Below are 71,790 nucleotides of genomic sequence, written 5' to 3'. Positions count from 1 at the left end.
CCCCATTTGTTTAGAGCCTCTCGAGTAGTAAAGAACGTTGATCCAAGCGAGAGCCAGCGAGAGCACAAGAAGTCCGACGTATTCTCTCAGTCCACAACAGTACAAAACAATGCAGATCAGAAGAAGAATTGCTTGCAGGAAACTGCAAAAGCAAACAAAGCGCGAGCGTTAAGAAAGATAATATTAAAAAGGTATAAAATAAATTATTTCATTTTTTGTGATACACTTACAAAAGAATGTCACAGTATCCGTCGATGTACAGAGCCTTGAAGGTCGGCGGGTTCCTTTTGAAAATAGTTATCTGAGGATTTAGAAGTCAGACGTGTGGAAATGTGAAATTTGTCTGAAATTAATTTAGATCTTTTTGTGTGTGAATTAATGGACCGGACTCCACTTTCTCACCGCTTTATAGAAAAACCACACCGCTCCGAGGACACTGATGAGCTCACCGATGCAACGCAGGTAGTCGAGTGGGACATTTTCAATGGGAAACGGTGGCTGGAGGTCAATAGATCAACAGTATTTGTTTAAGCTGATTAAAGGGAAACTTCAGTATTTTTCAACCTGGACGCTATTTATCCATCTTATTGTCTCTAAGTGACTGATAGGGATAACAATTTTTGAAAGTGGTCCAGTATTGAGTGAGAGAGTTTCAGCTGGCAGCTGTGAAACGGGCTGTAACGTAACTCTCTGAGGTAATAGTGCCCATCAACGTACGTCCACTAAAAGTGTTTTTGCGACTGACAGGCTCAGATTGTTATTATAAATGTCTGACAACATGGAATTATTATCATGTAAACAATTTTCTTTCCATTTTGCTTGATCCGGTCTGTTTTATATTGCGTCTGATAAAGTCTCGCTCTGAAATCATTTACATTACATTTCATTTACTTTTTTCATTTAGCAGATGCTTTTATCCAAAGAGACTGATGCAACACAAGCAGGGATCTAGTCAGGAGACAACAACACCAGTAAGTGCCATAAAGCTTAAGTTTGGGCCCGATAGGATGTAAATGCCAACAGGCGTTGCAACAAGGCAATGATTAGAGTGCATAGAAGCATGTTTTGTTTTTTTTTGTTTTGTTTTTTTTGTTTGTTTTTTTTCTTTCCCTACAGTTCATCAAGTGCAGAGGTGTTCGCGAGAGAGCTTGGTCTTCAGTCTTTTCTTAAAGATTGAGAGGGACTCTGCAGATTGAACAGAGTTTGGTAACTCGTTCCACCACCGGGGAACTACAGAGGAGAAGAGTCTAGCTAGTGACTCAGGGCCCTGTTGTGGTGGTGGTAAATCTCGTGAGAGATGAGTTGTTGTCGAAATCAACTAAATATTCAGCCAAGACAGAGCTGGAGAGAGGAGTGCTGGGAGGAGTTTGTTGTGTTGGAGTACAGAAAGTGTAGCTTAGTGTTATCTAAAAGATTTCCAAAGTCATGGCTGAATATTTAGCTGATTTAAGAACAAGACTTCTCCTTGAGTTAGACTTGTTTAGACACAATAACAAACAGGCTGGATCAAGCGAAAGGTAAAGAAAAAGGTTTTATTTGTCTGTTTGGTTCTTTCCATAATGTGTCAGACACTGATAATAACGTACACTGATGAGCGCTATTGCCCCAGAGGGTTACATTACAGCCTGTTTACCAGCTGCCAGCAGTCCAGCTCAATACTAGACCAGTTTCAGAAATTGTCGTCCCCATCAGTCACTTAGAAAAAAAGATGGGAAAATAGGGTCCAGGTTGAAAAATACATCAGTTTCCCTTTTAAGTTGTTAAGACAGAGTTTGTACTGTTATAAATTGGGATTTGTTGTTTGTTCAGTGTCTTACCTTGCCTTCCTTTCTGTAGAAGGCCACGGTGGTGAAGATGATCAGGTACGTCAGGTAAACCAAGAAATTCATCAAGAACAATTTAGAGGCGAATTTGTCCCACTTATCCTTGAGAAGACTGCGAAGAGGCTCGATCTGGAGCATCTCAGGGCGATTCTGAAGCAAAGGGTCACATGTCAAATTCCACATTAAAAAAACACTTCACATTCCTCCGTTGTAACTGCGCTCGTGACAATGATGAAGGCTTGTTTGCTGAAACACACCTAAGAGTCTATGTAAACTGCTGCCAGTTTATTGAAAGGTTTTTATTTGCTTTTGTGATGCCACTATGCCAGTTTATACTGTATGTTCAGCGTCCCATTCACGCCACATTAACTCTGTGCTTCACATAACTCCTCCATTATCATTGACTGTGACATAATCTTGTGACATATCATCTGATATGAGGAAGTAGGATCTGGGGTTCAGTGAAATGCAATCACTGACTCTTTTTGTTATTATTGTGTCAAATACCATACATATAGTGCATAATTCCACCTTAATGTACTATGATTTTGCAGATTGCACTCAATTATGTTAACTATGACCCTTCCTGTCACTGTTTAAAGATTCCCTTCATGTACTAAACAGTTAAAAATAAGATAAAATAGATATCGCTAACCGGAATTTCACTCCCAAAGACGATTATCTCCAACACAGAGTTGTCTTCGTTGGTGTCGATGGAGCTCGTGTCATAAAGCGAGGAGTGAACGGGTCCGTAGAACCACTCTGTGAACTTTCTGGACAGCGGCCTCGTCTCCTCATCCGTGAATTCCCGATGCAAAATGTGCCTGAACAGCTGGCCGATGAGAGATCAGAAATGACATAATCATCTTTTATGATATTTTATGACATCATATGCCTTGCACACATATTTCCATGAGCAGGTAGAGTTAATCTACACGGGTGGACATTGTCATAAATTTTATGTTATATTAATGTTGCAGGGCAGTGCATTCATGCTTAATAGGGCTGTTACTGTCAATCTGTATCTGAACATAAACACAAAGACCTTAAAAAGAAAAATAAACCTACCCCAATCTTGCCTAGCTTGGCTGCTAACTTCAGAGGAGTAAACCCGTCATTATTTTCAATAGCTTCCAACTGGACTTTTCTTTTTTTCTCGAGTTTGTTGTGGTGGATTAGTATGTCATCATACGTCTTCACAATCATATCTGTGTTTTCTGTGGTGTTGTCTGCTATGACCACCAAGGTGTGCAAGACTGTGTTTCCTTGGGAGTCTTTGTCAGTTAAGTCGGCATTCCTGTAAGGGTTCTCCATGAGGAAAGACACAATATCTGGCTGGTTGGTGCAGGCAGCCAACGACAGAGGAAGCTCTCCTGTTGGAAACACATGACGGCAAGTTTTAATGATACTATTTGATCATAAACAACCAGGATAGAAAATGTAGCTCCTGGTTATTTTCAACCCACCAAAATAAAACCCCAGTCCTGCTTTACGCTGGAAGAACTTCCCGTTGGCTTTGGCCTGCACATCTGCTCCTTTCTGGACCAGCAGTTTCACGTGACCAAAGCTCCTTCTCTCAATGGCGACGTGCAAAGCTGTCTGACCTGTGATGTATTTTGTTGGTACAGGAAACAGGCTGTTAGGGTTAGATGTTTTGTTCTGTGTTTACTTTACCTCTACATTCGAATGGTTTGTATTGTCAAGTCTCACTTTCAGAATTCACGATGAGAGAGAATTTCTAATGCATATAATCTACGTCTTTTTCACCACAGAGGTAAAGTCCAGACATATTGATGGATATTTAGATCCTGAATCTTTAAATGATTGCTTCACTTGTCATTCTGTCTTGTCAAGTTAAGTTAATTCTATCTAAAACGCCCAAAAGAACAGATTTGGTCCAAAGGGCTTCATGATCTGTACAGTATTTGACATCCTCTTTCCTTAGACCAGTGTTTTTCCATCCATGTTTTAGATGTTTCCCTGCTCCAACACACCTGATTCAAATGAATTGGTCGTTATCAGGCTTCTGCAGAGCTTGATGATGAGCTGATCATTTAAATCAGGTGTGTTGGAAGAGGGAAACATCTAAAACATGGAGGGCCGGGGGGCCCCAGGACCAGGATTGAAAAACACCGCCTCAGACCCCCGGCTTCAGACGCACATATATACACATGACAAGTTAATTTTACCTACCGTGGTAGATCGGATCTTTGTAAGATGCGTTGATTAAATTTTCTAAATCTCCAGTTTTCTCTGCTATGTCGAGGAAAACTTCAATGGTGTCATTTTTGCCGTCTTTGAGGTTCAGCAAAGCTTTCAGGAGTGCCGTTTTCCCATTTATTTCATCTGAAAGTTATGATACATTACAAATTTTTCTTTCTAATCACATTTCTATCATCATTAAATGGTGTTTCAAATAATTCCTATTAACTTAATGAATATTTACTACAATAACCCAAACGTTTACTATGGAAAGCTTCAAATCTCACACCAATTATTATATAAATTGTATTTAAGAATGTTATGGACCAAATAACATGATTTACTTCTTCAGATTCACTATTTTTTACTTTGCTTTATCCATTGATTTAGACATTTTCTCTTCTACTTGCCCCCAGTTACACCTTTTCTTAGCAAACAGCAACCAGGAAACAGTCTTGTTTTGTTTGACCAAAATGCATTTCATTAAAAGAAACTATTTTCTGAGGACATGTGGCTCTACTGTTTCAAACTAACATGGTCCTATCAGCTTGATCTTGTCAGTCACAAGTAAGATAAGACAAATAAAACTGGTTCCTACTTGCCTGTGAATTCTGGGCTTGTAAGTTGCTTATCATTAACCCGCAGGTAGTCAAGCAGGCTATTGAGTTGAGTTGTGTTTCCATGAGATGCTGCTTCAAATATTCTTTCCCTGGTGAATGCTTTACTGTAAATGCTGCCAACGCTGGTGCTGTATTTTCTGAAAGGTAGAAAATTATACAAGTCATGAAATGGATTATGCAGTTATGTAATAATTCACTGCAACAGTATTTCAACACTTTGTGTCAGATGACCAGTAAACAGTATATAAATATAATATGCAAAGAAGACTTTGTTAACATAATATTTGTATATGAGTCTTTTGGGAAAACAGACTAACCTGTGAACAAACAGCTTTCAACAAGCTGACACTTGTTTACCTGAAATCCACCAACATGTTACCTGACACTTAGCAATCCCTGAAGGCTATAATGCAAATTCCTCTTAGAAGCAGAGGCACACCACTGATTTCTATGCTGACATCTCCAGCAATAAGTCTGTGTCATTTAATGATTAAAAGCCACATACATAACATGTGAGGACTAAATCAAACACCAGTTCTTCCCCCATATAACCAGTTACCTAGATAATGAATCATTGGTGTCCATAGGTGCAGGAGTTATCTCTGAGCTGTCTTTTTTAAGGAGCCAATCCAGACCATTTCCCTCTTCTTCATGGCCTGTGTTTGCATCCACTGTGTCTGATGGCTGTCCAGCTTCCATCTTCTTTGTTGTTAATAACAGAGTCTTGATCGTGTATGACAACAAACTGTTTACTTCCTCTAGAAGCTCATCAGCTATGATGAGCTACAGCTGCGCAGGTGTAGTATTGCAAAGGTTAAAGGCAGCACTGAAGTGGAAACGGTGTTTGTTACCTTGGTTATGCTCCTCCCTCTCCACAGAGAGCAAGAGCAAGCTTGTTGTTTGCCTGGCAGCAGGTTTCCAACTGAAGAACATGCAATCAGAACCCTAACCTTAACCCTAACCCAAAAATACACAAGATCAGGTTATTTTACTGTCTGATTATATAAATAACATGTATTTATTTGGCAGGGACAGTGAATATTAATAAACATTGCTGTAAATATGCCAGAATTAGCCAAAAGGCTGGTTTTCATCTGTTGTCCCTGGTCAAATGTTACAATAGGCTCCCTAAAAGTACAAGAACTAAACGAAAAAAGGTAAAGATAAAACACAATTGCTGAAATATGGTACCGGCAGCACCACATGATAAAACATTGATAAAATTGACATGTTACATTAGAAAATGTCGATGTAAATACAGCTAAAATGACGTGACAATATTGAAGCAAGCAGGCAGTAGCCAAAGAAGCAGATGAAGCAAACAACAGGATATCAAGCAGCATTAAACAAATATTGGTTGAAGCAAGAAGGCAGTAGACTACAAAAACAGTACACGAAGCATGCAACAGGACAAAATTAAGCAGCATTAAACAAATATAATTTGAATCAAGCACGCAGTACAGAAGCATATCAAACATGAAGCAGGCAACTCCCACAGTACATATGAAACAACAACTTAGAGCTACATAAGAAACACAAACCACAACGGACAACACATGCAAGTACAGTAGTTTGAGAAACATGAGAAAAGTTCATAGACTGACATTAACAAGGAGGCAGCAGCAGAAAGGAAGTGGTTTTTAGTGCTGACAGATTCGACGTCCAATGAGTAACTGTTTCAAATGAGAACTAAATGACTAGTATGTGTTGAGTTCACTCTTGTGAGGCTCTAACAGAAAAGGCAGACAGACTAAAGGCTCTTGTGGAATAATGCAGTTCCTTCTTGTAACTCCTCCCGTGATCCGATATGAGTTTGTTCTTATGCTATAACAAAACTTCCGAGTAGGGGGTTGTGGGGGTGCATAACGTATGATTTTGTAGATAAGACATCAATTTACATGCTTAATCAGGTTTTCCCAGCTTAGAAGGTCATATTTCCTTATTATTTATTATACAAAGACTGTAGTGGTTTCAATGTAGTGTGGTTCGTCTGTGACCAGCTCATCAAAACAGTGAGTCATGAGAGAGAAAATCATTTAGTGCATGTACATCTTGGCTGCTTCAGTGGACATGTAGTGTCTTATGAATCGGAAATTGGCTAGATTTAAGAGATTTAATTTGATCTGTTTAGTTGAGATTGGGAGTAAATCAGAATTTCAAAGTATTAAATTCTTTTTACCCCCTTAACGTTTCTCAAAAACATCTGGTTCCACAGAAAGTCATTTGTCTTGGTGAAGAACATGCCGACAGTTTTAGACATATTTGGTTGCAAACACAACACTGACTGAGCGATGTTGAGACATTGACCATGGAGTTTGCGAGTTTGGCAGCAAGTTGTGTCTTCATGCTACCATGTACATACAATATGGCATCATCAGCATACAACCTCAGGACACACGTTATTAATATATAAACTAAATAAGAGCGGGCCCAGTATGGATCCTTGTGGGACACCATTGATGGTTGCGTATTCAAACAGATTGAGATTGGTTGAAGAGATATGATTCTACACATTTAAGGGCATCAACAGAAAAATTAAAGATAGACAACTTAGATAGAAGAACTGTTGGATTCACAGTATCAAATGCTTTCCTGAGATCAAGAAACACAGCACCGACAGCACCACCTTTATCCAACAGTCATTTGATTTTTTCTAAGAAGAAACAATTGGCTGTCTCAGTTGAGTGATTGGCTCTAAAGACACATGGGGTGTAGGGGAAAAGAGCAGATATTCAGGCGGTGTATAATTTGCTCAGCCACCCATTTCTCTGCAACCTTAGACATCATAGATGGGATGCTGATGGGCCTGTAACTACAGGTAGAATGGAGATCCCCAGATTTAACTTCCAGGTACCTGGAAACTTTCCCTGGGATATTGAGAGGTTAGTGATTTTGGCGATGGGATTAGCTAGTAGTGAGCTGAGATGTTTAAGCATTGTTGTGTCCATTACAAATACATCATTTGCTCTTGATGGTTTGAGACATCTGATAAATTCTCATAACCTCTGATTCAGGGACATTCCCGATGCCAAAGGCTGGCTCCATTGTGTTAGTTAGACATACATTAATATGCTCAGCAGAGAAGCCACAGAATCAACAAAGCAGTGATTAAGTGCCACTGCTACTTCAGCTGTGTCCTTTGTGAGGTTTCCATCCAGGTTCAATTGGTTTTCCTGCTTCATGATGTTGTCCTGTAAGCTTTTGTAACTGATTCCAAATTATTTTGGTGTTACCCCTAGCCTCACCAATTATAGTCATGAAAAAATCTCCCTTAGCTCTCCTTAGTTCCCTTATTACCTTATTCCTTAACATAGTGAAATGGTATTTATCATGGAACGAATTTGTCCTAATTTGTCCTAATGGCCATTACATTTAATTTAATGGCCATAAAATTTAATGAAGTACTATATTACTTGTTTAATCACATGTTCTCACTTTTAAAAGTGATGATGACGTTAAACAACACTTATATGTAGGTTTTGATTCAAATAGTGTATCTCAGTATCATCTGAATGTATGAAATGCATCACTGAAAGGTTAATTTAGTAATTTTAATAACTGATTCTGATTACAGTCATATCAATTAAGTTAATGATTTGGGAACCAATAATAAAAAAATATCACTTGGCAACTAATTTACAACTTGATATTCTTTATCTACCACTACTGAGAAATAGCGAGACGACAACGAGATCGTTGGCTTTTATAAATAAGCTTCTCACATCTATTTAAGTTAGAGAGTCTAATGTGAAATACTTAAAGTCAAACAAAATATGTGACATCACAACTAGTCTGGAGCCAATTGTGGTTCAATATGCAGAGTGTGATGCGGAAACATCTTGGATTTTTCAATGAGAGGGAAGGTGTGGATGTAATTTGTAATTTTTAACTAGGTAATTGAACTTGTGGAAAAAACAAATCAGACACAATTTATTATTCAAAGCATTTATGTTAAATTTTTAGGTTGGATTTTGTTTAGGCTTGAGTATACAATGTGTTAATTATTGTGCTTTCTTCTACTGCTCAGAAAGAGCAGATGTTGATGTTTAAAGTTAATTTGAGTGCAGTTAAAGACACCTGGAGAAAAACATTTGGTTACTGATGAGACTCGATCAGGAAGGCTTCAACCATCTATCTGATACAACTAAGAGTAAATCGGATTTTCAAGAGTGCAGTTGTGTTGTGGACATGTGATTATAAAAACATTGTGGCATCTGTACACAACTTGTATGAGGGAAGGTGCTTACTGTATACATCTGTTAAAGGTGTGGCTACACTGTGCAGCATTCAATTCAATTCAGCAAAAGAGCTGCACGATCCATTACTTCATAATTTATTCATTACTGGAAGCTGTTAGGGAATAACTTAAATAAATTAAATTTTAGCTGCACTCAACATGATTTGTAGTCAAACGGATTAGTCAAATCTACAGAGTGTTTTTTGAGTGGTTTAAAAAAATATATGAAAAACACATTTCTTAATTAGTAAGTAATAATGTTATACTGACTTTAGGACAACTGCACAAGCTATATATTCAATGTTTGATTTCATTTGATGATTAAAAATACAACCGTTACGATCACTGAGGATGAAAAAACAGAAAAATCTAATTCATTGCTGCTCTACTGTCAAGTTATTACAATTTCAGCTCTATTAAATATTTCTGAATATCCTTTAAATACTTCTGTTGTGACCTAAAGTCATGCAAAATAAGTACCTGCTTGTCGATGATCTCACTGGACTGGCTGCTTTTGGGGCTTACGCATGAGGAACACTGAGCCCAGGTGTGTCCCATATTACTGATATATATGCTGCCTTCAGGTGCAGCCCCTGCAGACAGAAAACAGAGCATCAGCAAAGAGGGCAAACAAAACAGGGGAATGGAGGAGGGAGAGAGAGTGGAGGGGGGGGGGTCACGGTAAAAGTGCTTTCCAAACAGAAACCACAAAATAGCATTCTCACAAAAAAAAAAGACAAATTGTTTCTTCAGAAAAAACATGTAGTTGAACAAAATGTAATCAGTTAATTTATGATGGTACAACATGGACCAGACCAGGAGTTTATTATGCAAAACAAGCCAATTAAAATTGTAGCATCCTGAGACTCCTGATGCTACAGGCTTTTCCCCGGCTGAAATGCTGATGTCACGGAGGCCCAGGTCTGCTCTTGATCTGTTACTGCCAGACGTGAAGTCTAAGTTGGAGAAGAAACAGTGGAAACAAAAAGTTAATCATGACACACACACCACGCTCAGAGGTTTTTCACCTGGGAATCCAGTATTTACAAAAAAAATTATGGATATGGTCCCAAATGGATTCCTGTAACGATTGAGAGCTGCACAGGTCCCCTGTATTGTACAGTCCTCATTGGAAATGGACAGGTCGTGAGGAGACATATTGACCAAATCAGGAGGCGAGAGCTAAGTGGTGTTCCTGATATAGATCCCAGTACACCTCAGGCTGTGAGCATCCCATCTCCTGTGATGCCAGGACAAGTGAAGTCCCCTGTGGTCCGAGCCCCTGACTCTCCAACCCATGTGGAAGACTCTGAGAGTGACCCACCTATGCTGGGGAGTGAGTCCCCACATGTATTGCAGGAACAGTTAACACCACTCTTAAGGCGCTCTATTAGAGAGAGACGCCCTCCTGATTATTATGGACCTTAATTAAACAGTGAAAAGAAAAAGAATATTTATCAGCTCTGCAGAGAATACCACTGTTGATTAAATTTAGTTGCTAAAAATTATTCTAAGTAGTTAGATACAAATTTAGGTGTCTTGCATTTTAAGTTCTTAACGTTTAAAACAAACCCAAAATGTAAGTTACAATTCAAGAGTTAAATTGAAGTGAGTTCAACTTTAAGTAAAATGTATCTTATGTACAATGTTGATTAAGTTGTCTTATTTTCTCTTGCAGTGAGTGTTGTCTGCAGACCTGAGAAGGGAGGGATGTAGTATCCTGAGACTTCTGGTGTTATCTAGAGGGAGCTCTAGGCTCCAGGTATGGGTTACCTGACAGGCAGGAAGTCCTGACAGGAAGTCTCTATACAGGATGCGATGGCATGTGATTCTTGCTCTGTCTGTGATCCATACAATATGTTAGTAAAAAGCCAAACAATCTACTTTTTGGTGTCCTGCGTCGTCCTTGACTTTTCCGGGTCACAATGTGATAATATTCTACAGGAGTCTATTCTGACATTTTAACTGAGCTCTTATACGTAATTTCTGATACAATACCCACATTTCTGAAAGTTTAACGTCTCTGATTTTCAGGTTGGTTCCTATGGTTCTAATATGGGGAGAACCTTTATATGAATAACATTAACTTTCATCTGTCTCTCCTGTATTAAAATATCCCTCTTCGTCCAGCTGTTAAAGTCCAACATATGATGCAAAATGTGACACGAAACATTCTAAAATGTTACCTGGATGATGGCTCTTTTGTTTTGTTTACATCACTAACTTATAAAGAAGTCAGCTATCACTATGTAGAAATTATTAAGTAACAGTTGATATTTGTTTTCATGGTCTAACTTTTCTACAGTGTCTATAACCCTTATTTTTAGAGCAGGAGGTTGTATGTGAATATTAAATAAACAGTAGTAACAAGTAACTGCTGAGTGAGACAAGCAGATTGTAAAAGGAAAATGTGCTGCATTCACTGTCCTTCTCCACATCCACATCTATGTCAAACTGGCTCCAAAGCCTGGCGCTGGTCCTGTGGACTTGGTGAGGAGGCCCCTGATGGAGCTCAGAGCGAGGAACCACAGGTTTAACCTCTGCGGAGGTTTTTTATTGGACGGCAGCATCCCTTTGAACCAATGTGTTTACTGATTGGTCAGCTGATCAGATGACACAGTAAAGTCAGGTTATTGTTGTAATACAGCAGATCAGGAAAACTACCTGTGGAACAGGAATGACGTCACCAACAGCAGCTTCTCATATTTATTTATAAAATAAAAATGACTGAATGATGAATAACACTCTTATAACTTTATTATTTCTCTTCATGGCTTCTCTTTACATTTCAGCCCCTTCGGGAAAATATGACGTCACACAGCTGCATCTCTTATAAAATCATCCTGAGCTTGAAAGGACGTCAGACTATCACAAACTAAATAAGCATTCGCCCTGAACAGTGTTGAAATTAAAAAAAGATATTTTATTATCAATGCATGTCTATGTTTCGTTTGCAGTGGAACAAAAAAAAAGTTGTAAAAATAACTGAATTCATGTTTATTCTACAAAGACGTTCTAAAATAGCCTGGACAAAATTATTGGTGCCATTTAGAAGAAATCATTGATTTGTAGTGATACTTTAAGCAGGTTATTGTGTTTTAATTAGTATCACAAGTGTTTTCAATCTTATAAACACTCATGCAGCCAGTTTAAAAGGAGAAAATTACTCACTCTGCTGTTTTGTGCCACTGTGTGCATCACATTAAACGGGGAAAACAGAAAGACAACTAAAGAGTCTGAAGACATTAGAAAAAAGATAATAGCCAAGCATGGTCAATGTAAAGGTCATGAGACGAAATGGTCTTGTACCCTTTATGTTGACCATGCTTGGCACCCAGTGCCTGAGGCAGCAAAGCAAATCCAAAACATCACTGATCCTCCTCCTTGTTTCACAATAGCTTGGTGTTCTTTTCTTTGAAGGCTTCATTGTTTCCTCTGTAAACATAAGGTTGGTGTGATTTACCAAAAGGCTCTAGTTTAGTTTCATCTGTCCAAACCACATTCTCCCAGAAGGACTGTGGCTTGTCAACATGCATTTTGGCAAAGTCCAGTCCAGTCTGGCTTTTTTATGTCTCCCTCTTAGAAATGGGGTCCTCCTGGGTCTTCTACCATGGAGCCCATTTTCGTTCAGACAGCGACGGATAGTGCAACTTGAAACTATTGTACCTTGAACTTGAAGGTCAGCTTGGATCTGTATTGAAGTTTTACTTGGTTCTTCCTCGACCATTCAAACAATCCCTCTGTTCAATGGCCAGTTTTCCTCTTGCAACCACGTCCAGAGATGTTGGCTGCAGCTCCATGGGCCTTAAACTTGTTAATAATACTGGCAACAGTGGTCACAGGAACATCAAGCTCTTTGGTCATTGTTCTAAAACCATAATAATGAGATAACTTGTTTTAATTTTCATGGGTACACAACAACCTGAGGTATATATAGTAAATATGATCTGAAACAAATACACTTTTATTTTGCAGTAAAATCATCAAACGTAAAAAGTGGCTCAGGATGAGAGGAAAACATTGGACCATTCTGAAGTGTCCTGCTATGAGTCCTGATCTGAATCCCATTGAACATCTGTGGAAAGAGCTGAAACTTGCAGTTAGGAGACAGTGCCCATCAAACCTGAGAGAACTGGAGCAGTTTGAAGAGACCAAACTACCAGCCCAGAAGAGTAGAAACGTTATTCAGAGTTACAGAAAGAGCTTGACTGCAGTTATTACCTCTAAAGGCTGAGCTACAAGATATTAAGTTAATGGGACCAATATTTCTGGCCATTTTCATTTGTTTTATTGTATTAAATAATATATTAAGTTGTAAATCAAAAGCAAAGTTTCAGTTATATTCAATGTGAAATAAAGAATGATGAATACCATATACTTCTGTCAGTTTCAACTTAATAGAGAAAATTTAGTTTTTTAAAAAAACAACAAAAAAACTGACAGTTTGAGTCTCTGCTGGGTCACGTCCACAGTCCAGTCTAATAGGAACAACAGATCAATCATATTATTGCCAGAAAGACAGATGGAATTTATTTTATGCTTATATTTTAAATAAACACAATCTCACATGAATTATAAAAGGGAAAATAAACTGCAAGTCACATTATTATCATCTCTGAAGGAGAAAATACTGTTTTTAATGATATATTAACTAACGGAGCTCCAGCTCCCTCTAGTGGACAATACAGCGAACTGCACCCTACAGTTTACTATATTACAGCACGAAACACTTTAAATATATCCCCATTTAAACACAGGGATTTGCAAACTAAAGGACACAGAACATCAGACAGGCTTTTCTTTATGAAGTGTTCACTGTAGATACAGTCAGTTAACTATCCAGTTTACAGTAACTCAACACCTGTCAGGTACTTTAGTCCCTAAACCAGTAATACTAATAATACTCTAAGCATTAATACAGACTTATTATTAATAGTAAGCCTATAGTAGGATATCATATTACAGAATTACTATAGCTCTCCTTAACATTCCTCTAAAAATAGTCCTATTTTATTGATTGTATCTTTAATCAATAGGTTTCTGTCAATAAATCTCAAAGTGACGAGTTGCTGCACAAACTGCACTGAACTCCGAAGGGTTAACTTCCTCTGAATGAAATAAACTGTATGAACGACAGCTTGTGTGCTGTGAGTCAAGCCTTCTTCAAACAAACTAAAGGATTTAAGTCTCACAGCAGGATCATCTTCGGGTCAGCAGGCCGACATGAAAACTGTGTTTATCAAATCTTTTCCTTTGCAAACGTTTGCAGGATGAAAGGAGGAGAAGTTTTAAAGGTTTTGAATCATCCCCAGGAGGCAGCGGGACACCGACACCGAGCTGTCAATTAATAGATCACCACAAAGTTTGGTTTTCGTGACATTAGAGGTTTTTTCACAGTAAAACAGGATAAATTAACTCACTCAAAGCTGCTGTTGGTCCTTAAATGTCACCCAGTAACAAGGTGCATTAATTGCTCCTAATTGAAGATCTTCTGATTGGTCGCAGGTCTGTCATGTTCTGCAAATTGAGTCACAGAGTAACCTATCAGTGAGTCAGATACACTGCAACCATGGCTCCTATAACTCTGTCACTGTGGTCATTATTGGCTCCAACATTGGCCTTCATATCACCTATGAACATATCATATGACGGACCTTGGAAACAGTTTGTTTATAACTTCATGGGACAATAGTTATAGTCAGACAATAATTATTCCCAAAGTATTTTCAGCACATTATTAAACAGTCTAAGAAGAATTTGGAGCGTCAAAACAAAGATAATGTCAATAAACATGGGGTTTTGTATCAGAAGCTAATAGAGAAGTTATGTGAAACATAGTTCACGGAACACAGATGACTCGGACAACAGTTCAGTTCAAAGGGCTGGAACAGACTAAAACATTTCAATTGGCTTATCTTAATATCCTGGTTTGGTCCATTATGTATAATCACAAGTTGACGTGGAATAAGAACTGTCCAAGAATTACAAGTTTTACTGAAGAAACAATATATCACGCTCTGTGGGAATGTCATTTTGCTGTTTCTGTGTGTCGAAACACTGATTTATTTGTCTTTGTTGAGTTGATTATGAATCAGTGATACAGTTTAATATGAAACATGTGGACAAGAAAGACCTTCTGCCCTCCGTGACATTAATCTGTCTGGTTAAAGCCAAACAGTCATCAATGGTTCACTCGAATGGACAGACTGCGGGGTGACGAAATGGATTAAATATGCAAGTTTGACACACAGAAGTAGGGCTGAGACTCCATTAAAGACAGATGGAAGATATTGTATCTGACAGATCCGCAGCTATTACAAAGAACAGGACGGATGATGTGAACAGACGTGTCCAACAAACACAAACTGCAAACAAGGCGGGACAACTTTTATTGATGCATATTTGACTGTTGTATCATTCATATTATCATTGTGTCCTTGTTACAGGAATTGCATCCTTGTAGGACGTCCTTTATTGACACACTTTTATTGGACTGCTGTATCATTCACATTACGCCCTTTTAACAAGAACTGCATCCTTGTGTTGAACTTTGTTTTACACTTTTGTTAAATTAAGTTAATATTTTTCTAAAAGGGAAGAAAATCCTATAAAGAAACTCTGTTACATGAACTGGTTGTTAGTTATACATATGTTCAGTGATCAGTTAAGCAATTATTTCAGCACATTCTTCGGGTATTACTCTTCATACACTCTTTGTTTTCATGGTCTGACTGTTCTACAGTGTCTATAACCCTTATTTTTAGAGCAAGAGGCTGCAAAGTGGTGACATGTATGCTACTATTACATGAATAGAACAAGTAATGTGCTGTGAGAAAATTAAGAGAACACTGATTTATTCTCAATGGATCCCAAACATGTCTTTGTTTGAACCTGTTAGTTCAACTTCGCTGAACTACAGTTTTGAAATCAGATGTCAGAAAGAAGCTAGAAACACTCAATACATGTGTGTTTAATTTTCTGTTTTGCATATTTTTTCTCACTGATAGCAGTGGTGGAAGAAGTATTCAGATCCTTTACTGCAGTAAAAGTAGCAATACAACAATGTAAAAAATACTCCATTAAAAGTAAAAGTCCTGCATGAAGAATCCTACTATAAAGTACATAAGTATTATGAGCTTGATGTAGTTAAAGTATTGCAGTAAAAGTACATAAGTATTATAAGCTTGATGTAGTTAAAGTATTGTAGTAAAAGTACATAAGTATTATAAGCTTGATGTAGTTAAAGTATTGCAGTAAAAGAACATAAGTATTATGAGCTTGATGTAGTTAAAGTATTGCAGTAAAAGTACATAAGTATTATGAGCTTGATGTAGTTAAAGTATTGCAGTAAAAGTAGTGGTTTGGTCCCTCTGACTGATATATTATTATATATGACATCATTAGATTATTAATAGTGAAGCATCAGTGTTAGAGCAGCATGTTACTGTTGTAGCTGCTGGAGGTGGAGCTAGTTTACACTACTTTATATACAGTTAGCTAGTTTAGTCCAGTGGTTCCCAACCTAGGGGTCGGGCCCCTCCAAAGGGTCATCAGATAAATCTGAGGGGTGGTGAGATGATTAATGGGAGAGGAAAGAAGAAAAAACAAAGTTCTGATACACTAATCTGTTTTCAGTTTTTGGACTTTTTCTCTAATCTTTGATTTTTGCTGAAATATTGGATCATTTGAACATTTATTGAAATGAAAGCATGTGAGAAGTTTAGAGGGAAAAATCACTATTTGGTGGAGCTGTTAACAACTCATAGACATGTGAAATGTGACCCCGACTACACACTGCTTTTTGTAAGACGTCAAAAGCCAAAAAGGTTGGAAACCACTGGTTTCATCTTTAACAATGTGTTGTATTTTAAAAGCTTGTTATATTATCCATTGTGTCAAATCTTCATCTGAAAAGTAACTAAAGCTGTCAAATAAATGTAGTGGAGTAGAAAGTACAATATTTCCCTCTGAAATGTAGTGGAGTGGAAGAATAAAGTAGCATCACATGGAAATACTCAAGTAAAGTACAAATACCTCTATATTGTATTTAAGTACAGTACTTGAGTAAATGTACTTAGTTACTTTCCATCACTGAATGTATATATTTATTTTTAAGACTGCAAACAAGTCTTCAGTGTAATAATTAACAGCCATCTTCATATCTCCAACTGCAGTTTATATCAAAATGTCACTTGAACACAGAAATTTAATATAAACATAAGAAGCCAAAACGTCACATCAAGTTTCCTAAAATCACAACACAAGAAGCATCAGTTTCTTTCCAAGTCTTTACATTTATAAAGTGTCCCATTGCACAGAAATGGGACCCCGATAGTATCAAGGTATCATGGAAAAACATTGCAAAAAAAAAAAGCTCCCACAATGTACAGTTATGTAAGGATGAGATCATACTGCAGTAATTTCATGACAATATTTTTAAAAAAGCTGCACTTAAACATGCAGACAGTGGAAAATGTACAGAATACAGGATATTATTAAGTAAACACTGACTATGAAGTAGTGAGATGTTTTTATCCCTGAGATTCCCGAACAATCACGGCAAGTTTAGACATCCAAACATTGGAATAAATGTATGTAACCCCCCCAAAAACTGGACATTATTTAAAGTTATTATTACCTGTAATATGCAGTTTCCTTTAAAAAAATGACCTATACTTTGGAGAAATAATGCATTTGATGAGCACAGCATACGATTTTTGTTGAAAAAAAAAAAAAAAAAAAAAAAAATCAGAAACTGAAAAACCTGTGAAACGAGCCAGAAAATTAAACAACTAAACTTGTGCTGTGAAGTCTAAGAGCACAGGCTCATTTTAAGCTTCCTCGTCACTTGCAAAACCATAAAAACAGCAAAACAATGAAGAATTCTTTGTTGAGTTGTAATCCTCTTTTACAACCATGACACTGTCAACTACAGCTGCAACCACTTATTATTTACATCATCAATAAATCGGCTCCAGTTTACAAGTTTCGTCCGACTAAAAGTCCAAAACCTGAAGATTTTTAAATTTACTGTCACATATAACAAAGAAAAGCAGCAAATCCTCACATTTGAGAAGCTGAAACTGGAGAATATTTCAGCTTTTACGTGTGAAAAATGACAAACTAGATTAGATTATGAAAATAGTTGTAATTCTAACGTTTTAATAATCAATTTAGTGTTGCAGCTCTATTCAATCAACACTGAAATGTGATTAACAAGCTCATAGAAGAAAAAAACACACATTCTCTGACAATGTCAGTGCAAATAAATACATCACAACTTGTTCTTTTGATGAAAACCACGACTCTGTCTCTGCATTTTTTTTGACAATTTCATACTTGAACTTGAACGTAAAGTTGAAAAAGTCACATGTCAGTTTCAGGGTCGAACTAATGAGAGTGTTTTAACGTACCTTTTTCAGATGTGAAACTACAGCGACTGTTTTGTCAAAGAACCACCTGAAATATCCCACCGGTTCAGGTGACGAGCTCTTCTTCTTCTACTATTGCAGCGACAGAGTGTGACAAGAAACAAGTAGACACTCTCTGTCTATTATAATTAAATACATACACTCACCGAGCATTTTATTAGGAACACCTGTGCAATGTAATACAACAGCTCTGCCATGAATTCTAATTTTAAATATACACGTTTTAACATTTTGTTGACATTGTAAGAAATGTGATAATTCTACTTTATTTACTTTATGTTTATTATTGACGTCATAGTGGGTAGAAATATATATTATATATATATATATATATATATATATATATATAATATAATGCATTCCAGTACACCAGCACCTCAATTATAATCATAAAGTAGAATTATCATCTTTCTGACAATGTCAATAAAAACTGGAAATTGTAAAAGTAGAATTCATGGCAGAGCTGTTGTATCGCATTGCATCAGATTGTGCAGATGTTCCTAATAAAGTGCTCGGTGATTGTAGGTTATGAGTCAAAAAACAAACAAATTACTTATCACATCACTGGCAGCTGAATAAACATCTATATGTACAGTCAGTCTGACGTCATCACACCCCATAATTCACAGAGCAAAACATTCTGGTAAATGCAGCGTTTAAACCTTTTAAAATGTCTTTTGTTTTGATTCCAGCATGAGTTTTAATCTCCCAGTACTTCCAGTGTCTAGTCTTACATCACCTGACGCTCACTTCCTCCTCTTTCCAGTCAGCGATGTGTCAGAAAAAAAAACAAACAAAAGTCTCAACCGGCAGCAAAACATCTGAGCTCCTGCGATGTCTGTAAGATGAACTCCATCAGGACAGGAAAGGGTCGTGGCGTGTCTTTATGCGCCGTGAGATGAGACCTCCTTCGTCCAGGTCTGGTGAGGTGGAGTCCTCCGTCTCCATCGCAGTGCCGGCGGCCAATCACATCGCTCGCTGCCGGATAGTCCCGCACTCGCTGTTTTTGTTTCTGCCCGTCACATCGCTGTTTCCCGGCAGCAAGGGAGCCAGCTCTGAAAATAAATAAATCATTTTGCATGTTGTGGGAATTATTATTGTGTACGTGGTGATTAAGACAAGTTTTAAACAGATATACTCACACCTAAACTTGTCTTTTAACAGTACTGGTGTTATCATTCTTAACTTATTTTACTGTGATGTTTTCACTGTTTTGTCAAAGAGGAATTTCTGTCAGTATGTGACAGATAATAAAGTTTCTTGAATCTTGATGAGAAGATCGGAACCTCTCTCAAGTCTGAAGCTGGAGTCAGAGGCTGGTTAGCTTAGCATAGCATGCTTTTATTTCAAGTAGATTAGACTATTGCAATGTGCTTTTTACGGGTCTTCCCAAAAGGTCAATTGAAAGACTACAGCTTATTCAAAACTCCGCGGCCAGACTATTAACAAAAACAAAAAAGAGACCTAACAAAATCCACCTACCAGCACCTCTAAAGCTTACTAATTAATATGTTATATCTCGTCTGTTCAATCCGTATAAAAACTCTAAATGAAGTGGAGAATTGTTGTTTTTATCTCAATCTTCTTATCTAACTCTCACCAAGAAATCAAGTAAACATATTTCCCAAAACTGTTGCTTTAATAACAGATAAATAAGATGCTTCCTAATATTGTGACTCTTCCAAAAACCTACAAATACAAGACAATAACAAACAAATATTTGTAAGATATTAGATAATGAGATTCACTGGACCAGAAACATATTTCTATAGTTACCATATTTACTGTCCACCATTTTATTTGAGGGTCTGAATTCTGATGGTAAATGTATCTACGATACACAGCTTGTTGTCATGTACGCAACTGTCCGCTAACAATCCCACAATGCAATGAGCCGCATTTTGTAGATGTAAAGACGACTGTTGTGCGTCTCTACAGCCGACAGCAATGACACAAAATGAAATGATGATTAATGAGTGTCTGAAATCTCAGTTTCACTTTCACTAATGAGTGAACAAGAGAGTGATTTCAGACACAGCCACTGACGTAAAACTGAATTTTTAAATTATACGATGTGCTGCCAAACATTCCTGTTGGCAGTCTTCTGCACGCTCAGGAAACAGGTTTGATGGGTAGAGGTAATTGTCACCTCTGTAGTTTTGTTGGCCTACACCTGTTTCTCCTCCTCTGACTCTCTGTTTCCTGTAAGTTCTCATCCTTTGTCCCACAGTTCCTTGAAACGAGGTGAAAGAAAGTGAAATTTTATTTCTCTTTTTTCTCGTGCTCTTTTGCTGACAACAAGGCCTAACTTTACTTTTAAACTTAAAGGGAACATATTCTGCCCATTTCCAGCTCTATATTTATATTCTGGGGCTCTACTGGAATATCTTTGCATGATTTACAGTTAAAAACTCCTTATTTATCTTCTACTGGTCCTTTATGCAGCCCCTCAGTTCAGCCTCTGTCTGAAACAGGCCGTTTTAGCTCCTGTCTCTTTAAGGCCCCGCCTCCTGATGAGCCCACTCTGTTCTGATTGGTCAGCTTCAGGAAGCTTCCTCCGGCTCCGGAGGCTACGTAAACAAACTATAGTAGCAGGATTTCACTTCTATTTCTCCTTCTTTACTCCAAATGTCAACTTCTCAAATCCATCCGTACATGTTGGATGAATCTGATCTGAAATTCGAGAGTGGACGACACCTGGAAACACCTTAGCAACCACCTAGCAACAAAGACTACGGAGCAGACAGCCGTTTGTGGGCATGTGCAAACAATCTGACATCATCATGAGGAGTAGGCAAATGAAGTGTTCATAGCAGGTTGAAGCCATAGACTGTATATAAATATGGACGACGTGTCTCCACTTCCTACTGCTATGCAAAAGTGAAGCCAAAATATCTCCTTTCCAGGAGCAGCCATCTTGCTTTTGTGACCTCATTTGGAGCCACAGTCTGCGCAGTAGAGTCAGGCGGCGGGATAACGGCCCGCTGAACACGCCCCCTCAGCCTGATGGAGGTTTGAGAGCGGTTGTCACAGTTGTCAATCATGACGTCAGACCCCCTTTCTATATCGTCAAATAACTAATTAAAAACAAACTTATCAGAAAAATGAGCACTTGGACAAACATCAGCAGGATAAGAACTACCTGAAATGACAGAAACCATCTTTGGGAAAAATGTATTTGACGTGTGCTTTGATTTTTTAGTTTGGCTCATGTCCCATCCGCTAACATGGAGGGGGCGGGGCTTATGACCTATACTGCAGCCAACCACCAGGGGGCGATCGAGATGATTTGGCTTCACTTTTGGGGAGCTGTCATGATGTCCATCTTTAAATACAGTCTATGGTTGGAGCCCTGAGTTTTGACTTGCAGGCAGCATTTTTACATACGTTCCCCTCAAGTTTTGGAACATTTGGGAAAAAAACCCCCACAAAACAGATGATATGTCCCCCTTTAAATAGGACAGTAAAAACTCTGCACTATTTTTGATGAAAGGTGGTTTATAGCTGGGCTGTACTGATAAAATTAATATTATAATATAAGCAAAAATCATAGGAAATTTGTTTCATGCCAAAGCAAAAACATGTACGATGATAGTTTGAATTACATGATAATATTAAATAAACCAACATCTCACCTCATTCTATGAGAAACTTCTTAAATTCCTTTTTTATTGTATAATTCTACAGCTGTGCAGTTTTCATGTCAAACATAATATCAGACAGAACTTTGCTTAACATGAGGAATGTTTAACCCTTCTCCGTCCTCACCTTTCATCTCAGTTTCCATCCTGCTGCAGTTATCCGTGGCCGAGCTCGGACTGTTGCAACAGTTTGCAGCTGCTCCAGCGTTGGCTGCTGCTGGGCTGCTGGAAGAGTCGGCCGCATTAGTTTTAACTTGATCCCGTTTCCCTGCAACGCCTCCAGGTTTGACCCCATCCACACTGTCCATCTTCACCAGACACAGAGTCTGCAACAGACCCAAGGCGTCAAAGTTTTCTCCGGAGCATTCGCCTCTTCTCTTCAGCAACTCCAGCACCTGCAGTCAGAAAACATGAGACAAGATTGGACAAATAAAAAACAAACAAACATATATTCATGTTTACATTGTTATTGTGTTTTTACTGTTTCGGTTTGTCTGATCAGAGATATGTGCTGCTTAAAACACCTTGATGTATTTGTAGGACTTGAGTTCGCTGATGTTCTCCTCCAGGAAGAGCAGATACAGAGAGAGATCGTCCCAGTGGCCGTCGGGGGAGGGCAGGACACTCACGGTGGGCAGTGATTGGTAGGTTTCCAGGAAGCGGGCGTATCCATAGCAGAAGAGGGGACGGAGGCTGGCGTAGATCACCGCCGGGATCAGTGCAACGAACAGCACCAAGTTGACGAGGCTGGAAACAAACAAACCGACTACAGTTTGACAAGGAGAAAAGAAGCATTTCCTGTTACAGTATAACTGGTTTATTCAGTCTCTCCAGGAAACTGCAATTTTGCAATTGCAATAATTAACGCAAATTACCTCAAGAGACCTCTGTAATGTTTGCAAGAACTTGCAATTTTGGTAAATTACTGCAACTTTTCCACATGAAATGTCCAAATCAACAGACGCTTGTGATTTGGACCAATCATGGCGTTTGGTGTGGCGGTAACAGACGTCATTGCAAGCGGGAAAAAAGAGTCACACACTCTTGCTCCATATGCATTTCTCCTTTATTTTGATGACATTTTGGCCCTCTGGCCTTCTTCAAGATCAACAATCACTTCCTGCGTCCTACTATGATAATAATAATAATCTTTGCAGCTCTACTCAAATCAACACTTTCTGACAGTCTTAACACAAAATTAGCTTCACAGAGGCAAATTTGATTGCAGAGCTAATATTTTGGACTACAATACAGTAGAAAAGTGTTATTATTATTATTATTATTACTACATGTTATTGTGTCCACTCTGTAGTTGTTGGTGGACACACCCTGCCAACCCATATCTGATGCTTTTCATGTGACCCTCTCATAAAACAAAGCTCAGGCTATAAAGTCTATTGAGTAAACACATATGGTGGTGCAAAGACGCAGCGGCCCAGAGCTCTCCTACAAAAGGTAAACTCATCTCTCCCTGATGATCTGAACCCACTTCTTCACACGGTACGACAGAGACGACAACCAACCCATCACTCAGCTGACACTGCAGGAGGCTCCATCATGTGCTCAGCAGCCTGTTTAACGTCTCTCTGGAACAGACCACTGTCCCATCAAGTCTGCTACAATCATCCCTGAGCCAGAGCAGACAGTGATCAGGTCCCTGAATGACTATCACCCAGTGGCCCTGACCCCATAATTATGAAGTGTTTTGAGCAACTTCAATTTTTTTTAAGGATTAATTAAGGACACAACTCATGGAGGGTCCATAGCACAATAAAATACAAAGTGTAAAGTATAAAACAAAACCAAACAAACAAAAAGAATAAATTAATAAACAATCTAAAAAAAACACAACTACAAAAATAACAAGAGGCATTCTACAATAATCAGGCATTTGCATTTAGGCTAAAATGCAAATGGTTCCACAGTCTAGATAAGAACCTGACGGGACTCATCTTGAAGCTTTAAGCAGCAGCTTCATACTGTCATTATAAGCCACTGTGAGTCTCTGCATGCTGCCTTTTCTGTAGCAACACCACAAATGGGCCGTATATAGTGGGGTACAAAAAGCTTTTAAAAAGAGAGATCTTCACAGTCACTGAACACATACTAAAATTTAAAAGCCAACATGTTTGCTTGTGCGTACAACTTTCAACACTGCCTGTAAATGTCCCTGTCATCTGATAAATCATTGGTTATATAATGGCACAAATATTTAACGTCATTACGTTCATTAAGGGCAATGCCAGACAGGAAGAAATCAGGAAATACTAATTTTCTGTCTTCTCTACTTCTGACTATCATAATATTACTCTTAGTTGCATTATATTTGGTGTCAAAATCTATACCATACTGTGAACATACCCTCAACAACATGGACGGTAAATCACCAAATCATCTGCATACATGAGGAGGTTAATGATAGTGTTGCCAACTATACATCCTGTTCCACATCTTTTCAACTGCAGTGACAGATCATCCTTATAGATGTTAAAAAAGGAAAGGAGACAGAATATTGCCTTGTCGAACTCCCATTATTCACATGGAATATGGAGCAGATACAGAATTTACCCATCTAATCTGCATCATCTGATGAGCGTACCAAAAAACTAAGATTCTAACTAGAAACTTGTCTTAACACACATAAAAAAAACCAACATCCCCTCCTCCTTGGACCACCAGCTGTTTGCTTACAGGGCAAACAGGTCACCTGAGGACACAGTCTCACTGGCCTCACCTGGAGCAGCTGGACAGGTATGTCAGTCACAGTTTTGGCCTAAACACCCACCTGTGCAATTGGGTTCTGGACTTTCTTACCGGCAGACTACAAACAAACAGTGCACAAGCATTTCTAACCTCCCGTAACACTGAACACTGGAGCACCACAGGGCTGTGTACTGAGCCCCCTCCTATTCTCCCTCTTCATGTACGACTGTAAAACAGTAGTCCTTGCCTAAGGGTGAAGACCCTATTGTTTTTCATGTGTTTGTTTGTTTGTTTCTTTATTATTACGCCACTTCAGACCTAAATTTGATCCCTTAAACATGCTCAAAAACTCACCAAATTTGGCATGCACATCAAGTCTGGTGAAAAATTTGATAAAATGTAAAAATTAACCCTGAAGTCCTGAAAGTTGCAGTGCCACATCACCCTTACAATGTAAAACAATGGGGAGGCATGAACTTTGTGTCAAACTGAGGCTTCTGACGTCTAAACTATAAGTCTGACCACTTTCAAATCTGTATCAATGGATTTGCCACGAAATTTCCTACTAAAATATGATTTTATGTAAGATTTGGCCAAAGTAATGGGATTTATGAGGACATTTCATAAAAAGCGTACTCTAAAATCCTCCTCTCCAACTGCTCCTGGTGATGTCACTCCCTCAGTGCTGTGAAACATTCCACAATACACACTCATTATAAAATCACAGGAGGAGCAAGAAAAGACTTTAAAACTCACACTCTAATATCTCAAAAACAGTAAAAGATAGAAAACACATGTAAATTCAAGATTTGTAGGTCAAAGTCTCGTGACTCATTTAAAGTTCAAATGAAGTTTGTATCTAAAACTATGTGGAAGCAGTAAATGTTCAAGAAGATGTGGGTTCGCTCACACTCTCCATTCAAATATATGAGTATTTTTCTGTGTCCAGCTGCAGTTACTTATTGTCTCTACACACCTGACAGTACATATGTCAATCAAACTTTCAAAATAAAAACACACCATACTTGTAAGAAATATCCCTCATTTTTAAAAAGCAAAATTATCTGATCCTGACGGGCCAGAGTGCGAGGTCCCGACCAACGCTGCTTGCAGCTTTAATTCATCTTACTTCTCCTCAAACGCAATAATGGAATTATTTATCGACCACTGTGACTGTTCCTTTATTTATTTCAGCACCTCCCTTAAATATAATCTGTTCTGTGCAATACTTCTGCAAACTGATGCACTACTAGCTTATATTTTTTGTATCTCATAATGTATAATGTCTATATTTTTTATAGTTTTTATTCTTAATTAGGCATCTATAGGCTTGCTCTAAATGACATTTAATTGTACTTGTACAGTGACAATAACGTTATCTTATCTCTCTTAACCAAACAGACAAATACCTGAGCAGAGAGAAGACTCCCACGGCGATGAGCTTACACTGCACCTTGTCAGGGATGCTGGGGTCAGAGGCCAGCAGGCCGACACGCAGCGTGCAGCCGAACTCGTCGGTTACAGAGGCCAGGCGGAGGTAGTATCCCAGGTAGATGCAGGCGCAGAGCAAGGTGATGAGAGTCAGACCGCGACACAGCAGGTAGTAAAACAGCAGCACCCGCGAGCAACGCTTGGTCATCAGAAACTTCTCCACCAGCGGATAGTTGAAACATCCCTCGGTAGGGTCGCTGCCGGGAGAGCTGAGAGAACGAACGGCAAACATTATTCAGCAGAAGAAGAAGTAATGTGTTGGTTCTTCCTGTGTGTAACATATGGTCACTATGTCTAATAGCAAAATATTTTAATATAGAATATAATTTTACCTTTATTTAATAGTTGTAAGGTGTACATATTTGTGTTATTTTCATTATTTTATGCTGTTAGCTTATATTTAATATTTAATACTTGGCTACATAGTATCCAAGGTAACGATGCAGCTATAAAGCATCACCATGGAAACAAGTCAGACCGGGCTTGTATCCCCCAGGTGAGTGTGTGACTATTAAATGGAAACCTGTAAATAATAATGTATAGCTGACCTGAGATAGACTTTATTACTAATTATAATTATCTTGACATTCAGAGTGATTATCTATGTGAACTGATTCATCTGTATCAATAATCTGGTTCGACCGTCGGACCTGTAATTTGTTATTTAACGGTTATTAAGCTTCGTCACAGAAATTATTTATTAGTATTGTAAGTTTCCTTTGATTATGATTTTATTTATGTTAAATAGTTTTACTGAGACCATGTTTGTAAGCAATAAACAGACATCATTGAATCGACATCGAAGCTGTCTGGGTGTCTTCGTTGGAGTCCACCATCATCATCATCATCATCATCACAACACAATGCAGAGACTGTAGGCTGTCACTATTATCAGCCATATAAAGGAAACTTAACAGGGGGCATTATAAACTGTGAGGTTAATATAGTCCCCCGTTACATGTGCAGGTAGATAAAATAACTCTTGTGACACTCGTGAAGTCAAAAAAAGCAGAAAACTGACAGTAGATCTGCAATAATTTAGTCAATAGATCGTTTATAAGCAATTATTTTTGATAATTCTGATTGATTCTGTCATTTTTCAATTTAAAAAAAAGGCAAAATATTATCTATCTATGAGGATTTGCTGCTTTTCTTTGTCATATATGAGAGTAAATTTGAAATCTTTAGGTTTTGGACTGTTGAAGACTTCACCGCTCTGAAGATAATCAGCAGATTATTTGATGATGAAAATGATCGTTAGGGGCAGCTTTTAGCATTAATCTAATAAGTGTTTAGCAGGTTTACGTCTCTTTCAAAACATGCAAGTAAATATTTAATCCTCTTCAGAAGTTCCCATCTTAATAAATCATTAACAACTTTATCACCTTGTCTTCAACTGTAACCGTAGTTACCTTAACTGTAGTTTTAAATGCTAAAATGCAGCAGTGAGATTTACATGTGACACAGGTAATAAATCAAGTGTTGTGGTAAGCAGTGTTGCTATTAGGGGCAGAAAGTCAACATCACTTAAAATTAATGATTTTCACGACTGAAGATTCAGTGTTTGATTACGTCTTTGATCGCTGCCGTCTAGACTACTTTATGACTCAGGATGAAAGACATTTACAGTCCCCTCCGAAAGTATTGGAACAGCAAGGCAAATTCCCTTGTTTTTGTTGTTTTGTTCACTGAAGACATTTGGGTTTAAGATCAAAAGATGAGACAAGAGTTCAGAATGTCAGCTTTTTATTTCCTCAGGACATACCACCCTTTGTTTGAACCCACCCATTTTTTTCAAGTGAGCAAAACTATTGGAACATGTGACCGACAGGTGTTTCCTTTAAGGTTGATTGTTCAAACATTAAATAGCTCTGCATGACTAGCCTGGGTTTAAACCTATAAAGACTGCATTTCTTGTTAAAGAGGATAAAACCAACATGAAGACCAGAGAGCTGTCGATGGGAGAAAAGCAAGCCGTTTAGAAGCTGAGAAAAGAAGGAAAAATCAATCAGAGCCGTTGGACAAACATCGGGAATAGCAAGCACAACAATTTGGAATTTGGACGTCGAACAGGTCGGCCAAGGAAAACAACAGAAAAACCCCAAAACATCAGTAAGTCACATCACCGACGACCTCCACGGTGCAGAGGTGAAGGTATCACAACCCATAGAGGCCAATACCACGAGATGCAAACCTCTCATCAGCAGTAAGAATCAGAAGGCCACTATTGAAAGAAGCACAGAGACGAGCCGCAAAAAGTCTTGGGACATAATCTTATGGACTGATGAGACCAAGATTAATCTCTACCAAAGTGATGGAGAAAGAAAGGAACTGCTTATGATCCGAAAGCATACAAGCTCATCTGTGAAGCACGGTGGAGGTAATGTCATGGCTTCTGGAACAGACTCATTCATATTTATTGATGATGTAACTGATGATGGAAGCAGCAGAATGAATTCAGAAACATTTTGTCTGCCGTTTTACAGAGAAATGCATCCAAACTAATCAGGAGGAATTTTTATCATGCAGCAGGACAATGACCCAAAGCACACGAGTCAATCACCTGACCGTAACCCAATAGAGCATGCATTTCACCTCCTGAAGAGGAGACTGAAGGGAGAAACCCCCCACCGAAACAAACAAGAACTGAAAGAAGCTGCGGTAAAAGCCTGGAATAGCATCACAAATGAAGAATGCAACAGTTTGGTGATGTCTGCAAGAAAGGGTTATGCCACCAAATATTAAATGTTATTTACTTGATTCACCTAAAAATGCTGTGGTGTAATACAAACGGTGATATATCCTAGGTTGTTTAACACATCTAAATGTAAATACCAGGAAATAAAAAGCTGACATTCTGAACTCTTGTCTCATCTTTTGATCTTAAACCCAAATGTTTCCAGTGAACAACAAATTGTAAAGAGACAGGAAGTGAAAGTAAAAAGCCGTACCCGTCTGGAGGGAGCAGTCCCGCGGTGGCCATGCGTTTGGCCAGAGTGACGGCACGGTTGTAACACCTGTCCAGCTCCTCCATGATGAAACTGAGGTCAGACTGCAGCAGCGGCGCCGCGGAAAACCTCCAGAACAACGTCGGCGTGTACATCAGCACCGCCACCAGCAACAGGATGTAGGGGAAGAACTGTACAACAGATATGACGAGTTCTGTTAGTGGCAATAACATTTCTACTCATACGGTGGTTGATAAATACGTGATGCACATACAATGAAATGACCACAAAAGCACCAGATTTCCTGTTCTGGCTTTAGGTGACGACCTACAGTATGAACACAGTTTATATCTGCAGGGAGGTTGTTAGTTTCCCTCAAACATGCTTTGATCAACTAAAGAAGCCTGAATTAGCCTTTTTATGTTTATGAAATAAGCACAACTGAGTCAGCAGCTTCTTTTTATTCTAAGCTCATCACATAGTTTTAATACAAAACCTTCCCTGATTTTATTTGATGCTAGTTTTATTCTGTTTTATAGGTTTTTATTCATTTTCAGGCCTTTTTTAAGAGACTGTTGAGATCTCTGATTGTCTGGTTATCATGAGACTAAGTTTTTTATGTTTGTTTGTTTGTTTAGCACTTTTATTCCTGTGTATTTTTATGTGATTCTATGTGAAGCACTGTGTAAGGTCGCTATATGAATAAAGATATTATTATCGCTGTCGAGCTGACGCATGATGAATCTGAAAGCTGAGTGTCTGCAGTCAAACAACATCTGTTTCCTGTCTGAGGAATCTCTCCTCTGTTGTTCTTTCCCGACTCAACTGTCATATCGTGGGAAACGTCTGCTAACGGTGCAGGGCGGCGGCGGCGGCGTAACTGCACATAGATGAAGCAGTGTAGCTCTTGTGTGTCTGTGTCTGATAAACAAAAACAGAAAATGTATGTTTGCATTTTTGAATCAGTAATTTGCTTGTTTCAATACATATAAAGTAAAATCTATCTAAAAATGTCAAAGCTGTACTGTAACTTCAGCTTGATCTGGTTCCTCCTCATCTGTCTACATGTGTAGAAATCAAAACCATAATGAGCTGATCTCTCACTATATTCTACAGATGTTGGTTCCCTGAGTCAGGACGGAGGCGAGTAATAACGCTGTTAAACATGCTGCTGCTTCCTCCTGAGTTATAAGTCAACACTGAAGGATCTGGAAGATAAAACATACTGGTGTTGGAAAATCAAACCTGTTTATACATCTTAACTGGATGGAACTGTATTTAAGCATAATTATATCAGGCTGCGATTACAAGCCTGATGAACTGTGAGGAAGAACTGAGCAGAGAGGCTGGAAGACGGTCGGAGGCAGATCAGAAACTCGTTGAATGAGTAAAAGAAGAAAAAAAAAGTGATTTATTCTGACCTGTGTAAAAAAAACAAGTGTCTCAAAAAAGCAAATCAAACTTAACTGGCTTAATTATGGCTTATGATCTATCTGGTTCCTCAGATGTGGTGGAAACACAAACAGGGACTTTTAAGTTCCCAGTTTACTTCCTAAGATTAGTTCCCAGTATCTTCAACTTCTGGTTGAACTTGTTGAGCACGTTGTTGTAAATTTGTTGTCTTGGATCCTCACTTTCATTTATACCCGTATTATTATTAACACATGTCGTGACTCAGTAGATTACTGTCTGCGCCAGCAGCAGACTGATCCAAACATGCCTTACTGCTGCTCCGATACAAGGTGTGTTGCAACTTTTAATCACCAGGCTGATGACTGACAATTACACATTTAAATAGCTTCAACGTGTGTGTGTGTGTGTGTGTGTGTGTGTACCTTGTGCAGCCACATAGGTAGAGGTTGTGTGTGTACAGCTGCCCAGCAGTAGGAGTCAACATACGCTGCCTGCCTCCAGGAGAAATTAGTGGGAGCGAAACAGCTGATCTGAGTACCTGAGAGACACGTAGAGACAGAAAACAGGATGTTATAAAAGAGAGTGATAACAGAGAGGATTCACTGAAGAGAGAACGTTACTTTCTGATCACTAACATTAAATACTACAGTGATCAGAAAGTGGTGCAATAGATGACTAACAAGTTTTATCTCTGCGAAGATCATTAAAGGACGAGTTCACAATTTAAAACAGTCAGGAGCCCAAATGAACATTAAAGCTGTTTTTCTTGCTGTAATCATTCCTCCTGTTCATACTGACCATTAGAGGATCCCTTCATAATGCACTTACAATGGAAGTGATGGGGAACAAAATCCACAGTCCTCCTTCTGTGCAAAAATATATTCAAAAGTTTATCTGAAGCTAATATGAAGCTTCAGCGTCCAAATGAGTCAAATCAAGTAAACATAGCACAAAAGTAAGGAAATATGTGTTTGGTAGATTATTTCTTTGTTGTAACGATGCTTCTTGGCAATAAATCTTATACTGTTGGAAAGCCTGTTTATTTTCCTTTTAAATGGCGCGTTTGTAAGGAACGTGCATTCGTGGGATGAGCAGCAGAGCTGAGTATGCGGGTTATGCCCATGAAAAATTTGCCAAATCTTCTCTGATTTGGGAAATAAACAGGCTTTCCAACAGTTTAAGATTTATTGCCAAGAACCATTGTTACAACAAAGAAATAATGTACCAAACACATATTTCCTTACTTTTTGTGCTGAGTTTAGATATCTTTCAGTGTTACAGTCTTTTTAGTACCAAAGTCCCTCTTTTTGTTACTATCACAAAGAGGGAATTTGATGCTAAAAAGACTGTAAATGTGTCAGATATCCACTTGATATGACTAACTCAGACTGCTAAAGCTGAATATAAGCTTCACAGAGACTTTTAAATGCATCTTTTGGATCTTCAAATGGTCAGTATGAACGATAACAGCGAGAAAAACATGTTTCAATGTTCATTTGAGATCCTGACTGTTGTTTTCAGACGTTGTTATCCTTTAAATTGACAACAGGTTTAATTAGGAATGTGTGCAGCTATCCTGACTACAACTATGAGCTGAACTTAAACCTGAATCAAAAGTCAGGCTTTCAACAGAACATCCAGCTGTTCTTCTTCTGCCTTCTTTCTGGGATCGCTGCTCTCGTCCGGACCTTAACTACAGTGTTGAAACAATCTTTTCGACCTTGTCTCCAGCTGCGGCTCCTGTTATCTCCACTCACCGACTGAAACCTCCTGGGCGAAGGCCAGAGAGATGAGGAGGAGGGGGAGGCCCACCGCCACACAGGTCACCATCTTGTCCACAGCCAGCTCGGTCCGGACGCTGCGGTATCGAGCCTGGTTCGGCTCCTTCAGCAGGAAATCGCTGAACACGTACTCCGTGGCCACGTGGGCGATGGCCATCTCGCCGCTCTGCTGTTACCTGCAGCGCATAAATAACACCTGCTGACACAAACATCAGGACGCACTTTTGTCATCATGTTTCATCCTCTGGGTACAATAATCACATGTTCCTCCACACCGTCTCTTTGCGTCTGGTTGGTTACTAAAGACAAAGGTAAAGTTCAGCAGATGATCACAGACATAAAGTTATTTGTTCTGTTTGTCCTGTGTTTGTTCACCATTTACACCACTTCCTTATTCACCATTTCTATTATGAATTATCACAGAGCGTCACATGTATATTGTCACAACATGATCCTCGTGACCTTTGATGCTGCTATTTTATTCCTTCTTTATATTTCTTTTGCTTGATATTCAACTAAATCTGCTAAAGTACAGACTGTCCTTCCTGTTCAGGTGTTGCAGCTTCTCACTTTTTAATTTATTTATTTGTTTCTTTATAAAAAGGGACAGAGCACATTAATGAACTTTGACATTTTAACAACATCAATGTAAACGTGCCGAGGTAAGCTTAGTTAAAATTGACACATGGCAAAAACACAATCTAAATAAGAGGGAGAAATGTTTCTCAACTCTTTGTCCAAACGACGTTAAACAAACAATACAATCAGCCAATAAAACACTACAAACCAGTTAAAGTCATACAATAAAAAAGATTATTTATGAACATATATCTGAGTAGATTTTAAATGTATTTTAAGATTTTAAAAGAGTTTTCAAAAAGATTTGCTGCTCTCACAGAAAAAGCTGTTTATCCAAATTTGCTGCCTCCGTACACTCTGACAACTGGCCTTGATTTCCTGGAGTTGATTGTCCATTATTTACAATTCAAAGTACTGGTTTAGTCCAGTGGTTCCCAACCTAGGGGTCGGGCCCCTCCAAAGGGTCAGCAGATAAATCTGAGGGGTGGTGAGATGATTAATGGGAGAGGAAAGAAGAAAAAACAAAGTTCTGATACACAAATCTGTTTTCAGTTTTTTGGACTTTTTCTCTAATCTTTGATTTTTGCTGAAATATTGGATCATTTGAACATTTATTGAAATGAAAGCATGTGAGAAGTTTAGAGGGAAAAATCACTATTTGGTGGAGCTGTTAACAACTCATAATGTGAAATGTGACCCCGACTACACACTGCTTTTTGTAAGACGTCAAAAGACAAAAAGGTTGGAAACCACTGGTTTCATCTTTAACAATGTGTTGTATTTTAAAAGCTTGTTATATTATCCATTGTGTCAAATCTTCATCTGAAAAGTAACTAAAGCTGTCAAATAAATGTAGTGGAGTAGAAAGTACAATATTTCCCTCTGAAATGTAGAAAGTAGCATCACATGGAAATACTCAAGTAAAGTACAAGTACCTCTAAACTGTACTTAAGTGCAGTACTTGAGTAAATGTACTGAGTTACATTACACTTAAAAGCTTCTTTCCTCTCCCATTAATCATCTCATGACCCCTCAGATTTATCTGCTGACCCTTTGGAGGGGCCTCGACCCCTAGGTTGGGAACCACTGGACTAAACTAGCTAACTGTATATAAAGTAGTGTAAACTAGCACCACCTCCAGCAGCTACAACAGTAACATGCTGCTCTAACACTGATGCTTCACTATTAATAATCTAATGATGTCATATATAATAATATATCAGTCAGAGGGACCAAACCACTACTTTTACTGCAATACTTTAACTACATCAAGCTCATAATACTTATGTACTTTTACTGCAATACTTTAACTACATCAAGCTCATAATACTTATGTACTTTTACTGCAATACTTTAACTACATTAAGCTCATAATACTTATGTACTTTTACTGCAATACTTTAACTACATCAAGCTCATAATACTTATGTACTTTTACTGCAATACTTTAACTACAAGCTCATAATACTTATGTACTTTTACTGCAGTAGGATGTTTCATGCAGGACTTTTACTAGTAATGTAGTGTTTTTACATTGCTGTATTGGTACTTTTACTGTAATAAAGGATCTAAATAGTTCTTCCAGCTCCTCAGTGCTGCTCCTGCTGGCTCTCTGCAGGATTTTCTGCAGGTTTAAAAACATGCACGCTAATTTCATTAAAACCAAGACTGAAAACAACTCGTGACTGTCTTTCACACAGTTTCAAAAACTCCTTTGTTCAGCAGAGCTGCATGTTTGTCCAGTTTTATGAGGTCTTGTTAAGATTTCCATCCACCTTTTCCAAGTAACTTTTAAATTAGCTTTCATCCAGAATTCAGCATCTATGTGTGACAGAAGCTGCCGTTAGTTGTGATCTTCATTCATTGTGAACCGGGATAATGAGCCTGAACTCACCGTTAGTTATATTTTCTCTACTCAGCTGACATGACTGCGGTGAAACGACGTTGTTTGCATCAAAGGTGAGTTTCAGGTGTTTTCCCGGACTGGAGATCAATGCGGAGCCAGACGATCAACAGATGAAACAGTAAACTCAACTTTCGGATTGAAGCTTCTTCCTGTTCGACACAAAACTCCTTCCGTCCTCCTTAAAAAACAGATGCCTTCACGTGCATATCGTCAGCTGGGATTTTCCAGCTCTAACGCTGCTGCCTTCAAATACAGCTCGTGAGTTTGTAATTTTGTATAGAGGACGAAAAAAAGACATATGTATTAATTAATTAATTCAGAAATAAGTAGTTAAATACATGAATAAATGGAAAATAGATACATTTTCAATTTTATTTCTACATTTCCATACATGAACGTTTACTTTAGGGTATTTCTACATTTATTCATTTTTTTATTCACACATTTCTACATTTGTTTTTTATTTTTCAAATGCATTTATTTGTTTGTTTGTTTATACTATGTCATTTTTCTTTCTCTTTGGATGCAAATTTCTTTGAGTTTGAGTTTATTCATGTGCACAAGTTAAATACACACAAACAACAAGAACATCAAATGAATATTATATAATATAAAAACATATAAAAGAATGTCCCACAGTTAAAAAAAAACAGTATTACAAAACCAAAACTTAAGCCTTTTTAAAATCTGCTCCAACGGATTTTAAAGACGTTCTAACCTAACGAGAACAATAGTTCCATGAATTTGGACTCCTGTATCTGTGTCATGTGACGTAATGATGTTTGTGAAGATGAAGATAAGAGACAATCGTCTGGTTGAGTCAGTGTGAAACTGAGCGTTACTTTCAGAATGAGACCTGAAATGATCCCTCCTTGACTTGTATCTTATATATAATCTTATATATGTTATAATGCATAGAGAAAACATTAGGAGGTAGTGAGTGAAACTGCTGTATTGGCGTCTTTACAAACGGATCTGAGTATTTCTCCCACCAATAGCTACTTCATAAAACACACCCCAAAAATCCACAACTTCGTGCTCATGATATTCATGTAACTGTAACATAAAATAGTAATTCTATCTGTGTTAGAGCTTTTATCAGTGAAATCAAAATCACGATGTGACCCGTAGTTTGTATTTGTTTATGATGGATATACAGCTGGTCTGAAAAGTTAGTCTCGAGAGGGGGATTCTTCCTGTGATTGAGATATTTCCAACAATCCCTGAAGGCAGCATCCCGTCCTGAGCAGCGTGACAACATGCGCAGCGGGCAGCGGCAGCAGACTGATTTATACTTCAAATATTTAAAATACGAACTGTACAGATAACAGACAATTAATCTTTGCTAACAAATCATGAGAAATTAAGTTAAAGAAGCGTTTGTAGCGTCAGTTCCGTCGTTCACACATCTCTTATGTTTTTGAGAGAAAATGATGCGCAGTTGTGTTACGACGTTTCTCGGTGTATTCTGGGAACATTTGTGGAATGAAAACCAAAACCATTTTGAACTGTTGATGTTATTCTATCGCGATGAATTCTGGGCATTTCTCGCTCTGGTCCTCCCAACTTCTCTCAGCTGCGTCAAGCTGCTGTCAAACATCCGCTATGAGACCGGAAGTCGAGAGTTTCATCTCTCAATAAAATGTGTATAGACACACAAAAAAACATAAACATCTCTTTGATTATCAAGGCTGCAACCAACAGTGATGGAAGAAATATTCAGATCCTTTACTGGTTTTTCACTGCTTTTTATAAGATGTAAAAAGCCAAAAAGGTTGGAGACCACTGGCTGAATTCCATTTATTTTGTTGTTGTTTATATTTCTTATCGGTTAGCTTGTTTTCTGCACTGCTGTAACATGCAAATTGGTAATCTAGCCACAAGCTAATTGTATATAAAGTAGTGTAAACTAGCTCCACCTCCAGCAGCTACAACAGTAACATGCTGCTCTAACACTGATGCTTCAGTTTTAATAATCTAATGATGTCATATATAATAATATATCAGTCAGAGGGACCAAACCACTACTTTTACTGCAATACTTTAACTACATCAAGCTCATAATACTTATGTACTTTTACTGTTGCAGGATGTTTCATGCAGGACTTTTACTTGTAATGTAGTGTTTTAACATTGCTCTATTGGTACTTTTACTGTAATAAAGGATCTAAATAGTTCTTCCATCACCTCAGTGCTGCTCCTGCTGGCTCCCTGCAGGATTTTCTGAAGGATTAACAACATGAGTGCTGATTTAATAAAAACCAAGAGTGAAAACAACTCGTGACTGCCTTTCCCACAACATCAACAGACTCTTTTCATGCAGGATTTTTACTTGTGAGACTATAAAGTTTTATCTTAATTGACTAATTGATGCAGCTCTACAGCTTATCACACAAAACAATATTGTGAGATTTTGATTGATTGAATTATTATTTAAGTGTTCTGAACCTTTCTGGCTCCCAGCCCATATGGGCTTACAAGACACTGAACAATAATAACCAGGACGGCCACATGATAGATCATGATGTACATTTCAGAACATTCAGTTTACATGGCAGAACTGTCCTGTTATGATGGATGCAGTGTCGCCAAGACAAAAATCTCCATATTAAAAAGCCAAAACTCAACATATCAGCTTCAGACAACTCCACCCACACCCTCAGATCTGCCAGCAGCTCGCTCCTCCAGGCCACCCAGTACTAAGCTCCGCACCACAGGGGGATCGAGCCTTCTGCTCTGCTGCACCACGCTGGTGGAACAGCCTTCCTCACCGTCTACGGGCAGCACAGAGTTTAGACTCTTTCAAAAAAAACCTTTTCTATTCAGGATCTTTTTAATCTTCTTAGTCCTGAAATATAAAGTTATTCTTCTCAAAGTCAAACTCTTCAGGCATCTCTTCACCAATGTCTCTCTTTCTCTGAATGACATCTTTATCCTTCTCTCTCTCTCCTGTGTGAATAATGTCTTTTCTTGTCTCTTCTCCTCTGTTTGCATGTGCAGTCTGTCCTCCTGCCAGGTCTCCATGGTGATGGAGGTCGTGTGGCTCAGGTCTTATTCTGTTCTGGTGGCACCTTGAAGCTGCTCCTCGTCCTCTTCATCACAGTGCTCATATATATATATATATCATAAATCCATTATAATTTAGTTATCCTGTTCCATGCTGTAATTTGTGTTCTATTCTCTACACACACATATATTGCTTATCTGTCCAACCTGGGAGAGGGATCCCTCCTCTGATGCTCCTCCTGAGGCTTCTTCCATCTTTTCCCTGTTAAAGTTTTTTTTTTGTTTTAGGGAGTTTTTCCTTATTTGAATCGAGGGTCTGAGGACAGAGGATGTTGTATTTCAGTACAGACAGCACAGTAAAGCCCCTTGAAACACATTTGTGATTTGTGATGTTTGACTATACAGATAAAATTTGACTTGACTTGATGTTGTGTGTTCTATGTTATTAATACTGTAGCACTCTGAGTTTCACTATGAATGAAAAGTGCAGTACATGCATTATTATTATTATTATTATTATTATTACTATTATTATTATTATTATTATTATTATTATTATTATTATTATTAACCAAAACAAATCAGTTGGCTCTTCTCAAACAAATAATTCCTCAAGTCACTGTACAAAGAGCAATAAAATACTAAATGCAATTCATCCTGGACAGCACCAGGATCACACATGTGTATTTTTTGCTCATGTTTACTCCCCAGCGGATTTATTTTGAGATGTGTAAGCGGAAGGTTGTCGCTCTCCTTCGCTGTAACTTGACGCCGGCGGCCGCTTCACTGCCTCCATTCATTTCACCCGCACACAGTCGCATCCTCGCAGCGGCGGGCCCTCCCCTCCTGTTTCTCTCCGCCTGGAAAGATGGCTGCTCCGGCGGTGGTGAGGAGCTCCGGCCCGGCGCTGTGCCCGAGCTTCGCGGTGGTCTGCTCGTTCCTGGAGCGGTACGGAGCGGCGCTGGACCTACCCGAGATGACTTTCCCGCAGATGGAGAGGTATCTGCGGGACAAAACGGCAGGTGAGAGAAGCGGGGAGGGCGGTGGGCAGGGAGAGAGAGAGAGGGAGGAGGAGGAGGAGAAGGAGGGGGGGGGAGCGCTGCTTTTCAGGGGAGAAGAAGTGGTGGAAAGCTGCGACACTCGAAACCAGAGGAGAAGGGAAGGGGGGCACTGCTACCTCCACCACCATCTTCATCATCTTCTTCATCATCGTGATGAGGAGGAGGAGGAGGATGATGAAGAGTGTGTGTGTGTGGCCCGTCTGAGCAGCATCACATTAGGAGTTTACTCCGTCAGTTTATGTGTTGTTTTCCGGTTGTGGCAAAAAAAAAAAAAAAAAAATCTGAAAATTAGAGTCAGTCTCTCTTTGAAGAACAACCATTTTGTTTTGCCCAAGTTTTGTGTGAAAACAGTCAGTGAGAGAGAAACAGAGGCTGCTAACATGAAGCTAACTCCAAACAGCGCACACTTCACCCCCGTGTGGATGTGTGTGTGTGTGCTAAAGTTACGGGAAACGGGGGCTGCATAATTTGGCACGGCGCCTCGAGCTTGTGGTTTGTTTTTTCAGTTAATCAAGTGACAGGTCATCGATAATGTTGTCACGGCTGGTATTGATCAGTTAAACTTGGTGAGGGAGCCATGATGCAGCACTGCCGAGTGACCACACACACAGGCAACCAGTTAGCTCCGGACGGTTGTCAGGTGTAATTTTTCACCGGCCTTGCCTCACAGGCAGCCGGACTAGAGTGTCTCCAGCGTGCCCCTGTGTTTATGTATCCACCGTGGGCTCAAGATAATGACATTTTCTTTCCTTTCGCCTGTATTTTAGGCAGCTGTTACAGCTAAGCGAGAGATGTTCGCTGAAAACAGTGGATGTTAATTTTTGGCCGTTGGAGTGGCTGTCAAATCTGCACATGCGCAGTAGGGGTCTACTAGCTGCTGGCTAGCTAGTGAAGCTAGCATCTGGGATTCCATCAACTTTTAGTCAAAGTAAAACACGGAGTTCTACAGTTATATTATTGAACACTTATCGATTTATCAGGGAGACGTGTTTCAGACTCGTAGGTGTCGTGTTAGCAGCGTCCCTCTTTCTTCTTGCTTGTTAGCGATTGTTTTCAATTACCGTTAGTCCCACGACGCTGAAGTTAGCTTGGGATTCATGGTTAAGGGAGCAGGAAAGGGGAAAAATAATAACATTCAACGGCTGATTCTCCGTTTTTGCACCACGTACACTTGTGAAAACAGTGTCAAGCATCGTAGCAAAAGTCTTAACGCTGTTTTAACACAGTTTCGTGGATCCTTTATTTTTCTTATGAAAACAGAAAAAAGGGCGATTCACTGCTTCCCCCCCACATCCAGGTTAAAAAACACAACACTTAGACTAAATCTTAATAATAATCTAATGAGTCTCCTGGTGAATCTAGTACAGATTTGACAAGTCTTAAATATATAGGTTATTGATATATACCTGGTGTAATATGGTCTGGATGAAGAAAATATAGTGAAATTACCCTTTTTCAGAAGTGTAAGTGGTGGAAAAACAGAATCAGCCATTGAATATCATTATTTGTTTCCCTTTACTCTCCCCCTAACTTTTCCATTAACCCAGAATCTGAAGCTAACTTCAGGTCTGTTGCTTACGTCGGCTTCCAGCTACACCACATACAGTAGAATAAAGTTAGATATTAAACAGAATATTTAAGCCGTACATCAGCTATAATGTGTCTGTGATATTTCAGAGTCAGCCATAATTAACTGCTCTTTCCTACTCGAGATGATGATAATGTGAAAACATAGAAGAAAATCAGTTTACACATGCCAGCAGAGAAAACTGGAATTCCTTGTAAATTCAAGGACTTCATAAATGTCTCACATCAGCAGTGGTGGAAGAAGTACTCAGATCTTTTACTTCAATAAAATTAGAAATATCACAATGTAAAAATACTCCAATACAAGTAAAAGTCCTGCAATTAAAATCCCACTTAAATTAAAGTACAGAAGTATTAAAAGTAAAAGTATTTGTTTTGTGGAAAATCCACCACAGTGACTGATATATTAAATATGTTTAATAAAGTACATTATTAATAGTGAAGCATCAGTGTTAGAGCAGCATGTTACTGTTGTAGCTGCTGGAGGTGGAGCTAGTTTCAACTACTTTATATACAGTTAGCTAGTTTAGTCCAGTGGTTGCCAACCTAGGGGTGGGGCCCCTCCAAAGGGTCAGCAGATAAATCTGAGGGGTCGTGAGATGATTAATGGGAGAGGAAAGAAGAAAAAACAAAGTTCTCAAATCATTCTAATAAATGTTGTGGAAGTATGAGGTACTTGAGTAAATGTCCTTCTGTTACATTCCACCACTGCACATCAGACCACACACTGAAGCCCTGCTGTTGTGTTGAAAACAGTCTTTTTGCTATTATTATATGACTGTGTTTACATTTACACAAATATTTACACTGTAGATTTGAAAGAAGAAGGAACTTCTTATCTGTTGAGCAACATTTGACTGGAAAAATCAGGGAAACAATTTCCTGATAATGTAAGATCCTCTTAAACATATTTTAAGACATCTAAAAATACTTTGCTGTCATCCATTTGTTTACCACATTCTTTCTCTTCACAAGAAGTTCAGTTATCTAAGATCAAATTTCTTCAAATTATATCCACTCCATCCATATCAATCTATAAATATGCAAATATTTTCCTTTCAAAAGCTGAAATGCTGAACACAAGATGTCTCCTACTTCACTGAAATTCTCATTGTGTCTGCAGACAAATTGCATATTCGACCACAACTGGCTCCCAAACTAGTTGTGGTGTCACAGTTCTTCAAGTCTCTTAAACCAACAGTCAGGTGTCCATATGAACAGTGGAAGAGGTTTTTCCTCGCTGTAATCATTCCTCCTGTTCATACTGGATATTAAAAGATCCTTCAAATGTGCTTTCAGTGGAAATGATGGAGGCCAAAATCAACAGTGTGTCCACAAGAGGAACTTTGGCACTAAAAAGACTGTAACGTTGAAAGATATCTACTTGAGTCGACTGATTTGGACGCTGAAGCTTCATATTAGCTTCAGATAAACTTTTTAAATACATTTTGTCCCCCATCACTTCCATTGTAAGAGTTGCAAGTGTTGATTAATATCAAATGCCAATGCCTTGTTGAGTTTAGTTCTCATTAGAAATCCCCTAAAATACCACTGAAATGTGCACCAAGTGTGGATGCAGATGAACAGAGTCGTGTTTCTAACCATCCTGTGTGTGTTTTCTAGTTCCTAAACCTCTGGTGGAGCTCCATGTGAAGCTGCTCAGAAAACTGGGGAGGTCTGTTTCAACTGACCGCTGGGAAAAATACCTGGCCAAGGTGAGGGCTCTATGTATGTATGTATGTGTTCACGTTCAAAGATGACTTACTGAAGAGGTTCAGCCATCATTAAATCCAGCTGTCTATGGATGCAGAGCTCACACGGTGCTTCTACAGAGACCACACAGCTAAAATGAACTGTTCAGGTTGGGCAAAGTGTTAGTTACCGGGGATGGGATGCAGTTACGGCCCCCTGTTTGTCATTTAGGATGATAACAAAGGTGTGTTTGAGCTTTAAGAGGAGTGACGACTTAAGGATTTCCCACTAACTTTAGGGCCTTATGTGTTCAACAGATGAAGAAATGTTGAAAGAATGTGTGTGCAAATAGGCATGCAGTAACTTTAATCATTGTTTCCTGTAGGTTTGCCAGGAGTTGAACAACACCTGGGCATGGGAGCTGGAGCAGAAGGGCTACCAGGAGATGTCCATGGAGTGCAAGTCAAGCATCCTCAAAGTACGACACTTCCTGCTTTTTACTTCATGTTTTTAATGTATCCAGAAGGCTGAAACATCTGCAGTCAAAGCATTTCTTTGTTATCATTTTGTTTATCTTTCAGTATCTCTGCGAGTGTCAGTTCGACGACAACCTGAAGTTCAAGATGGCGATTAACGAGGAGGACCCAGAGAAGATGCGTCTGCAGCCTGTAGGTCGGGACCGGCAGGGTCTGATGTACTGGCTGCAGCTGGACCAGGAGCAGAACATCAGGCTGTACACCGAGGAGCAGGACGATCTGGACGGATCCACCTGGAACTGCATCGTCAGGTAGGTCTCCTGGTCACCTGTAGGGTTATTCTTTTAGCCTGGATCGGTCCGCTTTAGCCGTGCCGCGCCAACCCGTGATGAAACGCCTGTTTGTCCTGGAGACCAGAGCTGTTTTTAAAAGTCTCTGTGTTCAGCTCTCTGTACTTTTGTAGCTTCTAACTGAAGTTTTGTGGTTTGAAGTTTAGTTTCTCCCCTGCGTTCCTGTCTCGCGGATATCTGCTTTATTTTACTGTTTGCTGATCGCTTTCAGCTGCGTCCGAGCCGCGTTAAGTTACTGCTGATGAAAACCCAACATTCCCTGCTTTTGGTGCTTCATATTAAAAGCCCCATGAAATGAAAAGTCCTTGTAGTTAATTATTCATTTATCTCTTGTTATATGCCAAATATTTGTCAAATAAAATCAGTATCAGAGTATTTTCTCTTCCTGTAAAAAACGGTTTCAAATGTCTGATGACTCATCCTGCACTCAGGGGCGTTAACGAAGTTAACGAGTAGCAGCCACACCGGTCGTATAAAACCACATTTCACCGTTTTGTGGGTCGTGTTATCTAACAGAGCAACAATGGAGAGAAAGACAGGAAGAGATGTGTGTTTTCATTTCCAAAACAATGTGGCTGAGATTTAACTCATTAATTTCTCCCTTGTCCTCCGGATCTAACAACAGGTGACTCAACTCTGTAAGTCCTGCCCACTTTTTAACAGCCCGATCCAATGCAAAGGATTTTTGTAAGTTCTATCAGATCCTCCAGAATATCCTCTATAGATTGGACCAGACAGTCAGCTTTCTCTGTGAAAGCCACGACTCAGTGGAACGTCCTACCTGATGATACGAACAGCTGCAGTTCAACCAATACGTTTAAAACCACATTAAAACATCTGCTGAAAGCTGCTCAGCTCTGTAACCTCTGAATCTACATTTCATCTCATGAACGCAGATAATCTTGGTTTTAATTTCACAAGCTTAGATTATTCATTTCTAGTTGACATTGTGGGTGTGTGTGATGTGCTATTATGTGTAGCTTTGTATTTTGTATTATGTGTCCTGTGTCAATTCAATTCAATTCAAATTTTATTAAGGACACAACTCATGGAGGGTCTATAGCACAATAAAATACAAAGTGTAAAGTATAAAACACACACACACAAAAAAAAATTTGTGCTGTTATATGTTTTAATTGTGACCTGCTGAAGGGACTGCAGATGAAAATGAGCTATAAGCTAAACTCCGGTACATCAAACGGTAACATTTAACACTCTACATGGTCCCAATAAATACATAAATCATTTAAACCCCTCTTGTAAAATCAAATATTCTGTTTCACTGGGAAATACATCACAGGACAGAAGCTAAAGACGCTTTAACTTCCATTTCACTGGAACTTTAAACGCTTTTAAATGACAAAATAACTGAATTAGCAGAGCTTTTCTACAATATTGTAAAAACAGGTCGATACAACAAGATCTGGAGATATTTGGATCTATTTTTTCCAGTGAAAAACGTTTGATGAAGAGCTGTAGACGACAGGCAAACAGCTCACCTCTAACAGGTAAACAGCTTCCTTTACCTTGCTGTACTGTGCAGTGGAAAAACACTGGCAGCGTGCCAGTTCAACTCCACTGCTCCCAGCATGGCTCAGCGTGACTACCCTCCAAAAAACAATGGAAAAACGCTACTGGTGTATCAGAGAGCGGCACCAGTGTCTCAGGCTGCAATCATGTCTCTTGTTACTGTTTTCTCTGCTAGTAAAAAATATGAGCTTTTTATAATCTGGCTTGGAGGAAGCTGAAAGTCTCCTCACTTCTCCTGAATAGTTTTTCCTCTCTGGATAAAAAGGCTTCAGTGTTTTATCAATTCACTGAGTCTGTTCACAAACCTGCCCCCCCCACCTCTGCCTCCTCCTCCTGTTGTTGTTGTTGTTGTTGAGCTGGTTTCATCTTGATCCCGACTGTCTCCTCAGGACTCGTAACGACCTGGCTGAGGCTCTGGAGCTGCTGAAGGCCCAGGTTGAGCCAAACCAGAACCGGGACCAGAACCAGGCTGGATCCAGGAGTGCCAGCCCCACAGGGAGAGATGCAGGTATGTCGGGTGAATGAGTAGATATTACTTTGAAGCGTAGGGTTTATATTATGGATGGACATGTTGGTGATGATTTAAAATTAAATTTTAAAAGAGAAAACATATTTAAACCCAAAAAGATTTTTATGTCTGTAGATGCAACTAAAAGCTGTTAACAGAAGTGACAGAATAAGTTCCAAAAGGGCAAAAAGTGACCAAACTATCAGTACATTTACATTTAAGTGACAAGTTTCTCCAGAAAGCTGATTCCTTAACTGTCATGTAAACCAGAAACCTGGCTTCCATAATCAGGGTAGAGGATCAGAGAAACCTGGTTCTCCCAGGTAGATTTCTCCTGGAGAACACAGATTAATCTGCCACGTTTACAGGTAACCAGGTTTCTGATCAGCTTTTTACATCTACATGTGCAGAACAACAGACTGCAGACAGGAAGCGCTCAATAGCAGGATGTGTCCTCGTATTTTACACCAATGCATCCAAAGTCTGACTAAAGCTGAAACTGAAAGCAGCCTGTAGAAGTCTAAATAAATCAGTTTCCACCACTGAAGGTTTGATTAGTTCAATTCAGACACATTTGCACTTTACAACATTCTGGTCACCTAAAAAAAGTCTTGTTTAGGTTGAACTAAAAGACCCTCATAAGGAGTCAGATGTTTATTTCTTTTTCCAGTAAGTATATTTTGTTTTAATGGTTTTAAGCCTGCTTTTCACTAGTGAAAATTAGCATTACCATTAGCACCATAGGCTGTAAATGCACCGCCCTAACCAAGCTAGCAGCTCTCGTCCATATATGGTCACTGCTGCCTCCAAAAAATCCAAGATGGTGACGGTCAAAATGCCAAACTTGAGGCTTCAAAGCAGGAATCCATAAACAAACGGTTGACGTCACCATGGCTACGTCCATTATTTTTATACAGTCTACGTTCCAAAATAATGTTGGTGGTCGGAGAGAAATCTGGTTACTGATGTGCTGCATGTCGACGCAGATTTACAGTAACCAGGTTACTACAGTGCATGTAATCTGGTTTCTCTGAATAACCTGATTACTTAGATGCATGTAAAAGCAACATATTAATGTATAACATAAATAATCTAAAGTTAATCAAACCACAGAACTGAACTGTGCTCAGAGAAAGAAAGGAGCTGATCAAAAAGAGGTGCAATACTGTTTTTTTTTTTTAAAGCATTAAAACATTAATTGAAAATAATCTAATAAACTGAAGTTGAAAAATTCAAAAGTCCAATATCACACCACAGTTTCTGACTTGTCGTGTCAATAATGGGTGAAAAAACAGCCCAAGATTGTTAATGAGGACTGGATTTAATTTGTGGGATGAACCTTTATTCCAGAAACATTTTCACCACAACAGTGTGTGTGTGTGTGTGTGTGTGTGTGTGTGTGTTATGGTGATTTAGGGGACGAGGTCACTGGAAACACCAACCCTGAACCCTCCAAGACCTCCGAGGAACACACTGATGGCAAGAAGGTCGACCCTGTGAAGGAAGAGAAACCCCTCAGACAAGGTGAGATTTATGACACTTTTAGGTTTAGTTTCATCAGAAAGGCAACTTTAATCTGAGACTAACAACATTTTTAAATTAAGTCTGTAAATTTAATGGTATAATATGTAATTATTCCACATTAAAATGTCTAAAAACAACTAGACCTATGTTATATATGTTGTTGAGTTGTGTACTTACATTATCCCAAATGTTTCCAACAGTTTTCAAACTCAGAGAAATCTGTAATTTAATCAAAGTAATGGACCGTTTCATTTGGTCGCCTGTCAATGGCGTCATACCTCCTCTACCAAAGAGTAAACACGCACAAGATGCATACGGCGGCGCTGTGTTTGTCCGCTACAATGGCGTCTACCAAAGAGTAACTTACACACATACAAGATAATACATCGGCGTTGTGGTTGTTCCACACAAACTGTTATAAATGGACTTTTATTCAGTTTTAAGCCACATTTTCATGATAAATTTAGGTGGTTTTTAACTATATCTTTTAGCCGGAAGAAGGATTTTAGTCATTGGACGTCTGGATCTTAAGTTATCAGAGAAATAAACTGGACAAACGTTAGCAGCAGCTCGGCTAAAAGCCCCTCCAGGAAGTCCGTTGGTCACCAAACATCGTCAGAGAAACACTGATTTTTTAGGTGAAACAGCTTTAATTAGTATTTTAATGATTTTAATCTGGGTGTACGTTTGTTCTGGAGAGGAGGAGACCTCTGCGGGTAAAAACATCCCGACTGATGAACACTGGAGTAATCCTATCCCGGTGAAGCTGGTTATTTAACAACAAAGACAACAATTCCCATGATCCCTTGCTACTTCACACCGTCATCACACTCCGTCTTTTGTTATTGTTTTGACTGAGACCCCTAGCGGCTGAAATTACATATTGTGTGTTTAAAGTCTGTAAATTTAAAAACATGAATAGATGATTGAATCTGATGTACAGATCTTATCATCTCTGATGCATGTAAAGTGTTGAGTTAAGTGTACAATAGAGAGCGAACAAGAAACGAGTGATGACGTACAACCATGTTCCTCAGCCAGACTGAAGCTACAGATGTAGCAGCATCTTAAACCACCAGGATGCCAGACTGACCTTTGGTGTTTGTACCGTTTCAGGGTTTGTCTCTTAACGTCCGGTCGCTGTTTCTGACTAAAGTAAATACAAACCCCAAAGTCTCGGCCCTGATTGGTTCACACAGCCTGCCGTACTTTTCTCAAAGTTCAGAACACATGTCCACATATTTGAGGAGGTCATGTAGGGCTGGGCGATATGGACAAAATCAAATCATGATATTTTTAACCAAATACAACAGAATTGTAGGGATGACCCTTACTGACCATTAAACAATAGAGACCGGAGCCGAAGTATCAAAATTCAACAGAATTAATTATTTTGTACAAGAAGGAGTGTTTCACAATGCAACACACAAAGAAAAAGGCTCCCAGTGGAGCACTTATAACAGGGTTTCACAGTTCTTTTCTTAATCTATCAAAATACAGACTCATAGATAACGTCGTGTCTGTTTTCAGTTCTCCTGCTCAACTGACCCCCAGATGACATGTCTCACTCTGTCTCCAACCCATTTTAATTTCTACATCTTCCTCTTTACAAATATCATACTGAACTTCCTTTAACCTCAGCTGATGAGTCTGCTGATGTTGTAGAGGTGCAGTAAAAAACAGGAACAAGTCATCATGATCTAGATAAAACAGTAACACTCATACACAGTGTAATCATAATTTTTGTAACAATGACTAATGGTGGTTTCACCAAATATTTACACAATGAGATTTTTGATGAATAATCATCAGTAATGTGGATATAATGACTAAGTGGGTAAATTAAAGAAGAGCAGTCTGGTAAGTTCAGAAAATGACATCATTTTACTGTAATGCAGCCATTAAAACCAGTAAAAGACGACACTTATGATATATTACATATCCAAGATCTAACACGGTATCTAGTTTCATATCATGATATAATATCCATATATTGGCCAGCCCTAAGATCATGTGACCTGACACAACCGCATCCAGCACACATATGAGATTTAGGCTGCGTTCACACCAAATCAGGCGGTTCAGTGTTCAACTGCAGGGTCGAGCGGAGGTGTGGAGGGGGGGGGGGGGTGTGGGCGTGTTTATTTGTGCTCTAGAACGTAACCGCTGTGAAACAATCAGAAAATAATGTTTTATTGATCTGATTCACCGGCTTTCTCGCTACCAGCCCTCCCTCCCTTCATTCACTCTCCAGCTCGCTCAACCACAGCTGCTCTCTCGCTCTCTTTTTCTCTCGTCTTTTTTAAAATGAGTCTACAACTCTTGTCAGTCTGATCTCCCGCTGGCTGTGATTGGCCACCGCAGCCTTCAGCCACAGTGACGTCAGGTTGCGTTTCTCCAAAAGTTGACTCTGGCTCAACTCTCCGGCCGCAGTCTAGGATGACTGGCGTTTTCTTCACACCGCCTGATTTGGTGTGAATGCAGCCTAAAAAGACTTTGGAGTCAAATTACATTCAACATTAACTAGCTTACAACTCTGTTGCTGTTTCTATGGTGAAAACTTTCAGGAGCTCTGATGCTAACGTAGCACTACGATGATGCAGGTTAATAAGTTATTAACATAACTTTAATTCTTAAGAAATGATCCCTAAACCAGAAGTCTGTTTTTAACTTAAAACACATCTTTTCACCTAACTATGTAATGTGACATTTTATATATAAGTTGGAATAATTAGCTTGTTACACAATAAGAAGCTCATGCAACGAGAAACTGGACTGTGCAGTGTAATAGTGTAACTAACCTGACATGTTTTGACAGCTTCTGTTCTACCATATAGTCATAAACACACTGTGAGCAGTCACATGACTGTTGTAACAGTAACACAAGCAGCTGATCTCCATGTTGTTTTTGTGGGAGAAATTATTTAATAATCAGCTGACGTTTGTCCTTCACGCTGTACGTCGTCTCATAAATCAGATATTTGCTCAAATGTCGACACAAGCTGATCACAAACAGCAGATGTTAACAAACATGATGTGACGTAACCCCACTTCCTGTATAGATGGGAAGTTAGCTTTCTTGTCTCTGAAACACAGATCAATCATTTTATTTCTGTGACTGAAAAAGAGGGATGGGGAAACTGGTGGGAGTATCCAGTCTACCACTAGATACAAGAAGAATATAAAATGACCTTTAAACCCAACATTCTCATTTTGACACTGTTCCCAGAGCTCTGTCTGTTTCATCTTTGCTGTTTCCAGCAGTGTGATCTTTGTCTTTTTTTTGTTTCACAGCGGTAAAACAGGAGCAGCCACAGACTATCAAGCAGGAAAACACTGATGCTGAGGTGAAAGAAGAGAAGACGGACCACAGACCGCCGCCTGTCTTCGATAACCGCGTGAGCACCATCACCACCGTCATCAAATCAGAATCCAGGGACGCCGACGCCCCCAAAAACGCCGTGTCTGTCGTCATGGCGCCGGGCGCTGCTGTGCCAAAACAGGAGACTAACAAGGAAGAGGAGGCAGAGCGGGCGGTCGTCAGGAGCAACCAGCAGGCCAAGATACCGCTGAAGAAGAGGGAGCTGAAGCTGGCTGAGAGCTACCACAGCAACCACCTTAACAACAGTAACAGCAGCAGTATTATTGTGTGTAACCCTTCAGTGATCCAGACTAAAGACAGTCAGGGGAGAGAGGGGATGCTGCCTCACTCGTTAGCGCCGCCCGGTGGCCCGACATCCTCACAACAGCAGCAGCAACTAGCAGTCACTACATTGAGGCAGGAGCTGACCAACGGGAGGTCGTCTCTCCTCCTGCCGCACAAAGAGGGACAGAACGGAGTCATAGGGGTCATAGGTCAAGTCGGCGTCGTAGGTCACGTAGGGGTCATCCGCAGCCCGTCCGAGCGTCACAGAATGCCCAACGCTGAGCAACAGGAGCAAAACGGGCCAAGTTTAGAGCACCACGGCTCCAGAGCTGTGGAGGAAGAGCGGGAGGTGAGCCGGCAGTCGGTGCTGGTGAGGAAGGGACCCGTTGAAGGAGAGACAGCAGCGGCGTCTGTTACCGTGTCCTCACTGACTCAGTCCGCAGAGGAACCCAAGAGACAGACGACAGAGGACCAGGTTAAAAAAATGACCACGGAGCAGTCAGACAAGGGGACAAAAACTGGGCTCAGCAGTCCTCAACGAATGGATGAAGACCAGGACAGGAAGGAGGAGGGGAGAGGAGGCGTGTCTGGGTGCCCTGCGGCAGAAGAAGGAAGTAAGGACGAGCATGAAAAGAATAAAAGCACTTTAGGAAAGGTGGAGGCAGAGCCAGCGAGCACTGTCCCACCTCTAAAAGAAGTCCAGCAGGATCAAGAGGACCACCATAGAGAGGGGATCAACGGTGGGCTGGTAGCCCAGGTTAGGCTGAAGGACTCTGGGCTTGAGTCAGAGGAGAGGCAGGGTCCCCTGGAGGAAGCCTCCTCTGAGCTCCAGAAAGAAGGAATCAGGTTAAAGATCAAGATCCCTCCCCATCGAAGGAACAAGCTGAGGGGAAAAGGAGGGAAAGAGGAGGAGAAAGCGAGGGAGCAGGTGCAGGAGGAAGGGAGGTCGCTGAGGAGATCTGCGAGGATTTGCAGGTATGTGGGTAATAAAATTCATGAAACCGGGGGGATTAGAGATCAGACTATGCGCGTTTGTCTTTGTGATATCTCAGGTACAGCCGCTTCCAGTGGACAGATAATAAATTCAGTGCCATCTATACCTTTTTTCTTGAAGATCATCTGCTTTGCCAACCTGCAGGCCGAGCTCGAAGGTGGCCGAGAGCCAGAGAAAGAAACCGCAAAGAAAGCAGGCGCTGCCCACCAGGACGAGGGGAGGAGAAGAAGAAGGAGAGGGGGAGGAGGACGAAGAGGAAGAGGACGAAGAGGAGCAGAGCTTAGCTACAAAAAAAGACAGAAAAGCAGAACCTGTCGGGCAACTCAGGAAACGAAGGGTAACATGTTTCCACATATGTACTGTGAGAATGAACACATTATATTTTTGTTATTTTCTCTGTTTGCTTATTTCTCTGTCGTGTTTTCAGGGTAAACGGAGGCATCGACGCCCCCGATGGTCCAACATTCGTTCGAAGAGACGCAAACTGAACGAGGGAGGGGAGGTGGAGCACAGAGGGAGGGAACGAGGAGAGGAGGAGAGCGAAGGAGGGAGCGACTCCGAAGAATCATGTAAATCAGAGGAGATTCCCAATGAGGATGCCTGCAGTCACTGCGGCTTGCCCAACCACCCCGAACTGGTGAGACACTGTTTGACTGCTTTATTATAAACATACAAATTTGGATACTTGTGTCCACATAATTTTGTATATTTTTTTGGGAGGGCTGTTGGTTATGATTTGGGTGCTTGGTGCTACTTGGACACATCATCAGTGATGAACCCGAGGTCACAGGGTGTTTCGGGTCTTAGATCATCAGACACCCTCGCCCGGGTGACCCAGTCAGGGGTGATCAGCCCCCGACTTGTGTCCAAGTGGCCCACTTCTCCAAGGATCCCTCCTCCGGATCCACAGCCATCTTGAGGCCTCTATGATGTTCTTGATGGCTCTTTTGCACAGCTGGCCCTTTTACTCCAAGGAGTTTAAGGGTTCGGTGTAATGACTGGCCAGCGAAACCCCGGCACCCCACCTCAACTGGTTCGCCGCGGGCTTTCCAGCCTTTGCTCCTGCACTCCGACACCAGCTCAGAGTATTTGGCCCTCTTGCGCTCATTAGCGTCCTCAATCCGGTCTTCCCAGGGGACAGTAAGCTCTACCAGAACCACTTGCTTCATTGACTCTGATGTTAACACCATGTCCGGGTGGAGTGGAGAGGCTGAGATGTGTTCTGGGAACTTGAGCTGCCTTCCCAGGTCGACTTGGAGCTTTCAGTCCCGTGCAGTGGTGAGAAGCCTGCCTGCAAGTCAAAAGTCAGGGCTTCATCCTGCTCTGGACGCTACATTTGCAAAGTTACCTCTACTTCCTCCTTGTGATCACATCAGACTGTTCATGCATGACTGTGGTTCGGATTTGGGCTCCAACATGTTCGGATGTATTTAAGAAGTTTCCATTTCAAGTAAAGAATTAGAAAAAAAAGTGAAATCCTGCCACTGCTGTTTGCTGACGTCTCCTGAGGGGAAGCTTCCTGAAGCTGACCAATCAGAACCGAGTGGGCTCATCAGGAGGCGGGGCCTTAAAGAGAGAGACAAAGTTTCAGACAGAGGCTGAACTGAGGGGCTGCAGAAAAAGTCAGAAGATAAAAAAGGTTTTTAACTGTAAATCATGCAAAGAATATAACTGTTGAGCACATTAATGTCAATAGTTTGGGGAGGATCCTTCACTGGTTTCAACACAGCAACACCAGCATGCACGGCTCCAGAAAGAAATGGTTTTCTCAGTTTGGTGTGGAAGAACTTGTCTGGCCCTGACCTCAACCCCCGAGTCCAACACCAGCTGTGAGTCAGGTCTTATCACCAAACATCAGTGTTTGGACCTCACTAAAGGGAGCAAATCCCCCCGCAGCCAGCGGCCAACATCTGCTGGAAAAACCTGAAACCAGAAGAGAAGTTACAGCAGCAGATGAATCAGCCGTTTAGGAATTAAATGTTCAACAATCACATATGGGTGTAATTTTCAGGTGTCCACATGCTTTTGTTTATGGACTTGATAAGATCATTTTCAAAAGGTTTTGCATGACTTTTCTTCGCATGTATCACTTTGGCAAACAGATTCTGCACTAAAATGAGTTGATAAGATAATAATAAGCTGCTTTATGTGTCCTGATGTCACACAAATTAGGACAATAAGTAATAATTGTTTCATCATTACATCTTAGTTTTTCCTATCACATACTGGCAATCACAAACCTTTAGGGAAGCACGATAATATCAGCACGTCATCGGTATCGGCCCATAATAGCTTTAAAATGAACGTTTCTGCTGATTCGTTGCCTCTTCCTCCACCGCCTGCAGACTGATTCTCCCTGATGGTCCCACTGCGTCTTCCCACTTTAACCTGAATAACAAACCAGTGCTCTGATTGGATCCACACGGAGAGCCGGGGGCTAGCTGGGAGGCTAGCTGACTGTGCTTCCCTCTCCGGTTAACGCTCCACTAGCTCTCATCTCTGTCAATTAGTTAATTGATTAACCACGTGTGTGCACAGGTCCACATTTATACCAAAGATAACAGTGAAATGAAAGATTGAAGCCATTTGAGTGCTTGGTTGTCGGTGAAATGATGGTTGTTTACTGTGTTTGTGTGTCTTCAGATCCTGCTGTGTGACTCTTGCGACAGTGGATATCACACCGCCTGTCTGCGGCCGCCGCTCATGTTGATCCCAGATGGAGAGTGGTTCTGTCCTCCCTGCCAACATGTAAGCTGTATGTGTGTGTGTGACGGAGAGGAAAAGACTGACACATAAAGCACAGTTGATTCTTTTTTTTTTTTTTTTATCAAACTATAAACCTTTTTATGTTTTGGTGGTAAAACTTTTTTGAAAGTTTGAAATGTTTGACTTGTGGTGCTTTTGTTTTTTTTCCTCCCTTCAGAAGCTGCTGTGTGAGAAACTGGAGGAGCAGCTGCAGAATCTGGACAGCGCTCTGAAGAAGAAAGAGCGAGCAGAGAGGAGGTACACACACACACACACACACACACACACACACACACACACACACACACACACACACACTCTTTAACTCAGAATGATGTGAATTTTGACCCTCGTCTCTCCCCGTCTGCTCAGGAGGGAGCGGCTGGTGTACGTGGGAATCAGTGTGGAGAACATCATTCCTGTGAGTAAATAACAAAGTGCTTAAAGGATCATTCCGGCTAAACTTCTCTTATTGTCAACAAATCTCATGTTTGGATCCGAACCAACAATGAACTGGAGTCCGTTTCACAAAGCAGGTTCAACAAACTCTGAGCTGATCTACTCTGAGATAGGAAACCGGTTCCAGAACAGCTGATTTGAGTCAGTTTAATCAACTCGGAGTAGTTAAGCACGTGCACCACAACTATAAAAAGCCAGCATCAAATGGAGCCCCCCGATTCAAAGAGTCACCATGGCAACGGGGAAGAGGATGGCTGCGTTTTTCACCCCGCTAGAACTAGAAATCTTAACGCGCTCATACGGCGAGTTTGAACATGTTTTCAGAAAGAAGTGCAACACCGCTGCAGCTGTAAAAGAGAGGGAGACGACGTGGGAGAACATTGCTGCTCGGGTCAATGCGTAAGCTTAAATGTAGTCCTTTGCAATCACAATAATATTACAGGGGTCGCTTATTAATTTATTTCATTTAGGTGCAATCCCGCAGGGGAGAGAAGTGCACTTGACAGCAGTTTAGGATGAAACATAAAAACAGATCATGTTTTACATTGTAAAGTAAATGTGAAGTGGCTGTTTGACCCAACATAACGCTGGTTTCACACACATAAATGTCTTCTCATCTACATCATGTTCTGTTTAAATAATTAAGCCTATTTAAACTAACACAGACTTCTACTCAGCCAGCAGCACCATCACCTCTAACGGAGCAGAGCAGCTGGTCCTAAGCTCAGAAAGATAATTGTCTGGAAATGCTAGAACATCTACGCGCGGTCTGATAACCGTCTCCCGACGAATATTTAATTCTCTGCGCAGTAATGCTGCATCTTCATCCACGGGATCGTTATCAAAAGGACATGCCATTTTTTTAAAATGATTTTTCTGAATGACAGACGGCAGAACGAGGCTGCTGACTGAGTGAATGAGGAGTGTTTGGCTCTGAAAGAAGGCGGAGACAGAGAGAAACTCGAGGTTCATTGAGAAAAAACCTGGTTAGGTTCATAGAGTCTGTTACTACGGTAACTGACCGAGAGCTAAAGTTACCTCTCTCTCTCTGAATCAGGCTAGAGTTATCCCTCTTTCTCTGGTTTGAGTTACCTTCCTTTTTTGAAACGGAAAACTCAGAGTTTCCCTCATTTCAGGGTCTAAACCTGCTTTGTGAAACGGACCCTGATCTACTAACAAGTATTGTTTTAGTATCTGAAGCCTGATTATATCTTATTCCTCTGTTCTGCACATGCTCAGTGACGCCAGAGACTGAAAACATGTCACTCTTCATGATGAAGGAACATGTCACTGACGTGTTTTTAATAGTTTTTTGGAACAACGGAGGAATAAGATTTATCAGTGTGTGACCTGTTCAGATGATGAATGTGTCTCTTTCCCTCAGTGTTAACTTCACCTTTTATTAAAGAGGTTTGTACTCAGAACTCAGGAGTTGTCGCTCACATTTGTAATTATCAAACTGCAACGGCTGAAATTTATATTTCAGATGGAACGCAACGTAAAGTTCATCATCTAGTGAAAGACTTAAATCAAATTGACTGTTTGATGTAAAGAAAATATCAGTTTGTATTTATGTTGTTAAACATTTAAAGATAATTGTCTGGACTGTTTTTAGGAGGGAGATGAGGAGGAAGAGGAGAAGTCGGCGAAGAAGAAAGATTCCAAAAAGAGTAAAAATCTTGGGAGGAGATCGACCAGAACCAGGAAGCACATCAGCTACAGGTGGGTGAGATCTGTTAGAAACAGCTTTAATGGGATATTAATAATATTTAGATGAATTAAACTACTCATGGAAACAGCAGCTATGTGTTTATTTATAAAATAACAATATTATGTCTGTAGAATCTGAATCATAAAAACACTCTAACTTTGTTTATTTTTTTTCTTCATTAGCCAAAAAGCTTCTTTTCTTCTTCTTCTTCTCTCCTTCTTCTCTGGTTCAAGTTCGTCTCGGCTCATTCAGGAACAACATGAAGCTGCAGAGTTTCCTGTGATATAGACTTTCACAAACTAAATATTGTATTTAAACATTTACAGCAGTTCTTCTTGTTCCTTCAGGTTTTTTCAGGATTTAACAGATTTAAATTGTCTGTTTGTGTTATTTTTCTCAGTCTGTTGTGTGACGGCCAGACGCAGCTATAGATCTATAATCACATCCTCACTGGGAGGGAAGCCAGGAGTCACGTTAGTTTAATGAAACGCAACTGAACATTTGTAAAGATAATTCTTTTTTTTGGAACATATCAGAACTTGTATCATGTAAATTAATGTGTATGTATCAGCCACCAGTCTGCTTTTTCTTCCCTGTATCTTTGCTTTACTTTTCTATATTTTGTGTTGCTGTCACTGACTGGATTAGTTGAATAGCATGAATGGGAGAACTGGTCCATATCTTACAGTGGAGGTCTTCACGGGTCCAAAATGTTGGACCTGATCTGAAACAGCCTTGTGGAAAACCTGCCCGAACCTGATGTGCATGAGTTAATTTTATAGCTGAGTAGAATAGAGCGTAATAGACCCGATCAGGACATGAACAGACCCTCAGACAGCCCTGATGCTCTATCGGTTAGTTCACAGCAAGTTTAGGAACCAGGTATTTGAATTGATGTGGTTCTCCTCCCAAACAGCAGGGGGAACATGGTCGACGCCGGCTGAGCACTGATTTATTTAAAGGTCATAAGAATCATTACAGGTGTGCTGATGGTGAGACGCACCAGGATAGCGGCTATTTTGGTTTCTCATTTGATTTTATATAAAGGAAGTTAATAGAAAGAAAGTTTGACACTGTCTCAAGGCAATAAAGTAAGCATTTATCAATTAAACTGAATAGTCTGCGCGATAGTTGGAACAATCATACCAGTAGCAGCCAGTAGTGACTTTAAGTTTAGGTTTAGTCACTATAATGAGATCATCAAGCTTCAAATATTCATTATTGAAATCATATTTGGATAATTGGACAGTTTAAGTCCTTTTGGAAAGATGTTTACTGACAATAAAACCTCCTGCAGCTGACTGGATGATGATGGTGATGATGGTTCGGCTTCAGTTCCCTCGTCAATCAGCTGATGTGTCGGTTGGTTTTACCGGCTCGTTCTCTTTTTCCTTTAACTCGTCCTTCACGTGTTTCTCTTCAGTTTACGTTCTTCTCTCACCTCAAACACGCCGTTTTCTCCCGCGGCGATTGTGACGTACCACATGATCAGAGCTGATACTGCGTAGCCGTGGTTACCGGACCTACTGACGGAGACCTCCAGACCCCACCTGACCCAATTAGACCGGTTTCTCAGAACAGAGCGGACCCGTTAATACCTCTATATCTCACAGCGCCGACAACATCAGAATTTCAAGTGTGATTTTTCGAGCGTCTGCAGGCAAATTTCTTCCAATGAAAATATGACAAACTCCCAGAAAGAGACTGTTAACTGGTGTTTTACGTGTGTGTGTGTGTGTGTGTTTTGCAGGTTTGATGACTTTGATGATGCCATTGATGAGGCTATAGAGGAAGACATCGGGGACCTCTGTGCTGGTGAGTGGAGGATGTGAAGCTGTTTGTCTGCTGTTGTGATGAACTTTCTAACGATCTGCAGCATCAGAAATTATTATTTTTGATCTGTTTTGTATTTTTAAATAGTATTTATGTCTGTCTTTAGACACCAGATAATCAGAGCAGGTTTGTAGTTCAGTATTTGTGTTGATAAATGTCTCTGAGTTGAGCCTCAAACTCAACATTAAAAGTAACGTGAGCAGAAGAAGAGTTGACTCTCTGACGGTGTGTTATTGTGATGTAGGAGCAGGGCGGGGCAAAGACATCACCTCCATCCTGTCAGAGGACGGGAAGGAGAGCCAGCGGCCGGTCAGAGGTCAGGCTCGTTCCGCCAGAAACAGGAAGAAGCGGAGACTGAACGACCTGGAGAGCGACAGCACGGCGGCGGAGAGCGAAGACGAGTTCATGATCAGCAACAGGTGACAAACACAGAGACTTTCTGAATCCTCTGTCGTCTCTTTCACACCTGCAGTTCACTACATTCAAGGAAAAAAATGTTTTTTTACAAATGAACCAAGAGCTCTAATCTAGCAGAGGCTCCGCTAGCCTCTCAGCTAACGTTAGCCCCGGCTCTCCACGTGGATCCAACCGGAGCACCGAGCCCCAGTTTGTTATTCAGATTAAAGTGGGAAGAAGCAGCGGGTCTGACAGGCGGCTGAGTGGAGTGGAACCTGCGGAGGAAACACCGGGACCGTCAGGGTGACACAGTCTGACGAGGAGCTGCTGAGTTCGGCTGCACAGATAGGAAACCCCTCGGCTGACAGGATGTACCATTCTGTTTGGGGAAAAAAAAATCTTTTTGGTTTATAACAGCAGTTGGCAACCAGCGTATTAGGTGCATTACCGCCAACTTCTGCTCCGGAGTGTGGACCTACACATTAATCCTGTCTGTCTAATGAACTCAATGAAAACTCTACTGCTGCTCCTCCAACTTGGCAGGTTCATTAAAGTTTTAATGCTGAGCTCCTGAACTCCAGTCTTCCTAAATTCTTCCTTCATATATTGTCTTTCTTGATCATACTTAGTACAATCTATGATTGCATGCATAATAGTCTCCTCAGCTAGCTGGAAAAAATATGTGCATATATCGGCATCAGCAATCGGCCACAATCAGTTGGAAATATCAACGTATCTGATATCAGCCAAAAATCCAATATCGTGCATCCCTAATTATGACAATAAATAGTGTGAAGAGACAGCAGCTGATCGTTAATGTTGAGAAACAGGACAGAAAAGAGGCGTTTTGTACTATTATGTCATTCGTAACTGTGATCGCTGGGCTTCACTCGTTCAACTCACCTTTATTAACTCGTGTCTCTGTTTTCACTTTGATATAGCAGATACACTCACATCAGATCTCTTCATGACGGTCATTGATCAGCAGATTTAATTAAGTAGTTAAGTGCTTAATTGAGCAGTTAAAGTCTCACAATCCTCTGATTGGTCCGTTTGTCATCGCACCAGAGTCTGAACCCAGTCAAACCAGTTGAATGTTAAAGCTCTATAAGATATATCTGCTTCCATCCGGCTCATTTATTCTCCTCGTCTTCCTCTTCCAGCTCAGAGGACGAGGATTTCGGTGCGTCAGGGCCAGATGATGAAGAGGAGGAAGAAGAAGACGTGGGCAGCGACGTGGGCAGTTTGGACAGCGGGGCCCGCCCCCGACGGGCGTCGAGAGGGGTACCGAAACGCCCCCCAGGCAGGACCCAACGCCGGGGCAGAAAACGGCTGAGAAGACGGCGGAGACGCTCCTCTGAGGAAGAGGAGGACGACAGTGATGAAGAGATGGGTGAGTGCACGACGATTTCATGGATTGTCAGTAATCCAACACGATGATGTTAATTTGCACGAGTAAATTCCTTTTTTGTTGTTGTTCTGAATCTGATAGAAGATAAAGAACAATACAAGAGAATCAGCTCGAATGTTGAAAACACAAAATGATAAAAAGCTACAAAATTCAGACATAAAGGTGTTAAAATGGATTTAAACCTGCCCAGTATGAAGGAATAAAAACATGGAGAACACGGCCAACACTGGTGTGATGTGTGACCTACGTCCTGTATCAGTTTACAGTCTGGCGGCGGCGTTTCGGACCAACTGGAGCCGAAACACAGAAGAGCGACTACAATAATCAATCATTGATATGAATCATAATCAATCATGGTGTCATTGTAATAATTATACAGCATATTAGGGTAGTACGATGACATTCTATCACAGATTGTTAATGAACAGTAGACGTTCAACAGCACATATAAAGGAGAAAATGATAAAAGGAACTCAGTATCACCAAACCATTAATTCTCAGACATGCAAGAATTAATCAGATTCTTCATCAGGCTGAAGACTAAACACTGGATCTGTAAATGTTAATCATGTATTCTGGAAAAGCCCCAAAATAACCAAATTCTGGGAAACAGTATGTTGAGCAATGAAAAGAATATTAAAATATAATGTTCTTATGGATGTTTCTCTGCTTTACTTTTATCATTTTTCAAATGTTCCTCTGCAGCAGGAGGATGAATATCTGGCTGAAATATTAATATTAGCTTGTAAAACGGCTATAAAATGGAAACGCTGTAGTTTAAAAAAAAGATTAGATATCAAGTGGATGATTATTTTTGGGGGGGTTATTACATTAGTCTATAAAAAGGCCTATTTGAAGTCTCCAGAGCCCAAGATGATGTCTTCAGATTGCTCGTTTTGTCCGACCGACTGTCCAAAACCCAAATATACTCAATTTACAATGATATAAAACTGAGAAAAGAACAAATCCTCACATTAGTGGAGCTGGAATCAGATGTTTTGCAGTTTTTCTTTTCTTTCCACCACAAACAGATCCTGAAACCCTTCAGACGTGCAGTCCGTCTTAATGTTTTTTGTCTTTGGTCACCGTCTCTCTCTCTCTCTCCTCTCTGTCTTCCTCTCTGCAGACTCGGATCAGTTCAGTGACATGACCGACAGCAACACTGACAAAAAGAGGGGGGGCCTGAGGCGGGGCCAACGCCAGCAGGTCAACTACCGCGAGACGTCCGATTCGTCAGACAACTCACGAGCCTCGACCAAAAGAGACAAGGTCAAACCCCGCGGCAGACCACGCAAGGAGCATCTCTCCAGTGACTACAGCGATGGTCAGTTACGCCTCGTTTCCTCTCAAATCACCGTTAACCAAGGTCAAACCACAAGCTGCTGTCGTTTAAAGGATCAGTTTGGCTATTTTCTGTATTTTTCTTATGTTTCTAAATCTCATGTTTGGATCCAAACCAACAATGAACTGATTCACTAACAAGTATTGTGTGTTTATCAAAGCCTGATATATCTTATTCCTCCATTGTTGTTGTTTAAAACTACTAAACTAAACACGTCAGTGAGTCACATCACTGCATCGGGTGACATGTTCCTTCTTCATGAAGAGTTTGGTCTCGTTAGTTTGTTTAGAAACGGATCCAAAGACTAATAACAAGTGTTATTATCTGAAATATTATGATGTGAATCGGCTGAAAAGAGACGTTTCCACAGTACTGTCAGTTGATCAGGGGAAGGGCTCTAACGATTAATTAATTGGACTGATATTGTTGATGTTTTCAGGAAGTGTTTTCACTGGAGCCATTAGTGAGTCGATCGACAGAGAAATCATCAAAAGCAACTGTTTTAATAATCAATTAATCGTTTCAGTCTCTTTTAAAGCAAAAAGGTCAAACATTCCTCAGTTTCAGTCTGTCATTTGTGAGGATTTGCTGTTTTTCTCAGGTCCTGTTTACACCTGGTATTAACATCAGTGGACAGCAGCTCTAAATACATATAATGTAAACACACCCAAGACGCATTGAGGATGGATTGAGATCCGATCACTCAGACCACATTCAGAAGTGGTCTGGACCACATTGAAGAACGCCTACTCAACTGGCGTCCTCTGTTTTCCAGCAGACTAGACACAGGATCCTCCGTCCAAAACTGCTCAACTTGTTTAATAACAGGATAAATAAATTATTTTATTTTTCATGTGAATTTAAAACGTAATCAAACTCTCGTTTTTCTCGTTCTCCTGACCGGTTTCTCTCCTCAAATCAACAGTTAGAATAGAAATTAAAACATTAATTTTTCACTTGTCTGTCTAAAAAAATATTTCAGAGGCTAAACGTTGCTGGATAGTTTCCTCTGTCCTGTCAACTTGATAAATACAGTTTTTAGTTTTACTGCTAAACAAAATGAGTTCAGGATTTATCAGGACGATGCTGCTTTACTCCAAACATTATGAACCTGGACTGTCTGTGTGTAACAGCTGATCTACTGGATGTGTAGAAGAACATTATTAACATTAGATCCTGACGGCGTGTCGGAGATTTAAATAATGAATGAAGTTATGCTGCTGTGTCTTGTGGGTAAATGCAAACAGCTTCTCTGAATGGAGACATGCAGCATCTCTCTCTATTTATATTATTATTATATTAATATTTATATATACATCCTGAATATTTATCCTATTATCAAACAAGTTGAGTCCGCTCCTCCCGCCGGTTAACAATGAATGAATTTGGTCTTTGAAAAGGGAAATGATTGTGTGTTTATTTGCATATAGAGCAGGGAAGTGAGATCTGATCACTAGTGGTCACTCAGGACGCATGTGGAGACGGATGTTAAGACCAGGTGTAAGTTTTATGTGATCGTAAATTGAATACTGTTGGTTTAACAAACTCATTTGAAGACGTCACCTTGGACTTTAGGAAACAACCGAACTGATTAATTGAGAAAATAAACGTTGATAATGAAAATAATGGTTAGCAGCAGCATTAGTTGCACCTTGATCACATTTTGAGTGACGATACTTGCAGTGATGAAGGAAACATCTGAGCAGCTTTACTGACTTCCAGCAGTTTAACTACATGGAGGGAAGAACACGTCTCCTTCACTGCCAACGTTTAACCCAGCAAAGGTTTGATTTGACTCAATAATGCCTTCCTCTTTCTTTCTCCTTTCAGTGTCGCCGTCTTCCAGAGACTCGGAGGAGGAGGACGATTACGAAGACGAAGAGGAAGACGGCCGGAGAAGGAGAGTAAACAGGAGGAGAAGAGAGGAGGAGGAAGACTTCCGCAGGAGCAGGACGAGAGCGAAGCGGAGGCGATACGAAGGCGAGGACGACGAGGAGGACGACAGAGAGAGAGGGAGGCGGCTTAAAAGGAAACTCTTGGAGAAGGAGGACAAAGAAAAGCGGAGGAGATTAAAGAGGACAGACAGAGAAGAGGAAGACCTGGAGAAGATGGGCAGGGGGAAGAGGAGAGAGATACTGTCAGAGCAGCGCCGCAAACGGCTGGCTCAGATGCTGAAGAAACGGAGGCCTTCGACGGACGAGGAGGACGAAGAAGAAGAGTCCGAGGAATCTGAGTCGTCATCAGAAGAGGATCGTCCAGTCCGCAAAAGACTCAACCGCATCGACTCCGATGAGGAAGACGACGACGATGACGAGGAGGAGGAGGAGGAGGAGGAGGAGGAGGAGGGAGGGCAGAAGATGACGACCAAAAAGTCTTCAGCGGTAGAGAGGAGTTGTCGCGTTGCCGGGGCCGACAACAAAGACGGCGGCGACGCTCAGGTCAAGGGGAGGGGCCGTAGCCCTTCTCCGTCAAACGGACATCGGACCTCCAGAGGCCTGGCGAAGCCTGGGGCTGGAAGTCCCGCTGTGCCCAGGGACAATGCAGGATCAGGCAGGCAGGACAGGCACAACGGCCCCTTACATCCAGAGGAGGAGGAGGAAGAAGAGGAGGAGGAGGAGGAGGAGGAGGAGGAAGAGGGCCAGAAAGACTCACTAAACTCTGTCCAGAACAGTCCGCAGTCATGATGGCTGTTTGTGTGAATAATGCTCACTTCTTTGTTTCAGTTTTTTCTTTTAACTGTCAGGCTTTTCACCCACAAACCACCTCTGAAGCTGGATATCTCCCCTCCCTCCACCTTCTTACTCTCTTGTCTTGCTCTCTTCCTCCTCGCTGTTGTATCGTGGTCGAGTGCTCTCTCTCTCCACCATCACATACTGTACGTCACAACAGAAACTCACCCATTTACACTCATCATCATCATCATCATCATCATCATCATCACCACCACCCCCCCCCCTGGCAGAACTATCAGCCAACCAGCCGGACCAAAAGCCTCCTCACGCCAGGACCGGCTGCACTTCACGTTTCAGCGGACGCGCTCACACAGCCAGAGGTTATCGTGACCATTTCCCCCTAAACTCCCCTGAGTTACGGACGTCTTCTTTCCGGTGGGGTCCGCTCGGGCCTGATCTGATTGGACACAGCAGTCTGTTTGTAGTGTACCTCATCCTAAAGCACTTGGTCATTCTCATAACACTTAAATAACCCGCCACCAAGGAGAGCGCCAGTGTCAAACCGAACACTTTGGATCAGGTGAACCCGATTTTAATCCTCACAACAAAAAACTTAACTGTTACTGGTTTATCTGGCCATGCATGCAGGTACTTCTGGTTTTATTGGTCCAGGTTTAGAGATCTTTGCCTCCCAACACAATGGAAGTGAATGGAAGTGTAGTTTAGGGTTGTTTCATTGTTGTTGTTGTTGTTGTGCTGTACTGAAAAAATAAATTCAACAGCAACGTCTTTCCAGAAACTATGTTTTTGTTACTCTGAGTAATCCACATGACACACCGGGCCTCATGCAAGAAGCTCTCAACAGATTCCTTCTTAAAAGACACGTAGGAGCGATTTGAAGAAGATTTGTGGCATTCGTCAATGAACAAGTCGCGAACAGACAGTCTGACTTTCTTCACATGAATTTAAAGTTATAATATGATACTGAAATCAACTAGAATGAAATATGCAACTAAAACAAACATGGCTGCCAGATGTGCTGATGTTTCTGTCAGCGGTAGTAAACAGCTGCAGCTCTCTGACAGTGTAACATCACCTACTGTAGGCTAACGTCTCTCTGATTATCACATGACGCCTCTCGTATCAGTCATAGAGCGCTTTGCTTTAGAAAGACGTTTTTTTTAGCATCTTACTTCTTTATTTCTGTCACTTGGATTCATGTTTTCTAATAGTTTCAGCTCCTCTAATACGACGACTGACGCTGATAAATGTCAGTTTTGTTAATATAATCACAACAGAAGTTATCTCAGGGCACTTTCCACATAGAGCAGGTCAAGACCGAACTCTTTAAATTTACAGAGACACAACATTCCTCCATTAGCAGCGCTCGGCGACGGCGGCAAGAAAAACTCACCTGTAACGGGAAGAAACCTTGAGCAGAACCAGGGCTCTAGGTGGACAACATCTGTTGGGTTGAGAGAGAGACACAGAGAAGCACAGCAACAACAATAACAACAATAGAAATATGACTAATAATAATAGTGGTAGCAGTGGGCGTGAAGCTGGACTAAAGGGACAGCAGGGAGTCTTTTTGTGAATGAATCTCGTCCACAAACGGAGCAGAACAGGTCGGCTTAGACGGACGTTTTAGGGGACGTCGATGATGCTGATGATGACGTCAGCAATGCTCAGCTCCTCACGAACGGGTGACGAAACCGAAGATTTATGACGAGTTTGAGACTTTAAGAGAAGAAGAAGAAGAGAAGAGAGATTTAGGAGAATATGTGCTTGCATGAGGCCCAGCGTTGCCAGTTTTGAGCAGAATGAAGTAAATATTATCCTGTAAACTTAAAGATCTGTTGAGTTTTTAAAGGCCAGTTTCAGTGTTTTTAGCACCACAAGCTAAATAACAGATTTACTGTGTTGTGTTGGTGGCAGAAATCTCAAAACCTGGAAAAATAAAACCAAATACTGTCTGTTTGGTTTTCAATCGACCCTTTAAGCAACATGTTTATCATAAATGATCATCATGACCCAAATAACCAGATGATGTAAAGTTATTTACATGCAAAGTCAATAATTTACCATGTTTATGGTGAATATTAGAGCTGAAAAGATTAGTCAGCAGGTAGAAAACAATTATTCTGATCATCATCCATCGTTTCTGTCGTTCTTTTAAAGGTAAAAATGTCAAATATTCTCTAGTTACAGATTTTCTTTGTCTAATGTGACAATAAATTGAATATTTTTTAGATTTTGATGTGTTGGTTGGACAAAAAGAAATCTGATGACATAAACTTTAGGAAATTATGTCAGGAATTTTTCATCGTTTTCTGACTTTTTTTATTTTTTCAGATTAAATCATTAATAGATTATTGGAGAGAATAAACCAGCAGATTAATCAATCATGAAAATAAACAAGTAAATATATATTCATGTGACTTTCAGCATCCTGTAATGAGCAACAAAGCACAGACACCCTGCAGTTCACTTTATTATTGATCTGATTTTTATGTATTTACATGACGACCCACTAAACACCTGGCAGATGTGCAAAAAAAATAGATTCTTCAGGCTGCAAATGTCACCAAAAATCAGGCAGTTAAATAATGTCAATCTCATGATCCAGCCACACAAATGAATCTAAACATTAAATCTAAATAAGTAAGAGAGGAATGATCCACATCCTTGATGATGCTGAGAGCTGAAAGAGGCACTCTGGACCATTTTGGATCCGGCAGCCAAAGTGTTCGGTTTCAGATGGTTTGTTTGGCCTTGTGTCGGCGGGGGACATGTTTGCTGTACATACTTTGCCTGTACGCTGTTCCTTGTAAGATAATAGATGTTCTGTTCTTAGTCCTCTTGTAAAATATAGTGTTATATTTTCTATATGAAGGAGAGGAGGAGAGATGCTGCTGTGAGTGATGTGTGGATCGATCAGCGGTTCGCTTGTTTTGTTTGGAGATTCTGCGGCCGTTGGATTTGTGTGAAATAAGACCAGCGTGGAGCCCGTTCACGAGTACAACGTCACCTCCTTGTTACTGCTCACTTTCAGCCTTGTGTCCTACAGCTTTAAAAAGGTTTTTAACATTTCGTATATATATATATATCCCTGAAAGGGGACCCCCCCCCCAACTGTTTTTAAGCAGGAACAGAGCTCTGTATTGTGTCACCGATCAAACAAAGTGACCGCTAACTTTGTCATCTCAGCTTCTAAATATCCATCGGGATTTATGCTTGTCTGAAACGGTTTTATCGGGTAAAAAGTGTATTTTAAGGTTTACTGTGCGGCCCAAAGCAGAATAGAAGAATTCCTGTAAAGGATCAATCTGGTGATTTTCTCTATTTTCCTTCTTGACAACAAATCTCATGTTTGGATCCAAACCAACAATGAACTGATCTACCAACAAGTATTGTGTTTGTATCAAAGCCTGATATATCTTATTAAAAACACGTCAGTGAGTCACATCACTGCACTGGGTGACATGTTCCTTCATCATGAAGAGTTTGGTCACGTTAGGTTGTTTAGAAACGGCTCCAAAGACTAATAACAGCATCATGTTTTCAGTCTCTGGAGAGTAGTTATGTGTAATGCAGACGCTACTGAGCATGTGCGGGATCAAAGCTCCTTTTACAACTTCACTAGCTTGTTGTGCTACATATCACAACCTCTTGACTTCATACTGAAGTTATTTACAAGGCACAATGTAGGAGCCGCGTTCCCGCACATGCTCAGTAGCGTCTGCATTACACAGAACTACTCTCCGGAGACTGAAAACATGATGCTGTTATTAGTCTTTGGAGCCGTTTCTAAACAAACTAACGTGAAAAAACTCTTCATGATGAAGGAACATGTCACCCAGTACAGTGGTGTGACTCACTGACGTGTTTTTAATAAGATAAATCAGGCTGTAGATACACACACAATACTTGTTAGTAGATCAGTTCATTGTTGGTTTTGGATCCAAACATGAGATTTGCTGACAAGAAGGAAAATATATAAAATCACCAGATTGATCCTTTAACTTGTTACAGTCAGATCACTGTTTAGGCTTTAAATGAGTTTTATCCTGCTGTTCAGGTAAACAGAGCTGTTGATGGGACAGTTCAGTCCGGTTCTCTTTGGGTTAACATCACTGGTATCACAAAGCTGCTCATCAGCTGGGAGCTAAATTAACAGTGTGTTTCTTTTCTGGTAAACAACAACAGTTGGTTTACTTTTTATTTCCAGAGTTTTGATCAGGAAGCCGCCTCATGTTATCGACGGGATAAGAGCGTTGAAGCTGTCTACGCTGTAGGGAACGGAAGAAACTTAAAATGCAGCTATAACCATCATCCATTATGTATTTAGTATTTGTGAACACGGAAACAGCAAAATCAATTCTGCTGATCTATAAATACGTCTCTTCGTTTGTGATCGCAGCCCCTTTTTTGTCCATTTCGGGATCCCGTAGGATGACGACTGATCTGACGGTCTGAAGTTAGAAGTAGCCGTGTAGCGTAGGTTACCGTGGTGATCTTACCTGGTTAAAAGTGAGCCAGCTTTGTGACACCAGAAACCCCAAAGACATCTGGATCACCCGCTAATCTGGCTTTGTGATACGGGCCCCTGGTGTTAGCATGGATACGTCTATCTGACAACAACAGATGTTTGCTCTGATTCCCCTGCAGCTCTTTTCTTTTATTTCTTTCTGTCAGTAAAAAAAAGTTTCTTTTGAAGCTGAAAGCGATGATATCCAAACTCTTGATCTGTCTGCAGCTCTGATCCTGATCTGATGATTCAGGAGATTTTTCCAGATTCACATTTGATGTGTCGAGTAAGAGACGAAAGTGTTTGAATCTCTGTTTTTAAATCATTTTAGCATAAGAGGACACATACTGTATATTTTAACTAGCAACAAATGCTCTCAGCTGACGTCTCCCAAAAACATAAAAAAGTATATTTTAAATGACCTTCCCCCTCAAGTTACAAACAGAAACCAAACTGAAGCGTTCCAGGTGCAAGAAATACATAAAACACAACGCAACCATCTAATATTCCAAAACCAGTTTTCTTCTTGATCTTGAGATGTGTCAAAAAAACCCACAGACTCCTGAACAAAACCAGTAATTCAAAACCTTTAAGAAGTGGTGGTAACACTTAATTTCACAGGACCTTTAATTTTATACTAATTTCCTGGAAATTTGTGCAGTAATTTGCAGGTAGTTCATTTTTAGAACATTTTACAGAGAGGACGGTGCAGTTTGGTACAAATTATTAGAAAAAACAGGGGGAAAAAAGTCGGTTTATAGTTGAGTTTTCAATGTGTAGTTTTGTATGTCATCTGCATATTAGCTTGTTTCTTAAAAACACACAAAACTACACTGAAAACTGAGTGTTTTCTGTCAGTTAAAGAATCGTCAAGTGTCTAATTTATTAAGAATTTTTGCAAATTAACAACTACGTATGAACCAAAATATAATGACAGTATAACACTTGTGTTTTTCTTATTTGTACCAGATTGCACCTCTATGGAAAATGAAGCGTTACGCACCAGCAAACTACTGCAGGAAATGAGTCTAAAATAAAGGGAGCTGTAATATAAAGTCTCTCAGGGGTCAGACTGATGTTAGTTTCTGTCTCTTCTCACAGAATATAAAAGTTTATTTTTTTTCTGCTTTTATTCCATTTTGAAATCAAACTCTTCGAGTTTACATTGACGAACAAACTCAGAAAATGATTTTTTTTTCTGCTTTTTTGAAAAATCACTACTTTTTCTTTGGTTTCAGGATTTGTGTTGAAAAAGCGCTCAGTTTGCCAAAAAAAAAAAAAAAAAGCACCTAAATAAGAAGAAATGGTTGAATCAATAATTGTGATTACTGGTTTTTGGTACTGTCTGGTACTGGTGCTCTCTGGCAGTCAGATAAATGTGGGTTTGATGGAGTTTCCTGTTTTTTTTCCAGGTACTTTTCCTGCAGATGTTGTGAAAAGCCACCAATCAGATGAGATAAAATGCTGTTTTGGACTGTGTTTCATCACCTGTTTTACCTTCTAATGCATTTCCAGTGGAGATGTGTGTAGATGATGAAGCAGCATGTGTGTGGAAAATCCCCTTCATGCAGAACTGCGAGGGCAGCGTTTTAACAATCTTGGAGGATTTCACTTCAATTTTTTATAATCAGTTTTTTACCCAAGACTTTTTTCCCCCCCCTCTTATTGTGATGGAAAATCATCAGACAGCATTTGGGACAGTGAGTTTAATGTGTGTTTATGCCACCAGCCCAAAATCATTCCACTGAAGCTGATGAGCGTCTGTGTCAGCTGTTTGAAAGCAGCCGCTGCAGCAGATCCTGCTGGTTTTCAAATGTTCAGCCCAACTAATCTGGATTCAGACAGGCTCCTTCCATTTCTCTGTTGTACTGTTACTGTAGTATCGCTGTAACATAAATGTTTTCTAAGTTATTAAAACCAACATCCCAGGCATCTCCTCAAAAAACACACTGTGTCTGTGCTTTCTTTTTTTATTCCTGCTTGATTGAAAATTGATTCCAGTCCTGATGGCGACGGAGAGCAGAGGAGGAGGAGGATGATTATCCTGCAGGTGTGATGAAAACATGTCACAAATGAAATCTAATGTAACCGTAATGAAACAGTGCTGGAAGAAGTACTCAGATCTTTACTTCAGTCAAAGTACAGCAATGTAAAAATACTACATTACAAGTAAAAGTCCTGCATGAAAAATCCTACCACAGTAAAAGTACATAAGTATTAAAAAGTAGTAAAGTGTTCAAAACACAAAAAAACATTTAAGCAAATCAAACATAAATAAATACATGAATAAATAAAGGAATGAAGTAAACAATGACAATTTCTTTTAAAAAAAAAATATTACACATACAGTATAATTATAACAAACACATACAATAACATGTAATATGCCAAATTTAACAAAACAACTGAAATTAAATGTAATTAACTAAATGAAGTGGTGTTTCCTGTTTCACTGCTAAATAAATCAATAAATTGTCAACCAGAGCAACATTTACATAAACTGATAAATTATTTCACACTGATGCAGCAGCTGATTCACCGACAAGCTCCAGCGCCACTGATTATGGAAACCACCAACTACGCTAAGATTGAGGTACATTGTTGTTCCCGTTTTTTCATTTTTAAACACAACTTTAGAATACAGTAGATGCCATAATGTTCTTTCCTCTTTTCTTGTTTTTTTTGTTGTTCTTATTTTACAATTTTGAAGTATACAAAGGAAAATTACGGATTTATATTATTAAGTTTTGAAAAAGTGTAACAATTTGACTTGTGAGGATGTGACAGTGCTGGTGGGCTGGAAAGAGAGAAGCTGTGGCTGATTCACATAGAAAGTATTTTCTCAAGGAAGAGATATGCTTCCATTTTATTAAATGTATCAGTCCACACTGAATCCCAGACACTCTCAAGGAGATGCACCACGTTTTTTTACACTCTGAGTCTGTTTCTGTTGCGTTTAGTGAAGCAAAATCTCAGCAGGCAGCTGTTCTAGTTCTTATTTATTATTTATTTTTATTTATTCATTAAAATTCATACAAAGTTTAGTAAACAGAAGAAACCTAAATGAAACCTAATTCACCTGCACACAGTTTTTCTGGTACTTTGCAGGTCAGTGGTTCCTGCATCTCGGAGAAGTTGTCACAGTTCTTCTGTGGGTTTAGATGTTTCAGCTGCTTCTGTCTCTTTTTGGCTTTTGACGTCTTACAAAAAGCAGTGTGTAGTCGGGGTCACATTTCACATGTCTATGAGTTGTTAACAGCTCCACCAAATAGTGATTTTTCCCTCTAAACTTCTCACATGCTTTCATTTCAATAAATGTTCAAATGATCCAATATTTCAGCAAAAATCAAAGATTAGAGAAAAAGTCTAAAAACTGAAAACAGATTTGTGTATCAGAACTTTGTTTTTTCTTCTTTCCTCTCCCATTAATCATCTCACCACCCCTCAGATTTATCTGCTGACCCTTTGGAGGGGCCCGACCCCTAGGTTGGGAACCACTGGACTAAACTAGCTAACTGTATATAAAGTAGTGTAAACTAGC

General features: G+C 40.1%; 3 protein-coding genes across 10 annotated transcripts in view; 1 reads left to right on the top strand and 2 right to left on the bottom strand.

Moving 5' to 3' along the window:
- The window catches only part of LOC137186535 (transient receptor potential cation channel subfamily V member 1-like), a 7,767-nt gene extending 2,301 nt beyond the window's left edge, over window positions 1-5,466 (bottom strand). The window contains exons 1-10 of the mRNA XM_067595535.1: window positions 5,205-5,466; window positions 4,628-4,782; window positions 4,017-4,169; window positions 3,290-3,427; window positions 2,892-3,196; window positions 2,479-2,655; window positions 1,818-1,973; window positions 403-498; window positions 231-301; window positions 1-142 (exon numbers count right to left, since the gene is read on the bottom strand). The exon at window positions 1-142 is cut by the window's left edge and continues 24 nt beyond it. Coding sequence (XP_067451636.1) covers window positions 1-142; window positions 231-301; window positions 403-498; window positions 1,818-1,973; window positions 2,479-2,655; window positions 2,892-3,196; window positions 3,290-3,427; window positions 4,017-4,169; window positions 4,628-4,782; window positions 5,205-5,344 — 1,533 coding nt within the window. The 5' untranslated portion in view covers window positions 5,345-5,466. The remainder of the gene's footprint in view (window positions 143-230; window positions 302-402; window positions 499-1,817; window positions 1,974-2,478; window positions 2,656-2,891; window positions 3,197-3,289; window positions 3,428-4,016; window positions 4,170-4,627; window positions 4,783-5,204) is intronic.
- An 11,585-nt stretch (window positions 5,467-17,051) lies between these two features.
- On the bottom strand, window positions 17,052-35,065 carry LOC137186544 (pannexin-1-like). 3 transcript variants are annotated; one of them, XM_067595555.1, is made up of 8 exons: window positions 34,764-35,065; window positions 32,267-32,489; window positions 30,932-31,047; window positions 29,100-29,287; window positions 26,067-26,357; window positions 22,479-22,701; window positions 22,082-22,349; window positions 17,052-19,368 (listed from the first exon to the last, which is right to left on the bottom strand). In XM_067595555.1, the coding sequence occupies exons 2-8, from the start codon at window positions 32,445-32,447 to the stop codon at window positions 19,280-19,282; spliced, it is 1,356 nt and encodes a 451-aa protein (XP_067451656.1). In that variant the 5' UTR covers window positions 32,448-32,489; window positions 34,764-35,065; the 3' UTR covers window positions 17,052-19,279. The 3 variants fall into 3 exon arrangements, with proteins under 3 accessions (XP_067451656.1, XP_067451655.1, XP_067451654.1); XM_067595554.1 differs by having other exon boundaries at window positions 32,267-32,486; XM_067595553.1 differs by having other exon boundaries at window positions 32,267-32,466; window positions 34,764-35,064.
- Window positions 35,066-38,533: 3,468 nt separating this feature from the next.
- Window positions 38,534-70,196, top strand: rsf1a (remodeling and spacing factor 1a). Of its 6 annotated transcripts, none has more exons than XR_010929032.1 (19): window positions 38,534-38,803; window positions 42,053-42,144; window positions 42,507-42,599; window positions 42,703-42,908; window positions 44,867-44,985; window positions 46,402-46,509; window positions 49,804-51,130; window positions 51,270-51,486; window positions 51,577-51,786; window positions 53,793-53,897; window positions 54,073-54,152; window positions 54,267-54,315; window positions 55,969-56,075; window positions 57,815-57,879; window positions 58,142-58,316; window positions 59,457-59,686; window positions 60,831-61,028; window positions 62,877-64,298; window positions 69,662-70,196. XR_010929032.1 is itself a non-coding variant. In XM_067595532.1 (18 exons), the coding sequence occupies exons 1-18, from the start codon at window positions 38,650-38,652 to the stop codon at window positions 63,728-63,730; spliced, it is 4,389 nt and encodes a 1,462-aa protein (XP_067451633.1). In that variant the 5' UTR covers window positions 38,534-38,649; the 3' UTR covers window positions 63,731-70,196. The 6 variants fall into 6 exon arrangements, 3 of the variants coding, with proteins under 3 accessions (XP_067451633.1, XP_067451634.1, XP_067451635.1); XR_010929031.1 differs by having other exon boundaries at window positions 66,615-70,196; XR_010929030.1 differs by having other exon boundaries at window positions 62,877-66,798.
- Window positions 70,197-71,790: the final 1,594 nt, after the last annotated feature.

Source organism: Thunnus thynnus, chromosome 7, assembly GCF_963924715.1.
Source record: "Thunnus thynnus chromosome 7, fThuThy2.1, whole genome shotgun sequence".
Taxonomy (NCBI): domain Eukaryota; kingdom Metazoa; phylum Chordata; class Actinopteri; order Scombriformes; family Scombridae; genus Thunnus; species Thunnus thynnus.
The sequence above is the reverse complement of the archived record's forward strand: the minus strand, read 5'-3'. Positions and strand labels throughout refer to the sequence as shown.

What these genes read in the sequence shown, in the direction of transcription:
- LOC137186544 (XM_067595555.1), bottom strand. Translation starts at nt 32,447, where the DNA reads ATGGCCATCGCCCACGTGGCCACGGAGTACGTGTTCAGCGATTTCCTG. An exon ending in AGTCCTACAAATACATCAAG is followed by an intron (nt 22,350 to 22,478) that starts GTGTTTTAAGCA and finishes TTCTGACTGCAG; the next exon opens with GTGCTGGAGTTGCTGAAGAG. An exon ending in GATGGAAACTGAGATGAAAG is followed by an intron (nt 19,369 to 22,081) that starts GTGAGGACGGAG and finishes ATTTATTTTCAG; the next exon opens with AGCTGGCTCCCTTGCTGCCG.
- rsf1a (XM_067595532.1), top strand. Translation starts at nt 38,650, where the DNA reads ATGGCTGCTCCGGCGGTGGTGAGGAGCTCCGGCCCGGCGCTGTGCCCG. An exon ending in AGAGAAACCCCTCAGACAAG is followed by an intron (nt 46,510 to 49,803) that starts GTGAGATTTATG and finishes TTTGTTTCACAG; the next exon opens with CGGTAAAACAGGAGCAGCCA. An exon ending in CGACAGTGATGAAGAGATGG is followed by an intron (nt 59,687 to 60,830) that starts GTGAGTGCACGA and finishes TCCTCTCTGCAG; the next exon opens with ACTCGGATCAGTTCAGTGAC.